The sequence below is a fragment of the Crotalus tigris genome, unplaced genomic scaffold (genome assembly GCF_016545835.1).
Source record: "Crotalus tigris isolate CLP2741 ecotype Arizona unplaced genomic scaffold, ASM1654583v1 scf7180000018323.1251302, whole genome shotgun sequence".
Lineage (NCBI taxonomy): Eukaryota > Metazoa > Chordata > Lepidosauria > Squamata > Viperidae > Crotalus > Crotalus tigris.
In genome coordinates, this window is record NW_024096943.1 from 316,582 (window position 1) to 377,529 (window position 60,948).

Genomic DNA, 60,948 nt, shown 5'->3' on the forward strand with positions numbered 1-60,948 from the left:
TTAATCAATGACGTTCTAAGGGAGCACCTGTTTAAGGGGGTCCTTGTTTACTTGGACGACATTCTTATCTTTACCGAAACAAAAAGAACATGTCAAACTTGTCAGAGCGGTTTTAAAGAAACTGCGAGCCGTCCACCTATATGCCAAACTCTCAAAATGCGAATTCCACCAGGAAAGGATAGACTACCTAGGCTATCGCATATCCCCACAGGGCATTGAAATGGACCCAGAGAAGGTCAGAGCAGTATTAGATTGGGCACCACCCCGCACAAGAAAGCAACTACAAAGTTTCCTGGGCTTTGCAAACTTTTACCGCCAATTCATCCCCTCATTTGCCCAGATAGCCTTGCCCCTCACTAACTTACTAAAAACGAAGGGAGCATCCTCAGTAAAACCTAGCCAGCCACTAACATGGACAAGGGAGTGCCAAGCAGCGTTTGAGAGACTAAAGAGACTTTTTTCTGCCGAACCAGTACTAAGGCACCCAGACATGGACAAGCCCTTCATAATACAGGCAGATGCAAGTGATGTGGCAGTGGGGCTGTGCTATTACAAGAAAATGATGATGCAGTATTGCAACCCTGTGCATATACATCCAAGAAACTCACGGAAACAGAACAGCGCTGGCCCGTATGGGAGAAGGAGGCTTATGGGATACGTTGGGCATTACTCACATGGCGACAGTTCCTGGAAGGCAACAAAATCCACTTCCAGGTGTGGACTGATCACAAAAATTTGGAAGCCCTGAAAACTTCCAGGAAACTCAATCCCAAACAAGCCCGCTGGTCCCAGCATTTTCACCAATTCCAATTTAAGCTCAAACATTTACCAGGAAGAAAGAACTTCCTGGCAGATGCACTATCTCGCATGCCCCAATATAACAGCGCACGAACCACAGACTCTAGACCAATAATGGCAGAGTCACAACTGGCAGCACCAGTAACCACAAGAACCCAAGCCAAATTAAAACCACAACTGGACAGCCAAACTGGAATTGAATTCAGAAAAAGTTTGGAAACAGATGATTGGTTCCAGAAAAACAAAAATGTGTGCACAATGAAAGACGGGTTGCCTTGGATAGGGGAAAAGTTATATATACCAACAACTCAAAGAGTAACTTTCATGCACCTTTGCCATGACACAAAATCAGCAGGGCATTTTGGATTTGTAAAAACTTTACATTTAATTAAACGGCAATTTTGGTGGCCATCCATGAAAAAGGACATTGAAAGTTATATAGCCAGTTGTCCAAAATGTGCCACGGCAAAGAGGTTGCAAGGGAAAGTGCCAGGACTATTGCAAACAGTGGCAAGTCCCTCAGCCCCCTGGAGAGAAATAGCCATGGATTTTATAGTGGAATTGCCAGAAAGCAATGGGAATACTGTGGTCTGGACGGTCACGGACTTGTTTTCCAAACAGGTGCACTTTATCCCTTGCCAAAAGATTCCCACTGCAAAAGCCTTAGCAAAACTTTTCATCCAACACATTTACAGATTGCATGGGGCACCCCAACGCATCATCTCTGACAGGGGGGTGCAATTTACGTCTGCATTTTGGAAGGAATTTTTATCCCTCTTAGGAACCACTCAGGGACTGACATCTAGCCACCACCCTCAAGGAAATGGGGGGGCTGAAAAAATGAACTCAGTACTTAAGCAATATTTAAGATGTTTTCTTAGTTTCCAGCAGACCGAGTGGGCGGACTTACTCCCCTTTGCAGAAGTTGCCTACAATAATGCAGTCCACTCCAGCACAGGTTACACTCCTTTTCAAATAGCCACCGGTCAAAGTTTCAACCCCATGCCAGAATTAACCCCAAACGAACCAACGATCCCCTCGCTGAAAGAATGGATGGAAAAATTACAAAACACCTGGCCAATAGTCAGAAAAGCACTAGATGAAGCTAGGCAGGCTTACAAAACACAAGCCGATAAAAAAAGGGTTGAGCCTACACCATTCATTATAGGAGAGATGGTGTACTTATCTACAAAATACCTAAAGTCCCTACAGCCCTGTAAAAAACTTGGACCAAAATACATAGGACCTTTTCCAATTAAAAGAATCATAAATCCAGTAACAGTAGAATTAGAGTTACCCAAAAATCTCAGGCAAATACACCCAATTTTTCATTGCAGCTTGCTGAAAAGAGAGCATCAGTCACCTCTACGGCCAAAAATCCCCCCCCCACCACCTCCAATCATGGTGGAGGGTGAACAACACTTCGAAATAAAGGAAGTCCTTGACTCTAGGAGATATCATGGAGCAACTCAGTACCTAGTTGCCTGGAAACACCTCCCTCCCTCACAAAATGAGTGGGTCCATAAACGTCATGTCAGAGCCCCGAAGCTATTGAAGAAGTTTCACACAGAGTATCCTAACAAGCCTAACTAAAATTTTTACTTGCGTTTTCTTTCAGGTGGATCTCTCTTATTGTTAAGAGGGGCCGGATGTCAGAATCCAATTATATTTCATCTTTAAATTATCAAATATAGAAACTCCCAATTCTGCCTTCTCTGGATTCTGCCATAAGAGGGAGAGAAGGGGGAGAGCAAAGGGGCTTTATGGCCCTCACTTCCTTCTTTACACTTCAAAGAGCTGAATGTGTGTTTATTGTAACCTCTAAGCGTTAACATATCAAAGAAGGGTAATTGCCTTTCATGTAGTATCTGAAGTCTCCATCCAGACGGAAGAAAGAAGAAAGGAGGTGGAATTGTGATACTTGAAACTATCACTGGAAGGGGGGTTGATTGGGTGGGACTACTGGGGAACCCCTTAAAACCTTGAATGGGAGAGCTTGGACCCCAAGTCCTGTCTAGCATGCCTGCAACCATTTTCTCTTAATAAAGGATTCCTGTTGGAAGAACTATTCCAAGAGTTCTGTCTTCTTAAGATGCAAAGTGGGGTGGGTCCTTACACAGGTCATACATGGTTATCCCAAAAGTGCTTTTTCACGAGGCAACTGGACTTTTTGTTTTTCTCTGAAGACGTCTCATTGCCTCGTGAAAGAGCACCTTTGGGACAACTGTTTAAGCAAGAAACGTAATTTCTAGCTATGTTTGATGGTTTTTCTGTTTAGCTTGGCAGAGACGCAAATAATCTGTGCAATTTTCATGTATAACCTGCAGGTTGGTGCAGTGGCTGAAGCACCAGGCTAGAAACACAGAGACTGAGGTCTAATCCTGCCTTTGTCACAAAGCCAGCTAGTGGACCTTAGCTTAGTTTCTCTCTCCTAGCCCCAGAAAGGAGGCAATGGCAAACCACTTCCAAAATCTTGCCAAGAAAGCTGCAGAGGCTTGTCCAGGCAATCACCAGGAGTCAACACTGACTTGAAGGCACACGAAAGTTCTTCCAAGGAATTTGGCAAAGAAAAAATAATCTGTGCAGTTTTAATGTGTAACCTGTATCCTGACTGGTAGTTCTGTGCACAGAGTATTCTGTGCAATACCCTGAGCTATTACTGTGCGATATTTAAGTATTTCATCTTCAATTCCTAGAGCAAAACCATTTTAAGCAATGAGACACACCATATTTTCTGTAATTAGAAAACTATCTGTCACTGAGCCCTCATTATGTCTGTGCTGAGAGGCCAGTTTTATCCTGATCAAAGGCTAAAGCTATTTTGAATGCATGCCTATGCAAAGAAAATTTATTGAAAGCTAAAAGTCAGGCAGCCAGAGACCCCTCAATTGGAGTGAAAGCAACCAATCCTCCACTCTGTTAATGATTGACAGAAACAACTGCAGCAAGATCCCTTATGAAGAAACGCTGGAAGCTGTCTTATTGATCAGAGTCAAATAGTCCATCTAGGATTCTGGGACTTATTGCTCAAAGACATTTTGAGGAGCATTGGGCTAGTTCAGTACTAGCTGCATCACCCCAGTCATTCTTTCATTTTAACGTGGACATATTAAGAACCAGACCTTTGATATTCTCTATGCAAATATGTATGATACTGAAAATAAACACATACAATATGCATATATTTATACATGTATTAGGAAAAATCTATGAATCTATCACAAACATTTATGAATCTTTGTGTGGACCTCTTTTTTTTTTACATAGAAATGGAACACCCTTCAGACAGATGAGGAAACAAGATAATTTCAAATTCAGATTTATCCACTCTTAAGCCATGAGCTCTTGATTCTTGATGTAGCATTAGTAGTCTATTTCTCTTCCCTGAAATTTCTATTACTTTTTTTTAAAGAATGAAAATTGGAAGAGATGGGACATCTTATGAGCTATTAGCACTTGCATAAATGTGTTCTTATATAGGAACACTAAATTTTAGCATTTCTGGAGTATTTTAACTATTTACCTAAAGTTGAATTATTTTTATTTAATTTTAGGGGTCCATGCATGCCATCTAGGGGGGCTGTTAAGAAAGTGTTAATAGTTTTCATTAATCCAAAACAGAATTGGGGAACCTGTGATCTTCCAAATGTTGCAAAACTAAAACAGTCAGCATCCATTATTATTGGCTATGCTTTTGTTGAGAAGGCTAGTTGAGTGACAACTAGAAGACAGGTTTGTCGCCTCTGATCCAAGACCAAACACGTGGTGTCTTTTGCATCTTAAGCCCAAAAAATAATCCATGCTATGGTCAGAGGCCATAATGCTTGGTGAAAACTGTATATCTTTTAATCTTGTATGTATATTTGACAACATACAACGAATAACCATTTTTGGTGCAATGATGCAGAAAATGATTACACAAGAAAAAGTCTTCATTTTCCTTCTCTACAATTCATACTGAAGTCATAGAAATAGTATTCTTCTCAATGCATGGGTGCTCTTGTCATAGAAGGACAGATGTTCTTTCTGCATATGGCCTGCTCAGAATTATAAAGCAGGCAAGAGTTCCGCTTTACTAAAGAAAAGGAATTAGCATCTGGATGATGTTCATCTGTGAATTCATATAAATAGGATTCTGCACCTGTTCAGTTTGGACTTTTCCAGGACTATGAGGATTTTGCTGGGAAACACCACTCCACCCCCTTGCTTATTATGCATGTCTCTAGGTTGGATTCATCTTTCAATTTCTGAGAGTGCCACAGCAATCTTAGAACTGGCCAGAATCACTGATGTCATGCAACTAAGGAGGATAGCCCTTGTAAAGTTACTGTTGACCACTTTTAGAACTAGAATCAAAAATAACTGATTCTTCTTCCGCATAGTCTGAAAATATACTGGAAAAGCTTATAAAATGGTGGAAGAAAGAACACATTTCCCAAATGTAGCATTTAAGACCAAATATCAAGTACGTAGCTCCTATACTTGGTGCAATAACTCTGGACAGAATAAAGTTGGGTTTCAATACTTTTAGTGGCCCAAACTGATGAGAGAAGTGGCTCAAACAGAAGTAGCTATTATTTGCCTACAGCAAGGGTACTGCTGGCATCCATGAAACAGGCACCAGTGATATTGTGTCAAAAAACAATAGCAATAGCACTTAGATTTATATACCGCTTCACAGTGCTTTAGAGCCCTCTATAAGTTGTTTAGAGTCAGCATATTGGCCCCCAAAATCTGGGTCCTCAAATTTTACCAGCCTCTAAAGGCTGGAAGGCTGAGGATTGAACTACTGGCAATTAGCAGCTGAGTCAGCTGAAAGGAAACTTCAGGACCAGTTCCAATTTGGCAATAGCAACGGATAAAACTTTTGATCAAAACAGTTTTAAAGTCACCAGGAAACTGAAAATGAAGTTGGGACATTCCCCCAACATGCAATATTTGAAGCCAGTCAATATTTAGCCATGCTAAATAAGTCATCAAAGTTTATCATGTCTGTTTTCATTCCAAATGAGCAGTCAAAAGGCAGGTAGGTCCTCATGTTACCATCTACAGTTAGGGCAGCAGAATGAAGTCAAGCAATAGAAGTTGCCATCACTTTAGCTGGACTCTAATTGTTATTTCACAAATATACCACTTCTACCTGGAAAACCTCCAGCGAACTGAGACAGCAAGATTCCTCCCTTCCTAACCAGGAAATGAAGGCATTTTGTCATGTCGATTTGATCATTGAAGATATACTGCAATAAAATCCCCCCTCTCCTAAGGTATATGGCTTACTCTCTCATTTCCTTCCCTCTTTCTCTAGAGATGTTGAGACCTGTTGGTAATGTAATCTGACAGAAAAGCCTCAAAACAGTTAGGTGAAGGGGACCAATTTGGGAATTAATGATCCTTAGTTCTGTCCGAAGAAGGCAGGTTTTACTTTTTATGTGGATTTCTAAAATTCAAAGTTTGAACTTGATGGCAAATTCTGAACATTCAGCATTGAAGATTAACTTTTGATCATAAAGAATGAGGTTTAACAGAAAAATGCTTTATACCAATTCAAACCATTGATCATCCTAGCCCAGGAGTCTTCAAACCTGACCCTTTTATGATTTGTGGACTTCAACTCCCAGAACTCCTCAGCCAGGCACGCTGGCTGAGGAATTCTGGGAGTTGAAGTTCACAAGTCATAAAAGGGCCAAGTTTGAAGACCCCTGTCCTAGCCTGTTACTGTTTATTCTGACTTGCTGCTGCTCACAAACTAGAAGATGCAAGTCTGCTGAAGGAATACGCATTTGCTTCGATATTCTGCCACAACGGAAGATTCTACCAGCCTCCTACCCCTGCACTTAGCAAGAGTGTTAATACCCATCATGGCTAGAAATTCTCAGAATCTCAGTGCATTTATGGGGGATCCAATGGAGGAAGGATGGCCTGGTCATTTTATGCAGTAAAATTGCACAGCTGTGATACAGTACAGTACAAATGTCTCTTCCCTATTGAAGGACTCTAGTCTTAGAAACTAGGATTGAGTTTCTAAAGTGACAAAACCAGCAGAATGGCTGAGAAAAAGTCCTAGAAACTTCTAAGATCTCTTTCTCCTCTTTATAAAAGCACACCATTTGAATTTTTATTTGGCATTCAGTGGGGACTGCTTGCATAGAAGCTACTTATCTTTGAAAACAATTTCATCCCACTGGATAGCAAACTCCATCAAATTTCCAAAGATCAACCCTTCTAGGAATGAAGATACATTCGTAACACGCTTTCACAGAATTGCTCATCTTTAAACCTGCCCTTGTTTAATGAAAATCTTAAGTTAATTTTCCTTCTTCTCTCCTTTGATGTTGTTCTCACCACATTATGCTCATTTGGGGATAATTTTTCTTTTCACTTTCTTCCCTTCCCCCATGTTTCACTTGCTTGTCACCCTGCATTCTGGAGATTTATATTAAAAATAAAGAAATCAATGTGTTGCCATGGAAACAAACTTTCATCCAATGCAACTATCTCATTTTCCCGATGAGTTTGACTGATGAAAGCACAGAGGTGAAAATGATAATGGAAATATCCCATATTTTGAGCAACCATCCAGTGCCGTTAACACTACATTTATTTGTTGTTCAAGTACCTGGTACACGTTGTTAAACACAATGGTCATTTTGATATAGTGAAAAGACATGGCTTTACCCCTGATAAATTCACTCTGTGCCCTTAGGCAAAGCATACATAGGCTTAATTGAGCCTGTAAAACATGGCTAGTATTGACCCAGTACAAATGTCTAAAGTGCCTCAACTAAGCCTTGTACGTAGAACAAAATGAAACACAAGACCCTGCCTTCCGGAAGGGCTGATAATTCCAAGCTCTATTTCTCAGCAGAGGATATGGTAGGGTAAGATCTCTTTTGCTCCCACTGCAGATTTTCAGTTCTCCTTAAACATGTCTCCTCTTGAGGAATTTCTCATGCAATAGATATTCACAAAAAATGATTCTACAAAAATTGTGGGTAATTCCAGAAAAGCACAGCAAGTATCCATCACCATTGGAAGACTAGAACAAATCAGCAAAGCAGATTGGAGAAAAAAAGGAACATGCCAGAAGAAAGAAAGGCTTAAACATTGAGAAAGATTTTAAAATAACAGAAACAAATGTTAGAAGTGATCTTTTTTAATACTACCGGGTATTTACTAGTAGCACCACTTACATGTGTAAGCCAAGTGGAAGCTTAGCACAGCTAATGATTTTTTCTTTAAAAAAAAAAAGTCAGATTACAACAAGCATAAAAAGGGATAAAATGCAGTCATAGCTCCTTTAATGACATCAATACACCATTTCTGGTATTTCAGCTCATTAAAGACTTTTTTTTTTAAAGTGTAGTACCCAGCCTCAAAAAAGTGTTTCTTTCTGCTATACAATAAATTCCAACATGGCAACTAGGCAGACTTTGGTCTTCTGAATTCATTGTGAAATGACCCTGAGCGAATATTATAGTGTAGAGATTAAGATAACATGCAGAAAAAAGCATCTTAGTAATAATGGACCTCTTCTTCTGAATGAAAAAAGTGCAATTCTATGGAAATCAAGAGCCAGTTGCATATTAGAAGCATTAAAATAAGACCCCATCTAAAATCACAGGACATGAACAAAAATTATTTTCATTTAAAAGTAATTGGATGACAATTTTCAAAAAATGTATCTTCTCAAAAAAAAAATCCTTCAGAGGGTCACAACTTGGAGTAGAAAGATCTAAATCCAGTCTGATAGATGTTTCCAGTATTTTCCAACAATTATTTGAAACCTGCTCAAAACATTTATTGAAAGGCACCTCTAGCTATGCCTATATAAAACTTTCCGATGAGATATTACATAGGTCAATACTTATCTTTAATCTTTACTTCTCTTTTCCAATACTTTTCTCATCACCAGAACATGTGACTCAGCAAATTGAGAGGGATGAATGGGGACTAATCAGGTTTCTTTTCCTCCATCTATCCAGCAGTGCTCAAAGCAGGTGATTTATGAAGGAATTGGAAGGCCACAGTTTATGGAGGGGCATGTCCTTGATCGGGTGATTCACAAGTTGTGGATCTACACTAAAAAATCTGAATCCTATGGTCCATTTGACTGATCAGAAAGCACATTAAAATAAAATCTGCACAAAGACATTAAAAACAACAAGAAAAATCACAAGATCAAATTCTGATGTTGATAGTTGGCAGGGATTTATTTTTATTTTCTCACATAAGAGAACTGGAACACTCTCTGTACATATATATATATACACAAAGCTTGTTTGCATCAGGTCAAAAGCAAGGAACGTTGGGAATCGTATTGAATTTATATAGAGAAAAAGCAATGCAGAAAAACAGAAAGAGTGACTTTACAGTGTTGTCCTAAACCACAAATGGATCATGACCAGCTTCTGAACAAAAGAAATAGAAAACAAAAATAAAACACAAACTAAAAAAACCTGGAAGCCAACAGCTAAATGGCTTTCCCTTGGGATAATATGTCAGCATCAAGAACAACACACAAAAATGATTAACATGTAATACATCTAATGAAATTTTAGAGGGCTACATAAACTTGGGGAGGGGCTGCACTGGAATAATATAAAAGATAAATGTCTGTCTGTCTCAAAAAGACATCAGCGAGATCTAATTCAATGAGAACGCATTACGGTAATCAGCATATGGCAAATTTATATTTCTGACAGCAGTGTATGCTCAGGTGATCACAGAGAATTCCTATCCAGACAACATCACCTCCCTTTGCATCTACTGAAACTCAACCCTCAATGGACGCTGGAAATCCAGTGGAATTTGCACATTATCATAAATGAGAAATGTGTACTCCTAAATCTACAGCAATAAAGTGAGTCACAGGAGTGTTCTAGTTTTACACCCAAAAACAGTTTATCAATGATTGGCCAAATTAAAAACTGAATACCACTGAATTGTGGGCGAGAGAGATAAGAAATGGGGTATTTTTACTTGTGAACTTAAACCAGGATATATCATGGCAAAGGAGATTTTTATTCTATTTATTTATACACTGAGAGCTAAACTCTACCACCATCAGTGCAGCCCTATAATAAATAACTCTATTATAAGTTGGATATAGAGGGAAAGCATTGAAGCATGACCCTGTAAGTAAAGACATATCTTCTGAATGGAAGAAACCGTCAATATTAAACTCAAGCAGCCAGGGATTTCCTTTTTTGTTGTTGTTAAAAACACTGCCATTGTGTCTTATGAAAGATGCTACGGTCTCTTTGTTTCAATTGTTTTTTGCCCCAGCTAACATGCATCAATACAGGCGGGGGAAAACATTTCTTCAATATGTCAAATAAGGTACTGAAATATGAAACAGGGATACACACATATATATAAACAAAAATAAAAAATAAGCTAGATATGAAGTTTGTTCTGGGATAGAGAGCGTACCAATGGTTGGAGTAAAGGTTCTCTTGTTCTTTTTTTCCCAATCACCCTTTCTTTTCCAAGTGCATGGTGCCAAAACACTCATTCTGTACGCAGAATTATATGGATCCCTGAATCTGTGAATACTGGTCCACTCATCTCACCAGTCCTCAGCGCAAAGGAGGCATCTTCGAAAGGTTTCTGCATTTGACCTGTCAGACAAAAAAACAGTTTTCAAGTGAAAAGTGACAGCCATTTCAAGAATATCTAGAATTAATTCCAAGCATGAACATCTAGAAGTAGCAAATGTTGTCCTCACTGGTTCCAGCGCAACAGAAAAAAAGCCAAAGGCAATCCTATAAAAGTAGACCTTGATTTACATCCACAATTGAATCTAAAATTTCCATTGCTAAGCAAGGCAGTTGTTAAATGAGTTTTGCTCCATTTTACACAGTTGTTAAGTGAATCACTACAGCCGTTAAGTTAGTAACACAGTCATTAAGTGAACCTGGCTTCCCCATTGACTTTGCTTGTCGGAAGGTCGAAAAAGACAATCACGTGACCCCAGGATACTGCAACCATCATAAATACATGCCAGCTGCCAAGTATCCAAATTTTGACCATGTGAATCTTGTAATGATTGTGTGAAAAACAATCATACGTTACTTTTCTTAGTGTTGCTATAACTTTGAATGGTTACTAAATGAATAGTTGTAAGTTGAGGACTACTTGTAGTAGCTATGAGCACACAAAAATCTGTAATGTAGGATTCTGTATTCGTAGACCGGAGCTCTATGCATTTATGACCAGAGTATAAGTATTTGACGATATATTAGATGATCTTACTGAAAAATATCACCCAAATATTAATTCTATTTCAGAGCTAGATAAATATAGGCATTTTCCTTTCTAGTAGTGAGTACTTTTACAGTGATAAAATGTTAGTTAAGGACCCAGATTTGTGCACATATTTTCTAATATTTGGAACAACTGGGATTAAAATGGCAGGCTGTCCCTTCTCTGATACATTCTCCATGGACACATTCCCTGGAGATTGCCCACCATTTCTAATGCAGAGGAGCAGAGAAAATACATCACAACCTACAAGCCCGGTCAAGCTCAAATGAGCTTGAACTAATGTTAATACCTAGAGTACGTGCATGTTTTGACTACAGAAACCTGAAACACTCTTATCGTATCTTATTTGCACTTTCTTGGCTGCCCAATCTACCCTCATGATTTGCAATCAGGATGGGTCTGCACGTGTAGAACCAAGCAGCAGGGTGGCATATTTCACTTTAATATTACATAGGGGGGAGTTCCACTTTCCAATGCTTTCTCCCCATATCAGACAATCTACAAAAGCAAACTACAACAGATAAAAGATTCTAGCCCAGGGATCTTCAAACCTGACCCTTTTATGACTCGTGGACTTCAACTCCCAGAATTCCTCAGCCAGGTATGCTGGCTGAGGAATTCTGGGAATTGAAGTCCACAAGTCATAAAAGGGCCAAGTTTGAAGACCCCTGGGCTAGCCTAATCTTGCTGTGCTGTTTCTAATCTTTAGCAATAAAGAGGTAACTGTAGGGTCTCTTCAAAACTTACTGCCAAGTTGTAATTTTTAAAATGATAAAAGGAAAAGAGCATGTTGCAAGGGGGGAAAAATCATATAAATTTGGTTTAATTAATTTTAATGACATTTACATTTTAATCCATTCCACCACATCTTTTACCTGATCCTGCCAGGTTTTAGAGAGTAGCCCTAAGTGATCACTCAAAGACCAAATGAAGCCATCAGGTAGCACTTGCTAAATTCAAGCTAGCAATACAGGGCAGGGAATGTCCTTGAGGGACAGGATGAAGAGCCACTATCAAGGCAAACAGCCTGATGAAAAAAGATCTGTTCAGAGCAAAATGTAGTCTGAATAAACATATCAAACCCTTTCCTAGTTCTCATGATGTTAAAAGAAGAGAGGAAGCACATTCACACCTGCAAAGATTGATGTCAGCCCTTCAAGGTAGACCAGACTAGGAAACCAATATCATTATAGAACAATATTACTTTGTTATACATTGCTGTAGAACAGAATTTTGCAAGTCCAAATATGCTTTCCCCCTCCTTCCCTTTATCTTCCTGAGAACTAGGGACCAACTACTTAAGCTAACAGAGTAAGTATTTCTATATCCCAATCATAAAGCTGATCCTAAATATTAAGCTACAAAGACAACATTCCCTGCTGGGTAGATAGACTGTATTTTTAAGCTTACCCTAAACTAGTTACCTTAACCAGTGATTCAAGAGATTCAGGAGACAGACAGGAGAGGAAGTCTCTCAACCTCGGCTAATTTGAATTGGCCCCAGACTGAGTAACAAATGAGAGCAGGGGAGATTGGTCCAAAATATTAACAACTTGAAAATGGCTTACATTCCTGGAACCAGCTATCCTTGTTTGATGAGGCCAGATCTGGTCCCCTGCTTCCTTTCTTTCCCAACTGACTATAGCAGAACCATTCTGCAGAAGCAGCTCATGACAGCCCAGGGAATGTGTTTTGAAAACTATAGGAAAAAAACAACACCTGGGAGAAAGGCAGTTACTAAACTGCTGCGACCCATCAAAAAACTAATGGGATCAGCATCCAATTTACAGGGATTCAAAGGTTTGCCTTGCCCTAATCAAAATACTGACTCTTTTAACTGGCATTTACTTCCCTTCAAGACTTGAGTATGAGCTTCCGGTACAGAGCGACAGCGATGGCAGCTATCCTCTAGCCGTCCAGCTGGGAAAGTGTTAGAGCCGCATCAGCTGGCCCGCGGCTCGGAATTCCCTTCCCAGGCAAAGGGAAGGGACAGAGAGTACAAGAGTAGAGGTAGAACCCCTGAACCCTCTCTGGATTTAATTCTAGAGGGGGTAAAAGGAGTGTTCCCTCGGAGCTCTTGTTGTCTCCGCCTCCCAGCTGTTTTTGCTTCCTAGGAAGCAAAAGAAACTGCCGCTTCTATCTCCGTGCTTATAGAGAGTTGGTGAGTAATTCCTAAAAAACCGGACAGAGCAGTTTAAAGGATTTTTTCTTATATAATTTAGGTGTTTATTTTTTTATTTAGTCTTGATTATTTCTCCTTTTTCTTTTTATTACTGTGGAGAAGGAATTAAGATGGCGTTTTGAAAGTGACGGAGTTTTTTTTTCCTTTGTCTTTTGTTTTACTTTCTCCTTTTAAGGACTGGACTTTACTTTTGCTTTTGGTATTGAATTCTCTTTTTTGATTTTTTTTTCTTGGTCTTTTTTCTCTGGATTTTCAAGGATTATAGTGTTTTTGCTGCCTCTTTTAAAAGTAAAAATTTTTCTCTTTCCCCCTCATCTTTTTTGGGGGGGGGAAAGGGAAGTGAGAACTGTGTCATTTAAAATGGCTTCAAAGAGACAGCCGCCTTCTACAACATCCAAGGTGATTTCCTCTCCTATAACTTCTACTGCACAACCACAACAACAACTTAAACATGCACCACCGGCACAGCCACCACCCTCCCCTCCTTTGCCTGGACTTTCAGCACAAGAGGTTAGAGGTATAATGGGAGAGGCTGTAGCTCAAATGAGAGAGGAAATGAAGCAATTTTCTACACAGCTTAAATCAGAAATTAAATCTGACTTCAAAGAAGAAATAAGTGGGATAAAGGATCAATTGGAAAATAACAATAATATTTTGCGACAAGATATACTTGCAGCAGTCTCAGGTTTGGCTACAGTGGTGGTTAAGCTGGATGCAAGACTCGAGGAAGTTGAAGATAAAGTTGATTCCTTTGATGATAAAATTCAAGATGTGGAAAGGAAGGTGGAGACTTCACAAGAAGATATTCTGATGTTTCAGTATAGGCAGATGGAATATGCCTTGAGGATTAGAGGCCTCAAGGAAGATATGAATCAAGATCTGATGGAGGTGGTCCTTACTGATTTGGCTGTGGTTTTGGATATGGATAAAGGAGAATTACGCAGAGAAGTTGAAAAAGTGTACAGGCTTAACTCTTGGATTGCTAAGCAGAAGAATTTGCCTAGAGATGTGGTGATTTATTTTACGAAGAAGTCTCTGCGTAATGAGATCATACAAGCCTTTTATAATAAAAGATTTCAGATAGCTGCCCAAGATGTCATCATACTAAAGGAAATCCCATCAAAAATTTTAAGAATCAGGAAAGATTTTGCTTTCTTAGCTAATGAGCTTAAAGCTAGATCGATGCCATTTAGATGGGAAATCCCGATGGGTATTGTTTTGAGCCATGCGGGGACACGTTATAGATTGAATACGGTTGATAAAGCTAGAGAATTCTATACTTCAGTCCTAGGTGCAGGCTCAACTTTACCTGTTCAGAAATCCCTGAGTGGCAAAGAGGCGGAGCAGCAGTCTGAGGCATTAGGTTTGGTTTCTGCTGGGATGCTGCAAGCTGAAGGGCAACGCCAGACGGAGGTTAAAGAGCAGAGAATGACTCGTGCAGCTTATAAACGTAAAGAGAAGGAGCAACGTAAGAAAGAGGCCAAAGAGATTTCTCCTGGAAATGTATCACCGCCGGTGGGAGGAGCAAGACCCAAGAGTCATGCAACACATGTTGCAATTTCAGATCTCCAAGGTGTCTTCTCCAGGCTGCGGGCCAAGGGAGATGGCAAAGTTTTTGACCTGGAATGTTAATGGATTGAATTCTCCTCAGAAAAGGAAAAAAATCTTTTATTATTTGAAGCAACGTAATAATGATGTTATTTGCTTACAGGAAACTCATATTTTACTTAAGGATCAGAAATATTTAGTTAATGCCCGTCTGGGATCTCACTTCATATCTTCTGCTCCCGGGAAGAAGGGGGGAGTTGTTATCTATGTTAAGCAAAATCTACCAGTTTGTCTGGTGGAGTCTGACCCCCAAGGGAGATATGTGATGGTTGAATTGGGCTTATATGGTAAGAAAGTACTTATAGTGGGATTATATGCACCAAATCAGCAACAGGAACAATTTTATAGACTCTTACATGAAAAAATAAATTTGCTGGACTACAGATCCGTGGTACTAATGGGGGATTGGAACGGTGTCTTAGATGTACAAAGGGACAAAAAAGGTTCCTCTCCTCTTCTTAAGCAGGCAAAATTACCTAAAGCCTTTTTTGATATGAAAGAGGACTGGGAATTACGGGACTATTGGCGGGAATGTAATCAAGAGGAGAAAGACTTTACCTTCTTTTCAGATAGACACCAATCCTTCTCAAGAATTGACTTCTTCTTGATTACAACGGACTTATATAATAGAGTAAAGAATGTCAAGATTTTCCCTAGGTCTTTGACGGATCATAGTCCAGTCTGGATGGAGTTGACTCAAGAAAAAGAGGAGAGAAGATCCTGGAGGGTGAATGAGAATTTATTTAGACAAGAAAAAAATGTTCAGAAACTAAAGGAATGTTTAAAGGATTATTTTGCTTTGAATATGTATAAGGGGACTTCAATGTCAATGGTATGGGATGCAGGGAAAGCATTTATGCATGGGATTTTGATAAAAATGAATAATTGTCATAAGCAAAAACAGATTCAGAAACGTAAAGAATTGGAAGATGAAATTAAATTAAAAGAAAAGTCTATGATTTTAAATCCTTCTGATGAAAGTACTAAAGAATCCTTAAAGTTGTTAAGAACACAATTTAATATGTTGTTAGCAGATCAAGCTGCAACCAATTTATTGTTTATGAAACAAAATACATTCTGTAATGCTAACAAGCCAGGGAGATGGCTGGCTTATCAATTGAGAAAGAAACAGAGACAGAGAACAATAGATAAAATAAATTACAAGGGTAAATTAGTTTCTCAGAAGGAACTGATTAAGAAATCTTTTTTGGATTATTATTAAAAATTATATAAATCTACTAATGTGCAAATTTTAGAGATAAATAAATATCTAAGCGAGGTTAGTTTCCCTAAATTGACAGAGGATCAGAAACATGAAGTTAATGGTTTAATTACTAAGGAGGAAATTTCGCTAGCAATTCAACAATTGAAACCAGGGAAAGCACCGGGTACGGATGGGTTAACAGCTGTTTATTATAAAGCTTTATTGGAGGAGATGATTCAACCATTAGGTGATCTTTTCAATGGCATTTTACAGGGTCAAGAGATTCCTCCCTCATGGCGTACTGCTTTTATATCATTGATTCCAAAGGAAGATCAAGATCTTACTTTACCAAAGAATTATAGGCCTATATCTCTTTTAAATGTGGATTATAAGATATTTGTAAAAATCTTAGTAAATAGGCTTATGAGGGTGGTGCACCACCTTGTGCATAAAGATCAATCTGGGTTCATAACTGGAAGGTACATGAAAAATAATGTCAGACAAATTATTAATTTATTAGAATATTTAGATAAAAATAACCAAGTTCCTGCAGGGCTGATATTTTTAGATGCTGAAAAAGCCTTTGATCAATTGAATTGGCATTTTATGTTAAGAGTAATGGAAGAGATGAATTTTGGTGAAAAGATATTGCAAGCTCTTATGGTAATATATCAAAAACAAACGGCACAACTTATCGTTAATGGAGGCTTGTCAGAGGTTTTTACAATAGAGAAAGGTACTAGACAGGGTTGTCCATTATCACCGTTGCTGTTTGTCTTAACACTGGAAATACTGTTGATCAAAATTCGAGAGTCGCAGGAAATTAAAGGAATAGAAGTTAATAAAAAAGAGTATAAGTTAAGAGCTTTTGCGGATGACTTGGTTATTACTTTGTCGCAACCTACTTATTCTGTAGTAAAATTATTACAGTTGATTCATAATTATGGTTTGGTTTCGGGTTTTAAGATTAATGTTAATAAGACTAAAATTTTACCTAAAAATATGACTAGTCGGGAGAAGCAGACTTTGGTTAATTTGACGGGTTTTGAAATTGTTAATAAGGTAAAATATTTGGGGGTGATGGCACCTTGATCCACAAAAAATGTCTTTTATGTACCCTGACTTACAACCTAAATGTTGGAGATGTGGTTGTATGGATGCTACTTATTATCATATTTGGTGGTCGTGCAGAGAGATAAAAGCATTCTGGATTAAGATATGGTGGAATATCCAGAGAATTTTTAAAAGGAGGGTAAAATTTACTCCACAATTATTTTTGTTAGGTATAGTTATTGATTGTGATACAAAGGAGGTTATATTGATGTTAAATTTGATTACAGCTGCGAGGCTGTTAGTAGGACAATATTGGAAGAAGGAATCTTTGCCTACATTGCAGGAATGGTTTCTTAAAGTGTCTCATTTGGCGGAAATGGCAAAGATTTCGGCTTTCTTAAAGGGTCAAACGCAAGAGAAATTTCTTGCTGTTTGGGATAAATGGATAAAATTCATACAATTTAAATTTGATATAAAAAATACTATATAGTTTTTTCATAATTTTTAACTATATATATATATATATATATATTCTATTTTATATTCTTTTTTTTATAAATATAAATTTTTTTAACTTTTTTTAATTAAGCCTATATTCTGCTCTGGGAGGCCCTGGGGGGGGAAGGGGGGGTTTGGGTAGGGGTGGGGGAAGGGGGGTTTTGTTGGGTAATGTTTGTTTTTATTTGTATATGTTGTTTTTTGTTTTTGTATTGTCTTTTATTTTCTGTAAAATTTATAAAACTTTTTAATAAAAAAAAAAAAAAGACTTGAGTATCAGATCCAAGGACAGAAAGAAAAAGAAGAGATGTTCTTTGCATTGTGCATGCAATTCCTGGTGACTTGTATGTCTGAGAGATTAGAAGAATTTATTATTTACTTGTGGCTTTCAATCCATCTGCAACTTTTTTATAATTATGACTCTAAACTTCTTCCAGGACTAACCATAATGGCTTCAGCCTATTATTTCCCCCAAAGTTTTAGCTCATAAAATAACTAGAAGGGGAAAGGGAGAGATTTAAAGTTGTCATCTTACTGGCAACAGAATGGGGGGGGGGGCGGAAATCACACAAGTAAAATATTTCTCTTTTGAACTGAGCTTGAAAATGAACAAGGTCCAAAAATGGGATCTCTTTTTTAACCAAGGCATCAAAGCTTGTGCATATGGGTGCAAATGCATGCACACACATGTCTGTTCAATGCTCTACATCAGGGGTGTCAAACTGCCAGCCTGCCAGCTGGATGCATCATGGCGAAACCGCACCCACCCCTTTGCCAGCGATGGAAAAAAAGTCGAGATACATCGGGACACGTTGCAAGTTTGACACCCCTGCTCTACATGCTACCATTGCAATCCTAGTTTTGATCATTCTTGCACAATAACAGTATGAATGGTCTGACCACAACAACGTAATTCACTGCTATAAGGTTTCTTTTTTGAAAAGAAAAAAATAGCAAGACTGGTTTAAAAATACAGGATGCCTTAAATTGAATCACCACCACAACAAAAAAGCAAGCATAATTAAACCATTCAAGTAAATTACTTAAATTGTTTCTCATTTCATAACTGAGTTTATAATTATTTGCAATTAAGTATTCAATTTTTTAAAATGCACATATTTCCAAAAGAAATGTGGATACTAATTAACAACTATAATAAGATATGCTACTTTGCCTTAAATAATTGGATTTCTCCATGCAGCTGTGTAGGACATGATAATTTATAACCTTTAAATAAATGTTGATTTGGATTTCTTCTCAACCCAAAAGTTCTTAATTCCTGAATCGGGGGGAGGGGGGGGAAACCCTCTCAGATCCCTCAGCCAGAATTTAATAAAACAGGAAAACTCAATTGCTCTTGATTTGTTTAAAAGACTAAATGAGAATGCTTTTTCATTTTTCACATTTCTAAACATATCCAGGATTCATAATGGAAGCAAATTGTGGTTAGTAATCCCATCAAATGAGTACAAGAAGATAGAAAGTGGTATCACAGAAGACCTGCTTGTGCTCCTAGTTCCATCTAGTGGACAACAAAATTCCAGCAGTACCATTGCTACTGCATCGTTGGACCTGTCTCATCGAAATTCTCTTCTTCAGTAAGTCACCCAAGACCATTGCTGAAGTGACAGTTTCCAAATGAGACCCAACTACCAGTCACTGGCAGCCAATGACGAATAGCTTTTTCATTACTTTGCAATCCAAAATGCAATCATCTTTTCTTCCGAGAAATATTTGACTCAGGAAGGAATTGCTGCCTCTGAACAATAAGGCAGAACTTGTGAAGATAAAGGGCAATAATAGTGTCTTCATGCAAACCAAGAACTTATTCCCAGGAAAATAAAGTTTCTGACCAAAGTTAGCAACTTCATTTTTTTCCCCCTTCCAGTTACGCATAAACGCTAACTATGAGGGACAAGGCATATTATTTTAAGAAGGAACTCAGGTCTTAGATGATAAACAGTAGCTATGCTAATTATTTCACTTGTCTTGCAAATTCATGTTCTATATAGCGATATGAATTTACATACTTGTTTCTTTAAAATTTCTTTTAAAAAAAGAGTCTTATGAGAGTATTATTAAATATTTTTCTTTAAATTTATTCTGCCGCTACTGATGGATTCTATTTGGAACCTCTATTTTGGGACCACTTGAAGACCACATGTGTTCCAAATGCTTCTCATCATCCTTGGAATATATACAAATATATTATTAGAGGCTCATTAATAATATATACAAATATATTATTAGAGGCTCATACAAATATATTATTAGAGGCTCATACAAATATATTATTAGAGGCTCAAACCCTGCCATAAAATTGCTCGTAATATCAATAAGGCCTTCTTCAGGTCCTCTGCAAGCCACCATAACCTCTACCATATCAAAATCCCATAACACGCTCAACTGTGTGGAATATTCACATGTAATGAGGGTTACCGAATGCTATACATGTATTGAGATGCTAATGCTTTTACAGAATTTATATGGAAAAAATGGATACGTTTTGGTGGATTGCTTAAAGCTTCGTCTATCAAGTCAGTCTCCTGAGTTGGAACATATCTGCTTGTTTTAAAAATATAAGATGCTATGTTTTTTTTTTACTGTAATATGACACCCACAAACATAACTGCTGATTTCTCTAATGTTATGTGTTGAATGCTGCTATAAACCAAGGTCACCCAATGGAAAGCAGCAGCATCCAGCTCACACAGCCAGGGACTACCAAAACTATTTATTTGAATACTATTGGGCACTAACTAATAGCCATGAGGGGATGGGAAGACAGGAGAAAAGTTAACCAGATGCTTTGGGCGTGAAAATCCAGATTCGGGTTTACTACACTATAACCACTTGGCTTTAATTGTACTTTCACTAACCATGAGTTCGAGAGTCTTTTTTTCTTAATTAACCAAGGTGGAACAGCTGACACAGAGTCAGATGATATAAACAGCACAAAAGCACATGAAATACATAGATGCCTATATTCAAAATACAAAGCTTTTCTTTCTGGAAATACTGTTAAGGTCAATCAGTATAACGATTTCAGTTTTGTATTGGTCAAGGCATCCAGGTACATTGACCTTTATATATGAGAAAAAACAATTTCAGGCTCTGACAATTTGATGGATATTGGTTGGAGGATATTTCTAGCATCTGGTGCAGACTATGATTTAATCATAATTAATTAAATTAGTTAAACTCTAACACTAAATTATGCCATTATTTTCAAGTAGCTCACTTTGACATGATGATTGGGTTAAGTTGGTAGCAAACCTGGACAGAGCTTATACTCTGCATCGAGAGATGCCAATTGCAGAGAGAAACTATAAGGCACATATTTTTCTCTCTGCAATTTCTGATCCACTAGAGCCAGGGACTCAGGCCAACTAAATTAGCAGATTACAATACAACTAATATACTTTATTTATACATATAGTTAATTATTTTCATTACAAATTTTAAACAGTTTATATATTATCTGCATTGTGCTCATTAGCGTATACTCTCCTAACAGCATATATGTTTGAATTCAGGTTCAAGAAGTTGCACAAAAGAATGATCAGCCATTAAGGGGAACAATGCCTCATACCAGATATTTTGTGAGCAAGCCCAATGCAAGTTCTCACAATTCAGAGTCCCAGCTCAAACAACTGCTTCCCCTTGTTCTACATGAAAACCTATATGGTTTGATTCTCAAGCTCTTCTAAAGAATTTTATTTTTGTAGCAAATATTCAAGATACAAACTTAATGAGTCTAATGATAAAGATGCCCTATCAAAGAATGAATTGTTTCCTTTCAACAGCTCCTTGATTCTGCACTTGCCACAGCAGCCCACTCATTCAGAGTTCTCCTATTTATTTCTACTGGAAGGTATGCGTAGGCAATGTATCATCCCATACTACCTTGTCTACAAACTGGTGACATCATGTTCTATACTCAGCTTCTTGAAATTTCCAGTTTCAAAGAAAAGGAGATTTCTAGTTTTTAAAACAAGAATCATACAAGCAGCAGCTAGTGAAATTCAGAAGTTTACAGCCAGATCAAGTCTGGCAAAATGGGAGAACTTCAGCACATGAGATACAGTGTTATTCCTTCTCAAATGAAGAAAACAGGCAGAATAGATGATACAAAATTAATATCTGCTAGTGCAATGAATTAGCAGCAGTTTAGTAGCAGAATTCCAGTGATCTTGGTAAACAAGTCGACATCTCAATATATGAATCTGCTTCGTATGTATCTCTATTCTAGAACTTTCCAGATCACAGGCATGGAAAGGCCCTTCCCAACACCTGCTAAAAGCAACTCTCGTTCGCTGTCACTGAGCTTCAGCATCTTTTATTTTCAAGCAAAAAGAAATACTATCTCATGAAAGTCAGGAGAGACAAAGCAAGAGAAACATTGCTAGGCCTTTTCTATTGGCACTGTATATTTTTAAAACAAGCAGATATATCCCATGATTAGGAGACTGATTGATAGATGAAATCTTTTACTATTTTTCTATAAACTTTTTTTTCAAGCCTAAAGGATATCTGATTTCAGGATTTTTAAGACAATGGCTCAGAAATGGGTGTAATTTCCTAGGTAGCATACCTGAGGGCAAAGACAGATTATCCATAGTGTTTCAAGGTGCATTATGCTATGCCCAAGGCTAGGAAAACTAACCTAATGGGAAAAAAACAGCCTTTACGTGATAAATTGCTTAAAAGGAAAGTATCCATCAATATAAATACATAGTAGGAACTGGAGGGAGATAATGATTCGGCTGGGCTGACAAGAGCAGGCAGAAAGGTTTATCTCAGGGGTCTTCAAACTTGGTCCTTTTATGACTTGTGGACTTCAACTCCCAGAATTCCTCAGCCAGATTTATCATATGCAATGATGCACGCAAGCAATGCAAACATACATGCAAACAATGCAGCATCCTCACCTATTATGGCTCAGAATACTTTTTATTAAATGCTGCCATTATTTTGACCCAAAGCAGAATCCAAGACGCATGATAGACTCCATTTCTCAAAGATCCTTTTCTTTCAGTTTGAACAAGGCACATAACATATTCAGTAACATCGACCTACTCACCTCTTCCAAAAGTACCCAGGTCTCCCCCTGCCTTGGCTGAGCTGCAGTCACTGAACTGGGATGCTAAGGACTCAAAATCTTCCTCCCCAGATTTAATCTTCTGGATGTAGCCTGCAGAGAACAGGGAGTAAAAAGAGTCGAGAATCAGAGGTCTGCTATGGAAAGAGAATACTTCTAATTACACAGTTAGCTAAGATTACTTAGATGTTACTGTTAATCCTACGTCTAGATAACCACAGGGTTTTCTTTTCATTTTTTAAGAAGGAAAGATCCACAAAACTGTATTATCTTTTTTTACAAAACCAGTATTTCCATATAGGAAGCTCTGTAACATAAAACACAGACCTAACGTTGCTTATTTTCTAGAATACTTGTTGTTTTTTGTGTATGGGAATTCAAAAGGTTAGGGGCAAGGGGAACCATTATCTTATATTTGAAGTGGCTGAATCTGGATAAGTTTCGCTGTGGATGCCAACCTCCCTTCTAAACCATTCTCTTTCTGTTGCTATACTGTACATATACTATCCTAAACTGCCTGCAAGTCATTTATTCCTAAAATACCCTATCCAAACCCACTTCTTCTTATATTGTTGTTGTTTTGCTAAAAACAAGCCCTCTGTAGTGCAATTCAATCTTCTCCTATTTCATCTTCTCCTATCTGGCTTGGTTTTTGCAGGACAACTGTATTTTTTTAAATAAAAAAAGCTGAAAAGCACCATGTGTAAAAGTTACCCATGTATGTCTAATTACTTTCTGGTAGTTTTCTATAAGCAGGAATTATCTACTTGTAGCAAATAGCACTACCATTTACTGTGCAATGGAAGACAGCCAAAATAAGTGAGCCCCCATTCACTAATTTTAGTGAGAAGTTATAATCAAGAGGAGCTCTGTTGGGCATTCTCTCTTCCCAAATACAATCACTGTTAAACAATGTGAAAGTGAACATAGATTTTACTGCCCTTCCATCCCCATCTTCAGTGCTTCACTTTTACCTGTTTGGGGGACTGAACAGGGAGTCTTCTATAATTAAGTTGGCTTTTGGTGCAATTTAAAACCTGGAAAATCTTACTTACATAATGATAAATTGAGGGGGAGGGAATCTACCTGTTGTTTTGTTACAGCTAATTAGGTTTTATAAATATTAAATCTAAGTTCTTGCAGTTATGCTTTAAACTGTTCTCAACTTACCTTTATAGCAATGTAATTTGCTTTAATTTCATGAGAACGTTTTCTTTGATCATTCCCTTGCCTCACTCCCTGATGTACACACTTGTGTCTACTGGCGTCTTGCCTCCCATATAAATAAAAGCAATTTGCTTTGCAGTTTAAGAGACATCTTTTCAAAAACCATAATTGCAAAGCAGCAATTATTCATTCTTCGGGCTTCTGGTCTTGTATTTGTCGTACAGTATGTTCCTTTGGTTATTTAAAAATTGCTTATATTTCCATACGGCCATTACATTACTTGTAAAACATGTGTAAATGTGTTCCGTATTTGTATTCTGTTCAAAGTGCTTAAGAGTTTTATAATTTTATCTCCATGCTAAGTTTGCACTTGGTTAGGCTGTTGAGTCTGCAAGCAGCCAAAGGGTACTCAATGAGTCTTGAGGCTGCACTGGGATTTGAATCTAGATCAGGGGTGTCAAACTCAATTTCATTGAGGGCCGCATCAGCATTGCGGTTGCCCTCAGGGGGCCGGGTGGGTGTGGCCTACTGGGTGGACGTGGATGGAGTAGGTGTGGCCTACTGGGTGAGTGTGGCCATCTCTACACCGTTTGCCTCAAGGGCGCCTGTGGGGGCCTGGGCAGGAGTGGGACAGATCTGAGGGTCTCTGGCAAAAGGGGGTGGGACCAGGGCAAGTGCCAAGGCATGGGCCATTGGAGGAGCCTCACTGTTCCTCTCAAGCCATGCTGGGGGGGGGGCTTACGGAGCTAAGACTGAATGCGTTTCAGCATAGATGGCCACCACAAAATTGCACATTGGCTCCTGGCTGGCCTGGGCCAGGGCAAGGCAGAGGGGGCCATTCCCTCACTGTTTCCAGGATGGCTTCGCGGGCCACATGAAACCACTTTGCGGGCCGCATCCAGCCCCCGAGCCTTGTGTTTGACATGTCTGATCTAGATCTTCCAAATCCAAGTCTAACATGTAAGTCGTTTCAGTTGTTATATTCTGATACATTCTGTTTCCCCAGTAGTCACTAACAGCATTTTTTTTTTTATTGAAATTTTTCAAAAATTTTACAAATAAACATCCCCCCCTCCCAAACCACCCCACCCTCCCCCCCCCGACTTCCCAGAACTGAATATAGGATTATTTAACAAATTTTAAAAAATAACGTTTACAATTTATAAGATAATTAATAAAAATAATAAAGGTCATAATAATAATATATATAATGATATATATAATAACAATATGCATAACATAAGCTTTAAAATGAATAATATATACTAAAAAAGAAAGAAAAAAAAAGAAAAAAAAGGGAAAAGAAAAGAGAGAAAGAAAAAAGAAAAAAGTAGACGAAAAATAAAACATATATATAAAAAAAATATATATAAGTAATAATACGTAAAGAAAAAAAAGAAGAAAGAAAGAAGGAAAAAACAATCATTACAAGTTATAAAAAAGCTAAATGGTATTTTTCCATATCCAAATTATATTGTATGAAATTTATCCATTTTTCCCATACTGCAAAAAATTTCTCTTGAGATTGCTCCTTTAAAAAAGCCGAAATCTTTGCCATTTCTGCCAGATACGAAACTTTGTGAAACCACTCTTGCAAAGTAGGCAAGGATTCCTTCTTCCAATATTGCCCTATTAACAGCCTAGCGGCTGTAATCAAATTTAACATCAATATAACCTCCTTAGCATCACAATCAGTAACAATACCTAGCAAAAATAATTGCGGAGTAAATTTTACCCTCCGTTTAAAAATTCTTTGGATATTCCACCATATCTTAATCCAAAAAGCTTTTATATGCTTACACGTCCACCAAGTATGATAATAAGTAGCATCCAAATGTCCACATCTCCAGCATTTCGGCTGCAGATTAGGGTACATAATAGACATTTTCTTTGGATCAAGGTGCCATCTATAAAACATCTTATAAAAATTCTCTCTTAAATTTTGCGCTTGTGTGAATTTAACATTTCTTATCCAAATAAGTTCCCAGGTATCCATTGAAATCGTTTCACCAATATTCTGTGCCCATTTAATCATACAATCTTTAACTAATTCAGGTTCTGAGTCCAATTCCACTAAAACCCCATAAACTCTCTTAATATGGGTTGGCCTTTGATCTCTTACTTGTTTTAAAAGAGCTTCATCTTCTCTAAGCCAGCCCATTTTACAATCCATCTTCCATCTATCCACTATTTGTCTGTATTGGAACCATGAATAAGTTAAATTTTCATGCGTTAATTCTTCCAAAGATTTTAACTGCCAATCTTGGCCATCCCATCTAAGTAACTGTGCATAAGAGACCATATCCATATTAACCCCTTTCCTTATGCCTTCTATGGCATGCCGAGGTATAGCCCATAATGGTATTTTGAAGTCACTTTTATAATACTTTCTCCACACTCTAAGCAAAGAGATTCTTATAATATGAGACTTAAAAACCCAATCCACTTTTTTATTAAATATTAAATAGGCATGCCATCCAAAAAGTAAGTCCCAACCTTCCAAATGAAGTATTTCTATATTTGTTAAATTCACCCAGTCGCTGATCAATGTTAATACTACAGCATCATAATACAATTTCATATTTGGTACCTTGAGTCCTCCTCTCTCACGAAAATCTTGCATTATTTTAAGTTTCACCCTTGGTTTTTTCCCTGCCCAAACAAATTTATTAATACCTTTTTGCCATTCATCTAAATTACGTTCATTCTTTAAAATAGGTAACATTTGAAACAAAAAAATAAACTTTGGCAGGACATTCATTTTGATAACTGCAATTCTACCCATAAGGGATAACTGTAGATTGTTCCAGTTTTTTAAATCCTTCTGTACCTCCATCCACAGCTTTTCATAATTATTTTTATACAGTTTTGCATTAGAAGCAGATAATGTGACCCCCAAATATTTTACCTTATCAACAATTTCAAAATCTGTTAAGTTAACTAAAACCTGTTTATCACCATTAGTCATATTTTTAGCTAATATTTTGGTCTTATTATTATTAATTTTAAAACCAGAAACACATCCATATTGTTGAATCAATTGTAATAATTTTACCACCGAACAGGTAGGTTGAGACAGAGTAACAACCAAGTCATCTGCAAAGGCTCTTAATTTATATTCTTTTTTATTAATTTCTATTCCTTTTATTTCTTGAGACTCCCGAATTTTAATCAACAAAATTTCCAATGTTAAAACAAACAATAACGGAGATAACGGGCATCCCTGTCTTGTTCCTTTTTCTATTACAAAAGCCTCTGACAAACCCCCATTTACAATAAGTTGAGCAGTCTGTTTTTGATATATATTAGATAATACTTGTAATATATTTTGTCCAAAATTCATCTCCTTAATTAAACATAACATAAACTGCCAATTCACTTGGTCAAAGGCTTTTTCAGCATCCAAAAATATCAGGCCTGCAGAGACTTGGTTATTCTTTTCTAGATACTCTAATAAGTTAATAATTTGTCTAACATTATTTTTCATATACCTTCCAGTTATAAAACCCGATTGATCCTTATGTATAAACTGCTGCAAGATCCCCATAAACCTATTAGCTAAAATTTTTGCAAAGATTTTATAATCCACGTTTAAAAGAGATATAGGCCTGTAATTTTTAGGCAATGTAAGATCCTGATTATCTTTTGGAATCAATGATATAAATGCATTACGCCAAGATGGAGGGATCTCTAAACCCTGTAATAAGTTATTAAACAATTCACACAATGGTTGAGTCATCTCTTCTACTAAAGTTTTGTAATAGATAGATGTCAACCCATCCGTACCCGGCGCTTTGCCCAATTTCAATTGTTTAATAGCTGTAACAATTTCTTCTTTAGTAATTAAGCCATTAATCTCTTTTTCCTGATCTTCTGTTAATTTAGGAAAGTTAACTTTACCTAAATAATTGTTTATATCTGTAGTTTGAATATTAGCACTCTTATATAATTTTTAATAGTATTCTAAAAAGGATTTCTTAATCAATTCTTTCTGATAAACCAATTTACCATTATAATTTATTTTATCTATATTCCTCTGTTTCTGTTTCTTTCTTAACTGATAAGCCAGCCATCTCCCTGGTTTATTAGCATTACAAAATATATTTTGTTTCATAAATAATAAATTGGTTGCAGCTTGATCAGCCATCAACATGTTAAATTGTGTTTTTAACAGTTTTAAAGCTCCTTTCACCTTTTCGTCTAAAGGATTTGAAATTAAAAGTTTCTCTTTTAATTTAATCTCCTCTTCTAAATCTTTACGTTTCTGAGTCTGTTTCTGTCTATGCAAGTTATTCATTTTTATCAAGATACCACGCATAAAAGCTTTACTTGCATCCCACACCATTGACATTGATGTTCCCTTATTCATATTTAAAGCAAAATATTCCTTTAAACATTCCTTTAATTTATGAACATTTTTTTCTTGTTTGAATAAATTCTCATTCACCCTCCAGGATCTCCTGTCTTCTTTCTCAGCAAACAGTTCCATCCATACTGGACTATGGTCAGACAATGTCCTAGGAAAAATTTTTACATTCTTCACCCTGTTGTATAAGTCTGTTGTAATCAAAAAGAAATCAATTCTTGAAAGAGATTGGTGTCTGTCTGAGAAGAAGGTAAAGTCCCTTTCTTCTTGATTACGTTCACGCCAATAGTCCCTCAATTCCCAATCTTCTTTCATGTCAAAGAAGGCTTTAGGTAGTTTAGCCTGTTTAAAAAAGGTAGAAGAGCCTTTTTTGTCCTTTTGTATGTCTAAGACACCATTCCAGTCTCCCATTAAAATCACAGATCTATAGTCCAACAAAGTTATTTTCTGATGTAGCAACCTATAGAATTGCTCCTGTTGCTGGTTTGGTGCATACAACCCCACAATAAGAATTTTCTTGCCATATAAACCAAGTTCAAGCATAACATATCTTCCATGAGGATCTGATTCTAACAGGGTAGCAGATAAGTTCTGTTTAACATAAATTACCACACCCCCTTTTTTCCCAGGGGCGGGAGATACAAAATGAGATCCCAAACGAGGATTGTTTAAGTATTTTTGATCTTTAGATGTAATATGAGTTTCTTGCAAACAAATAACATCATTGTTGTGTTGTTTCAAATAATGGTAGATTTTTTTTCTCTTTTGAGGAATATTTAATCCATTAACATTCCAGGTCAGGAGCTTTGCCATCTCCCTTGGCCTTAAGCCTGGAGAAGATCCCCTCAAATTCTGCTACTGAAGAATATGTTGCAGAGCTTTTGGGTCTTGCTCCTCCCACCGGCACTGAAACAATTTGCTGAGTAGATTCTTTGATTTCTTTTTCTTTTTTCTGTTGTTCTTTTTCTTTACGTTTGTGTGCTGCACGGGTCATTCTCTGTTCTTTAACCTCTGCTTGAGACATCCATACCACCTGTCCAGCAGTCATCGCACCTGTATCTTCAGATTTCTGTTCCATCTCTTTATCACTCAGGACTTTGTGCATCATGGGCAAAGGTGAGCCTGCACCCAGGACCGTTTTATAAAATTCCTTAGCTTTAGCAACTGTATTAAGTCTATAACGTGTCCCCGCATGGCTCAAAACAATGCCCATCGGAATCTCCCATCTAAATGGCATTTGTCTTGCTTTAAGTTCATTTGCTAGAAAAGCAAAATCTTTTCTGCTTCTTAAAATTTTAGGTGGAATTTCCTTTAAAATAATAATATCTTGAGCAGCAATCTGGAATCTTTTATTGTAAAAAGTTTGCAGAATCTGATTTCGCAAGGATTTCTTAGCAAAATATATCACCACATCTCTAGGCAGATTCCTCTGTTTTGCAATCCAAGAATTAACTCTATAAATTCTTTCCACTTCCCCACGTAACTCATCTTTGTCTATATTCAAAATAACAGCCAAATCATTAATCACCATTTCCATCAGATCTTGAGTTTTATCTTCTTTCAGGCCCCTTATTCTCAAAGCATATTCCATCTGTCTATACTGGAACATAAGAATATCATCTTGTGAAGTTTCCACTTTTTTCTCCATATCTTGGAATTTATAGTCCAAAAGTTCTACTGTTTCTTCAATTTCCTCCACTCTAGAGTCCAGCTTCACAACCACTGAGGCCACTCCAGATAAAGCTAGAAGTATATCATCCCTCAATATAGTATTATTCTGTTCTAAAAGCTCCTTCATCTCTTTCTTCATTTCTTCCTTGCTTTCAGATTTATTCTGTTCCAAAAGTTGCTTCATTTCCTCCCTAAACTGTGACACAGCACTTACCATTATTTCTTTAATGTCTTGTGCTGATGTGCCAGATGGGGAGGTGAGGGTGGAGTAGTTTTAGGTTGCTGCACTGAGGGTATTATTTTAAGTTGTTGTTGCACAGTAGAGGTAGCAGGAGAAGAAGTTACCTTAGGAGCTGTAGTAGCTGGTTGTCGTTTTGAAGCCATTTCAATTTATCTTTCTTTCTTCATAAAAATACCAATAAAAAGTAAATAGTCCAAAAGTTAAAAATAAGGTAAAATAGGATAAAATGGAGTCAATTTAAAAGCTCCCAAAAGATAAAGAAAAACTTAAAAAGGAAAGCAGTATTAAACAACAATTCAGCCAGTCCGTCTTTCAAAAGAAAAAAAAACTTTCAAAACGCCATTTTACTTTCACTCTCACTTTTCCGCCCGAGAAAAAAAAAAAAGGAAAGCTCAAAAAATAAGAAAAAATCAACACATGCTAAATAAACTAAATAGACTAAAAAAAAAAATAAAATAAAATAAAACTAAACTATAAATAAAATCCTTTAAACAGTTCTGTCCGGTTTAAGATTACTCACGGTTACTTTAAATACGGAGATGGTAGCGGCGTTTCGCTTTGTTTCCAAAGAAACAAAGACAGCTGAGAGGCGGAGAAGGCAATGAACTCCGAGGGAGCACTCTTTCTACCCCCCTAAAATAAAAATCCAGGGAGGGTTAAGAGGTTCTACCTCTATTCATGCGATCTCTACCCCTTCCCTTCGCCCGGGAAGGGGATTGCGAGCCGCGGGCCAGCTGATGAACGCTGTGCTCCGCGGATCTGACACCATCTCAGGAGGACGGCTACAAAGTAGCCGCCATTTCCACCGCTTTAACCACTGGAAGTCCCACTAACAGCATTTCTAATAACACCCAGATCCCAATGAGGAAATGTGAAATCTCTCTTTACTACTGTTATAATCAGGACAATGATGGTTGGCTGAAACTAAAACAGAATATACAGTATGTGGAGACTCAAGAGAGTCTGAACAGAAATGCCTATGCTTACTTTGTATGCATCACAGTTAAGGAACAGAATCAATGCTCAGCTCAACTCTACAACTATTTGCACATGCTGCTACTCTTTAATATATTATGGATTACACTTACTGGAAACTGGGCAATTCTCCTTCTGTCCTTCAGAAGTATTGAGAATACAACTTTCAGAATTCACAGCCTGTATGACTTAATGTTGTCTGCGTACACCTGGAGAAGCTGCTCTAACCCTATCTATTTATAACAACAAAAACCTGCTTTCATGGCAGCCCAGTCAGGAGGAACTGTACGATAGAGGGTCCAGTACCTCTTTAATGGCACTGCTTAAGCATTACTGTGTTACTTGCAAGACAATTGAGCAGATGTTACCTACAGATGTACACTGAATAAATTTATGGATCTATACTGAAAACCAAGATCAAAATGAACAGTTTTCTACAAAGACTAGCTAAGCATTCAAGCAGGATTTGCAACTGAGCATTCCAGAAATACATTTCTGATTTCTCTCCTGCAGTGAGATGCGTTTATGCAGAGTAACAGCACCTGCCTAGAAAGCAAATGACACTTTGGCGTTTGTCGTTTGTCCAAGAACTGTTGTTTTGGAAGGGATGGGGGGTAGTTAGTAACTATCAATTCACCTAAATAAAATGAGCAGCAACTCAGAGCCCTCTGCTGCAGAAAATGAGATCTAATTCTGAAGAATCAGATTTTGTATTCTTGCATGCACTCTATTTTCCTACGAGTATTTATATAAATACAAATTACCTATTTACTGATCCAACAGGTACACCAAATCCCATGTATGGCCACTGTCCCATGCTGGTCTCTGGACAATCTGGGGTAGATAATTGTCCCTGAACTCGTGAGTCCACCTCAGAGTCTAATCCTAAAGAAGGCAGATTGAAGCCCCCCCCCCAAACTGTAAATCTGGGGAACTCCACTGCCAGCCCAAAAATGAAGTTAAGAAGCTCAAGCACAGGAGTTGCTGTGCAGCAGGGAGACTGGTACAACAGCAGCAATCCCAACTGATCCCTAGAATTCAACTTAATGAACAGGATCTCACAGATCTGGTCACCTGTAGTACAGCACCTCCAAAGGTGGTTAAGAGATTCCCAGATAACAATCACCAGACCCTCCAACCTGGGATCTTGACTGATGCCACACCTGAAACCCAGCTGGGCATAGACCCAGCCAGATCTCAGTGATACATGCCAGATGGTCCACTCATTAATGATTACATCACTGATGAGAGGAGCTTTACTAGGCTAACCTAGCATTCAGAAACAGGAGCTGAAAGCCAGGGCTTCTGAAAATCTGCTGACAGGGTACTGGGGCTGACATTGAGAAGCCAGAATGTGGAACCCATATGAACAATAGTCCTGCATTTCCCAGGAGTGGCCTGCTCTTTGTCTCCCACCATATCTCACCTTGCCTGTCACTATCATTATATTTTGGCCTACCTCTGTCCCCCAAGAACAGCCCTGTCCCCATATTGTCCTTTCTTCAGGTTCTTGGGTTAGAATATAAATAACCAACCACCTTAGTTCCGAAAGCCAGGAACCACCTACTATTTCCACCAACTGTCCCTGGGAGGAGCACCCTGAGACACTTTACCAATTCTCAAGAGTTGTCAGGGCACCTCTCACTCTACTATGTCACATTTGCACACACTAGCATCAACAGGCACCTCTCCTCTGCTGCTACCATCAGCAGTCCCTTCCCTACACACTGTCAATTCCTCCTCCAACTCTCATCAAGAGGATGAATTAACAGACACTCACACACACCAACATGCAGGGCTAGCCCTCACTTGCTGCTTCCACAGGCCAGTAGAGGCTCTCATCCCATCCAATCCACACAAATCCACCTCTGATTCTCAACCAGAGAAAGGAGAAAAAAGGAGATTTTTTTTTTCAAGGGGGCACTCAGTCCAATAGTGGGAAACCCACAGCTCTCAGATGGAAAGTACAGAGACATCACAGCACTGGAATATCTTTTCCAAGGACTTCATGGTTGCTCTACACCAGTGGTTCTCAACCTGTGGGTCGGGACCCCATTTGGGGTCGAACGACCATTTCACGGGGGTCGCCAAACAACGCAGTCCGCCATTTTTTCCCCCTTTTCCTTAGCTGTGCTACTCCCTTTTATTCTATTGGCTTTTGAAAGCCAATAGAATAGACTCTCTTGAATAGAGTCTAATTCTATTGGCTTTCAAAAGCCAATAGGAATTGTCCAGGCTGTCTCTGCCCTGCTGAGCCCGCCAAAAGTCCCATTCTGCAAACGGTGCTGCACCAGTTGAGTAGTCCTCGACTTACGACCGGTTGAGTAGTCCTCAACTTACGACCAGTTGGGGGTCGCGGCATTAAAAAGGTTGAGAACCACTGCTCTACCCAGTGCTAGTCTACAGTGTATTTCTTGACTGCTGGTTCCTTTACTACTGATGGTTGATTCTAAAAGGCAGAAGATATCCACCACTTATCTTCATTGTCAGTTGTCTGGCTGGCTGTTCCACTTGGGGTCATTAGTTTTATCTTCTATATATTTAATTTTGGTCCCACTTTTTCACTGTGCTCCTTGATTTTTATTACTAGAGTTTGTAGATCCTCTGCATTTTGAGGGAGATGGGCACTTAAGAAATAGGAAATATAAAATAAATAAAAATTTCAGCTATCAAGATAGTTCTGCTCACTAAGCCTGAAAAAGGAGGCTGCAGAGCTGGAGGAGAGCAAAACAAAGCAACCAGAATCATTTGGGGACAGGACCAACTCCCTTAAGAAGGGAGGTTATAACATGAAAGATTGTTTTAGTCTGGAAAAAAAAATATATGAGGGAAACATCTCAGAAGTACAGAAGATGTGGACAGAAAAAAGTGTGGGGGTGGGGAGTTTTCACATACAATGTCTTAACTCTGGGTCATTTATTAAAATGAAATTCAGGACCAACAGAAGTAATGCATAATAAAACTATAGAATTCAAGTTTATGGAAATGTTATCTGTAATGGGAGGCTGAACATATCACATTCAAGAGGAATTAGGTTACTGATGATCAAGTTTTGAGAACTATTTATCTCCCTTTAAACCAGTGGTTCTCAACCTTTTTATACGGCGACCCCGGACATAAGCAGGCGGCGCGCATGTGTGGCGGTGCCCCCTGCGCGGTGCGCATGCATGGGGCCGCCCCCATGCGCGGCGTGCATGTGCGGGGCCGCCCCCATGCGCGGCCCCATGCGGCGCGCATGCGCGGCGGCGTCCCCTGCGCCGGCTGACAAAAAATGGCGGGTCACATTGTTTGGCGGCCCCCGTGACATGGTCGATCGACCACAAATGGGGTTGCGACCCACAGGTTGAGAACCGCTGCTTTAAACCATCGTACCACAAACACCATTTACTAGGGAGCAACAGTGGCTAAACTATTGTCTCCTCTTATATTCTTGACATCTTGAATGGCTATGATTGATCATACATGGGCTCTCAGCCTCATCTATATGAACTGAAGGATATTGGAACCCTGCCAGATTAGGCAACCAGCCCAACCCTATTCATGAGAAGGATCAGTTCCCTTTAAATCCTGTTTCTTAGCATCTAAGTTGTAAGATCTGCAATCTTTTCCTCTACCATCTTGAGAACCAGCAGAAACCTCCACTGGAAGAACAGAAACAAAAAGCATCCCTGGAAAAAATCTTTCTGGGAGGTCACTTTCCTGCTGTCTTGATCTCTGAATAACTTGGCCAAAGCTCATCCATTAGAGAGATTACTTCTTCTCTCTTTGTCCCAGCTATAGAGAACATAGAAGACTCCTTTGTTTGTGATAAGCATCATTAATTTCTCTGCTAGAGGTTTTACCAGGGCTAATTTAGTAATATTTTAAGAGCATCGATATCCATTTCTGAAATAACAGAACTACTGAGATGCCAAGAACATTGTCTTCAAAGCCTTACTTCCTGCTGCATGCAGGTTTTGGGATGCCATGGGCTTCTGCCAGGATCCAAACTGAACTTCTCTAACATTAAACTATCTACAGGCTATATAACTCAAGGAAAGGGGAAAAAAATAATTTGGGGAAGGGGGAAAATGAGAGAAATTCATATTTCAGTACTAAACCATTTAACTTCATTTCTTTCCCTCTAACACAGACATGTCAAACACACGGCCTGGGGGGACGGATGCGGCCCGCGAAGTGGTTTCATGTAGCGCGCAAAGCCATCCTGGAAAAAGTAAGGGAACGGCCCCCGCTGCCTTGGCCTGGGCCCAAGCTGGCCGGGGGCCAATGTACAATTTTGGGGTGACCATCTATGCTGAAATGCATTCAGTCTTATCTCCACAAGGCCATCTGGAAACAGCGAGGAACCAGCCCCTGCTGTGTCGGCCCCGCTTTCTGGGTGCATGCTGGGGAGGTGACACCTCGCCAGCTGCGTTTCTTGCCTGTTTTTCTCCCTCCCTCATCTCAAATATTTTCCCACCACTCTGTACTTAGGAAAGAAGGAAGAAAAGAAGGAAAGGAGAGGGAGGGTCTGAGGGAAGTCCTACCTTAGTCCTGCCCCGCTGCCCTTTCACCATCCCCTTGCCCCCTCCTCCTGGCCTAACCTGGGGGTCTCCCATCCTATTGCTAAGGAAGCTTTGGATACAAAGCTGGGTTTCCTCCCATGGAGAGGGAATGGGCCTCCCTCTGACTTTGCCCTTGTACCCATCATGAGCAACCTGGCTAAGGAGAGCAAGCACAGCAGCAGCAGCCTTGAGGAGGAGGTAAGTGCAGCTGGGCACCCCCTTGAATAAGTGGGGCTGGGCTTGGTGCCGCGGGTGCTCAAGGGCCAGGCTGGGCGCTTGACCTCTGCTGCCCAGGGCTCCGGGCAGCCCGCACCACCATCCAGCCCCCCCCCTGCATAGCCTGAGAGGAACAGTGAGGCTCCTCCAGTGGGCCATGCCTTGGCACTTGCCCTGGTCCTACCCCCTTCTGCCAGAGACCCTCAGATCTGTCCCACTCCTGCCCAGGCCCCCACAGGCATCCTTGATGTGAACGATATAGAGCTGGCCACACCCACCCAGTAGGCCACACCTACTCCATCCACACCCACCTGCCCCCCCCCCCGAGGGCAACCGCAATGCTGATGCGGCCCTCAATGAAATTGAGTTTGACACCCCTGCTTTAACAAGAAACAACAAAAATCAAACCTGATGCAGTAGAAAACAAAAGGTGGCAATATTTGCAAATTCAGGCCTGCTGTCTTTCAAGTGTTCTAGCTCTATAGAAAAGCTTTCAGACTTAATCTAGCTGCCTTATGAAAATCCTTCATGATGTACATAGCTTTGCTTCTAAACATTTTGTACCTGTTTGACAAAGTTAGCAGTATAAATGGCTCGATGCAAGCAGCAAAATTATCTGTTAAATCAGGGGTCCCCAACCTCCGATCCATGGACCAGTACCAGGCCGTGGCATGCCAGCAACCGGTCCGCACAAACAAGCAAAGCCCCATCTGCGGGATGCAGGCAGCACACAAAACAATACACTCTCTGGTCCGTGGAAAAATTCTCCATGGAACCACTCCCTGGTGCCCAAAAGATTGGGGACCTCTGTGTTAAATGATACAGACAGTCCTCAACTTACTACTATAATTGAGGCCAGAATCCTTTATGTAATTGTGATGGTCATTAAATGAAGCATGGGTGCACCTCAGACGGCTGGGGAGGTTCTGGAGGCCTTGGACTGCTCCCCACCAGACCCTGAAGGCCTCAGCCACTACAGGGCCCACCATTGTGTGCAAAACTGCTGCAGGCTGAGAGGTCTCAGCTGGCTACAGAGCCCAACAGAGCTTATCCAGCCGATGCAAGGTGCAGCTTTCCTACAGAGGCCAGTTTGTGCAATTCTGCAAGTAGGTACCATTCTCTTGAGGCTTCTCAGGTGTGCTGGGGTGGAGAGCATTTCTGCTTCTGCACTCAGAGAAGGAGCTCAGCTTTGCTTTGTGCACAAAAGGGAACTCCTCTGGTGGGTGCAGAAAAGCAGCTTAAATCATGAAGATTTAAGCTTTATTTATATAATAATATAATAATGAAGTTGGAAGGGACTTTGGAAGTCATCGAGTCCAACCTCCTGCTCAGGCAGGAAACCCTACACCATTTTGGACAAATGGCTGTCCAGTCTCTTCTTAAAAACTTCCAGTGTTGCAGCACTCACCGCTTCTGGAGGCAGGTTGTTCCACTGGTTAATTGTTCTCACTGTCAGGAAGTTTCTCCTTAGTTCTAGGTTGCTTCTCTCCTTGATTAGTTTCCATCCGTTGCTTTCTCTACCGCCCAGAAAGATGTGAGCTCTCCCCTGTACAAGGAAGGGAACTCCTCTGGTGGGGTGTAGAAACGAAGCTTAGATCTTCACTATTTAAGCTTCATTTTTGCACTCTATGGAAGAATGCCAGCTGCCCTCAGCCAACATCTCCTTCAGTCAGCCCCTAGAGACAACAGGGAATCGTCTTGGCAGGAGGCAGCACCTTGCAACCTTCCCTGCTGGTTTCCCCACTGACTTTCTGGGGCAGCTGGCAGAACAGATCACATGATCACAGGGCACTTGGGAACTGATTGCAAGTGTGAACAGGTTTCCAAGCACCTGAAATGTGGTCAGGTGACTTTAACAGGGTGGCAGTGCGATGTTTTATGATGGCTAGAAGTGCTTTAGGGGACATACAGCACTCTTTCCGAGGCAACTGTAACTACAGACAGTTGTTAAAACAGCTGGTCGTAAGTTGAGGACTGCCTGTAAGCACAGGACCATGCCTTACATCTAATCATGAGATCAAATTACTCTAGCTGTCAGTGTCTTCAAAATCTCCTCAAAAGAGATATTTCAGAAGCTCCAAACTCTAATTCATATTGTTTCTATACCAATCAGATAACAGGTGAATGTTTTCCAACAGGTTGTGCCCAGTGGCAAATACCAACAGAGTTCTTTCACAGGTTTTAAATCAACTGCTCACACATATCTAAATTGTGTAATTGTTAACTGTGAGTAACCCCAAACAGTCCTCCCAAATCTAGCAAAACAGATCTAACAAGTGAACTCATAAATGAATCCAAACAATCACTTTAAACTAGTTAACACATTCACAAAGCTTCTGTCAATTCCCTTACCTCACAATGGTATTTAACGAACACACAAGTAATAGCAGAGTTAAAATCTACTAAACAAATACATGAAAGGCAATGACGATACACCTGTCAAACTGATGGCTCCCAAAGGATCTATTTAACAATTCTGAGCTATAATTATGTTCATCAGAGATGATACCTCTCTTCACTGAAATTCAATGAAGCCCAGCTGTTTGATTGCAAATGAGGTGGGCATTGATGCAATACATTTTGAGGTTTTTTTTTATTTTACTTGCTCATTTTAGAAGGTAATAACACTGTCAACAGTATCAATCTTCTTTATCAAGTCAAAGTACATGTCAGTTGTAAATAACTGTATGCAAAGTCCTATGACCTTTACAGCAAATTGCATATTTCAAGGGCAGATGGAGGTTCTGGCAGAAAATGGATTTCCTTACCTTCTGACCATAGTGTTTCATATTTTGGAGAATTATAAAAAAAGATAATAAAAGTGACAAATGCACACATTCCTAACTGGTTTTATCAATCCTGCAGCAGAAAAAGTTGGATGAAACAACCTTTAATCACACCTTTCCTTCTGTCCTTAAGTGACACAGAAGATAGTTCTAATACAAAAATTATCAGATGGGACTCTTGTCTCAGGGGCTATCAACTGACACTTTAATACATTTTAAACAACACTTGAATGTAAGAATTACATCTGGATTTCATATAAAACAAGATTAAAATGTCTCTCTCTATAACCTTATCAGTTGATGGAGGCCATTTGTTACGGCTGCAGCAACAACTTTTCATTTACTTGATATTCTATCTGAAAAAGATAATGTGCAGAAAAAAGTTGGTCTCAGAATTTCTATTTGAAAATGTAGTTCTGGGACTTTGGTTTGTAGAGAAAGGACTTCGTATCTTCTGCACTAGTGATCTCAAGTTACTGGGTTTGCTCAGTTTCAAGAAAATATTGACAAAAATGTCCATCCCGTACTGTTTTTATACTCATGAAATTCAAGAAAATCCAAATTTTATAGCAACTTTACACCAAAGTCAAAGTGCTTCAGTTTCAGGATGCTACAATGAGTCCAGGCATGGATTAAAAAAGATTCCTAACTTCTAGTTATACTCTATCACAATGTATCTGAGGCACATCATGTCCAGGAAGGTTGTACTAGCCCAGGGGTAACCCGGCAACCCAAAACACTTAAAGAGCCACTTGGACCCGTTTCCCACCAAAAACAAAACACTGGGAGACGCAAAACCCTTTTGATATCTAAAATGAAGATAACATTGCATATATCCTTTTTTACCTTTATTATAGGTGTGTGTGTGTTTGTGTGTTTGTGTGTGTATATGTGTGTGTGTGTATGTGTATATATATATATATATATATATATATATATATATATATATATATATGTATGTATGTGTATACATACATACACACACATACACATACACACAGGTAAAGAAAGGATATATGCAGTGTTATCTTCATTTTAGATGTCAAAAGGGTCTCTCTCTCTCTCTCTCTGTCTCTCTCTCCCTCCCTCTGCCCTTGGTCTGCCACTCCTCTTCCCCCACTCTCTTTCTTTCTCTCTCTCTTTCCTCTCTCTCTCTCTCCCTCCCTCTCTCTCTTTCTCCCCCCCCCCCATCTGCTGCTCACCTGGCAAGCTTCAAGCTGTTGTCCAACAAGCTCAGGGGTAGGCAACCTCGTCTCTTTTATGACTCATGGACTTCAACTCCCAGAATTCCTGAGTCAGCCTAGCTGGGCTAACTAGCTCTCTCCTGACCTTCCTGCTTCCTGCAGAGATGCAGCAAAGGGAGGAGCTCCTCCAAGTAAGCTTTTCAGCTCCTTGCACTCTCTTTTACACACACACACACACAGAGAGAGAGAGAGAGAGAGAGAGAGAGAGAGAGAGAGAGAGAGAGAGAGAGAGAGAGAGAGAGAGAAGCAGGGAAGCGCAATTGCCTCTCTCTGTCTCTGTCTGCAAAGGCAGAGGAGGCTGGGAGCCACAGGGGAAGGCTCAAAGAGCCGCATGCAGTTCCAGAGCCGCAGGTTGCCGACCTATGTACTAGCCAGTTATTATCATTCACCTGAACAAAAACTTTAAGCACAGCCATATTACAGCATAGATGACAAATACTCTTTGTCTTTCTCAAGTCTCACCAATACTGTATGTATCAAAATTAACCCAATGCTAGAGAGAGAGAAGAGAATTCAGAAAGCATTTCTGGTACCCCTTCTTTTGGCACATCCCCACATTTTTCCAGGCAATAGTTATCTGACTTCCGTGGGAAAAAGTAAATGGAGTGAAAGTGGTTTGTTAGCTGGCATTTTCATGGTAAAAATGATCCAAAATAAAGAGTGGACAAATGGTTCTTTAGATGCCATTTCCATGTAGTAAAACATGAAGGAATAGGTCCTTTTGTGACAGAAGAACATAAAAAGAAACCATATTCCCCCTTTAGTCTTATACAGAGTTAGGAAGATGAGTTAATGGAGATATGCTAAAGCATTTTTTAAGTCCAGGACATCCCGATAACATTCAGAAATGGCTCAGGTAAACATCTCCCTACTTCACTGAACTGTAAGAAGAGGGAGAAGGGACAACACAATCAGACTGCATGTTTCTGTAATTATAGCTAATCTGTAGGCAGCCCCAAGTCATCTGTTTGTGAGATGTGCAGCTATATTAATTGATTATATAAATATATAAGCAAATACACAAGTCCATCCATTCATCCTTGTTGCCAAGTGTTGTCTACACTAGGGGTTTTCAACCTTGGCAACTTTAAGACTTGTGGACTTCAACTCCCAGAATTCCTGGGAGCTTTGCTGGCTGAGGAATTCTGGGAGTTGAAGTCCACAAGTCTTAAAGTTGCCAACTTGAGAACCCCTGGTCTACACTGATTAGCATATATTTCTAAGATTTTAAAGAAGACTTACCTCTACCTTTCTATATACAAGTGTATACTTTTCTACAGAACCAGGAATTCCTTGCTCTATACTCATTTGCTCTGTACAATATCAATTTTCTTTGGCATACAGTAAAAGGAATACCAAAACCTCCCTTCTGCTTAATTCTGGCAAACTGGGCAATCCTGTTCTCACTGGCAAGTGGAAAGAAAAAATTAGAAGCTATTATTATTAATATCTCTTTCCCCTCCTCCTCTCTTCCTCCTCAAGCCAGTTTGGCCGAGTGGTTAAGGTACCAGGCTAGAAGCTAGGAGAGCGTGAGTTCTAGTTCCACCTTAGCCATGAAAGGCAGCTGGGTGATCCTGGGCCAGTCACTCTCTTTCAGCCTAACTCACCTCACTGGGTTGTTCTTCTGGGGAAAATAGGAAGAGGAAGATGTGTTGAATACCGTAAATGCCGGCGTATAAGGCGACTTCCGCGAGCGCTGAAATTGGCGCCAAAGACGGGAGTCGTCTTATACGCCGAGTCGTCTTATACGCCGGAAATACTGGTAGTTTCCGGCATATAAGACGACGTTCTAGGAATGCGGCCCAGCTATAAAGACGGGGGTCGTCTTATACGTCAGGTCGCCTTGTACGCCGGCATTTACGGTATGTTTGCTGCCTTCATTTATTTGTAAAAATATTAAAGGTGCAGTATAAGTAAGTAAATATAAAAATAAATAAATAAAATCATCATGATCATTTAAATATATGTTTCATCTTTTCTCTAACAACGTAAGGATGCACATTAAGCAATTCCAATTTTATCCCCACAACAACTCTGTGAGGCAGAGTTAGTCATCTTCACTCAAACTAAACTGTAGACGACAGGGTAAATATTTAACATATCAAAAACAGTATCAAGCCAGTACAGGCTGAGCAATAAGCAGGACTGTTACAAACTACTTTGCTTATTCCTAGGTCCAGTAAAATTGGCTAAAGGTCTGGGAAATTTGCTCTTTCAAGAACAACAGTCCTGGATATTTAACTCTGAAAGACTGAACATTTGTAAAGAGTTCAGTCAGGATATCTTTTGCTTGTAGTTTTTTAAAAACAAGATTCTCAGTGAGTCACTTCTGTACATTAATCCAATGAAATAAACTAGAAAGCTGGCCAATTTTAGTTAAGGCATAGTGCTGCTGAATTGTGTCACCATCTCATTCAAGTTGAGCTGGCTTTGATGCACAACACTGAATGAAATGAAACGAATCAGGAAATATACAAGGGAGGTGGGAAGATTGGGATGTACCACCAAAAGAATATTAGGTATGTGAAAAATAGTTTCTTCCCCATCTTTGGTTAGCCAGAAGCTTCAACTGCATAATGGGAAAATTTCCACCAGCTAACACAAATATACTGACTAAGATATTTTTTTTTATCCAATACTCCCTTAGATATCATGCCAGACCAGGCTTGGAAGCAAATACCCCAGAAAACCCCCAAATAAGAAAAGAATATGGTTCTACACGTGTAAGATCACAATGACACTCTCCTGCCTCCCTGGGGCCCTCAACTACCAAAAATCATGGGGAAAACAGTCTCCCAGCGTCTGCTTCTACACTAAAATAGATTTAATACTTTAAAACCATTTTAATCACATTTATGTTGAAACTGAAAATGATTAAGCTGAATACATAAAACATGATTTCACCTCAGTAGATAACCTGGCCTATGGTATCTGATTATCCCACACTAATTTTCACAGCTTTGTTTTACTACAACCCTCCAATGAAATAAATAAGGAAAGTGTGCTGAAAAAAGGCTTATGACTTTAAAAACGCACGTTTTATTTTCAAAATAAAAATACTCATTTTTACAAAGAAAATACAAATAAACCTATGGCTGTACAAAATTAAATGCTAAATGTAGGATCTAGAATAACATAAAGACACTGATTCTGGCAACTAATAGTTCAATCACCAGTGATTTGTGATTTTTTTCCCAAATGGTTGAGCAGTATAGGGTTCCATACTAAAATCTTTAGTTTTGTGACCACTTTTTATTTTATTAAATCAATCTTTTCCCTTCTTATTTGCTAACCCAAATGTTGTCTGTATTTAACAATGTTCTACTTTCCAGGGACTTTAGAACAGGGTTTAGCAGTTTTGATCAGTAGGAAATATTCTCTTTCTCCTGTTAAAGAGCTTTATGAATTGGGGAGAATGGAAGAATGTTACAGAAACTTTGACCTATCTCTTTTCACTTTTAGGTGATAATGTAATCTTCTGCACTTCCATGTTGAACAGCATTGGAGACAGAAATAGTTGGAAATGGAAGGTACCCAAATATTTTAAGATTTCAAAATAATCACGTTTTAAAAATGAATCATGATAAACTACATAAAATCATATAAAATAGATAACAATTCTTCAAGTCTTCATCAGGCCACAAGTGAAGAATTTTAGGATTGAGTGTTTTACGTGCATGCACAGAATCCTGGCTTATTAAGAGCAAGCGAGGGAGTTGGCTAATGCGGTTCAATTACTCCTGCTTCCAGGAGCAAATAAAAAAACAGGTAAAGTCCACTCTATTAAGCCAGAGTAAGAACAAACTCTAGCTTTAGATTTATGAATAGTGCAAAAGATAAATGGTGCAATTCAGACACAATATTAAAAAAAAGTTTATCTAGATCAAAGTTTTTATTATTTATTTTCTCTGGGGACTTTTTTCAAAATGCTGGTCTCTTACAGCTTCAGGAAGGGTTTGGCCACTCACACATCTCCAGAAAAAGTCAAGTCAATTTTTTTAGCCTTTCCAATTTGGGGCCTGATTTTACTTTACACTGATCTTATACTTAAATCTTTAAAAATATAACAAATGCCTCAAATTTCCATTTCTACCATCAATCTGCAGCTACTCAATCCTATGGGTTTTGAGAACTAAAAAACAAGATTGGATGACCTTGCCACAGTTACCCACCCCTGGCAAAATAAAGTAAGTAGGAGCAACTGAGCAGTACAGTGCTACCTTTATCCATTTCTGAGGTGACATGCCAATCAGACCAATATGATTCTCTGCTTATTAAAAGAAGGATATCCCAGAAAAAAATATCTTCCCTCAATATTTTTCTCCCTCAATGATTGTGTGTGTGTTATGTATGTATTCTCCGTCGTCAGTATGAAATGGTACTGTTCAAGAGAAATTTTTTATCACCTCATCTTGTATATGGATATAATAGATCTTAATAACCTAGATTTTGTTAGAAAGATATTTAGAAATATAACCAGTGCAAAACAGTTCATGTTTCTGACCAAAGCTTCAGGTGATCTCCTACTGAAATTATTTTGCATATCTAATTTATCATACTTTATATAGGACACAAAATATTGTGGTAGTTGTGATTCTGGGCAAAGAGTGATGAAGTAATATAGGCTAGATGAGTAAATGGGTACTTTGGCAAGAAGCCAAGCAAAGGAAGCCTTTCACAAATCTTCCCCATTTCAAAATGTATTTCACTATTTTTCCTTTTCTTTTCTTTAATTTTTATTTTAGACCAACAAAACAAAACACAGCAAAACGTTACACACATATACACATAATATATCCTTTTTTGTTAACAGCAATTTGTAACAGTACTCTTCTATTATTTACATTTCCCCCCTCATTCTGCTTTGAAATATTTGTCCTTATTGCCCCATTGTTTCTTACTTATGTTTTCCTTCTTTCATATTCTACTACTTACTAGGAATAATTCATATTATTATTATACATTATTATACACATATCACCTCTATCAACACCTGATTTTAATTTTCCAACATTATTCATTGTAGTAACTCTCGTATTTTTTATAAGACTCGACCGGGATTCCATCTGGGCCTGGTGATCATACAAATATTTTCATATACTGTTTTTGCTCTAATACTATTCCCAACATTAAAATTCACCCCTTTCATCCAAATATATTGATTTAATTTTATTTTTTCTTTGACATATATAATAATTCCTCCTTTTTTGTTTTATACTAATATTGTGTATAATGTTTCTAAATTTTACTTTCTCTAGTTTTCTATAATCCTATTTTATATAAATCTCCTAAAGATACATCACATCTACATCCAATTTCCTTAAATTGTTAAACGTTTAAACTCTTTTTCTTGATATATTTAATCCATTAATGTTTACAGAAAAGAGCTTAATTACGTCTCCCATTTTTTACTTGATCTGTTTTTTTTATGCTTCTTGTCTCTATAAGTCTTCCTTTTGCTTCTCTTTCTAACCTTTCTCTTTCTTGTAACTTCTGTATTTCTCGCTCTCGATCAACTTCCTCTGATAAATCTTCATCATAACTTTTACTCTCCGACTCTTTCCTACTTTCTTGTTCTTCTCCTTGTGAAAAGTATCTCTCATAAAAGTCCTGTGCTTTCTCAAGTGTATCTATCTTGTATTTTTTTCCTGCCAAGTTAAAAGTATGCCTTCAGGTATTAACCAACGAAACATAATTTTATATTTAATTAACTGAATCATTAAAAATTGGTATTCTCATCTCTGATTTCGTATACTACGTGGTATTTGTTTTAATACAATTATTTCTTTACCCTTATATATTATTGATTCGTCTCTTATTTTTTTATATATTTCATCCCTTATTGATCTTCTAGTAAACCTTATATGGACCTCTCTCGCCAATATATGCCTTCGTGCATAATTTGTATATACTCTATATATTTCATCTATGTCTCTTCTTACTTTCAGTAAAATGTATTTCACTATTATAAGGCCTAGAGACATAACAACATAATGATCCTGGAATCAGCCTTCATACCAGAATCAATATGGTCTTGGGCATACACAATTTGTAGAATTTTGGGAGCCTCCCACAGAAACATATAAAACTGAAAACAAAAAGAGTGAAGAATGAGTAGGAGGACCCTTCTGCCACTTGCTATCACCCTATAGTGCAAGAGTCTTCAAACTTAGCCCTTTTATGACTTGTGGACTTCAACTCCCAGAATTCCTCAGTCAGGCACGCTGGCTGAGGAATTCTGGGAGTTGAAGTCCACAAGTCATAAAAGGGCCAAGTTTGAAGACCCCCGCTGTAGTGTATTAGACTCCACAAAAATATTAAAGGACAGAATTGCATGAAATGCTAGATGGCCTGATGCAGAAAGGAGGATTACAGCAAGTTATGTTATCACTTTCCTTTACTTTTACTTGCCATTAATTAGTTCCAGGGCCTCCTCCTTGCTTCGCGTGATTTTATCTTCCCTCCATGATGAGGGTCTCCTAGATTGATTGTGTTTCACCAAGAGGTGTGAGCATCGCACTTTTGTTGGCTCCCCTTGACCATTCTTGCTATTGCCAGTGGGGCGCTCCCATTGGCTGGCATTTGTGATGTGGTTGAAATAATAAACACGCCCTGCAAAATAAAATAGAATGATGTTAGTTCTAAGGCAAATCAGATTATTAAGAGCTTCGTTCTTTCTTAAAATAAATTTCACATGGTCCTCCCTTCCCCTCATGATACTTTAGTTTCAACTTCTCTTTCCAGCATTTAATCCACTCTCACTCTTTTCCATGTTAGCAGGTTGATGTATTACTTCTCCAATGTATGCCACCAAATAATTCAAGAAAAATACCCCCCAACCAGTACCAGGTACAACCTCACTATTATGTTATTTTGTGATTTCACTGAATGCGCAAACTGTATGAAAGAATAACATATTCCAGGTAAGTTTTAATAAATTGTTTTTGTAATATCAAAATGAAACTTTTGGGGAAAAGTAAAAAAAAAAATAGACAGCAGAAATGTTCAATATATATAAAAAGCATTAGATACCACATTGATTTTCCAAGAGAATTCATGGGAAATGGATGTAAGGAACGAGCATATACAAGCTGCTTGGAACAGAATGCCAAGAGTTACATTACAGATTGTCACAAATGTACATATAGTTACATTAATGGCATGGAAATAGATGGCTCGTAAATTATGGCAAAAATGCATATAAGGGAATTATTGCTGTAAGAAATCCAGACAAGAGAGACACTTATATAGAACATAATTTAAAAGAATATAGCTAAGAAGAGGAAAAGAAAATGCAGAGTGATTTTGATAGGAAAAATGGGTTTTAGAAGGGGGCTATACAAGGAGCTTCCAGCAGAGTTCATGTAATTAAAATCGACAAAATGAATTGGAATTAAACTGGCATAAGGCAATGCTGAAATGAGTTTTTCAGAGATTTGTAGAGGAATGTCAGGAATAAGCTGAATAATACAATTGCAATAAATATTATAAATGCAAGAAAAGTCTAAGAAGAAAATTAACAGAATTAGGGATCTTATGAACAGATAGTAATACACGAAAAAGTCCAACTAAAACAAATGCTATTAATATAAATTTTCAAGAAAAATGATAATGAAAAGTCATACATGCTATGAGAATGTTAAAAACAATACAGACTGCAGATGTTTGACAGCAAAAATTTTAAAATAAGAATGTGGATTACTTATAGAGTGGCTGTGGAAAAAACAGCAAGGAAAAAAAAAAGGAAAGGTGAATGCAAAACATTAGGGAGATTAGTTCATTAAATACACTTAGGAAGATGCTCAGCCAAATTCTGATAGGAATGTTATGAAAGATGATACTGAGCAAAATTTGTGAAGTAATCAATTTTATATTAGGCAGAGGACATGGAGACCATATGTCTCCATTTCACCATGTCATGAGAAATGAATGTGAGAAATAAAGTTTCTTATATGTTTGTTGATTAAGAGAAAGTGCTTGAAAGAAAGCTTAATTGATGAATAGTTTTGTGTGAGTATGCAATTAAACATTGGTAGCTAAAGACAGTAAAAGATGGATAGAAAACATACATGATAATAAATGGAATGTTTAACAAACAGTTCAATGCTAAACATGTATACTACATGTATGATGTTCCTTTGACTGCTTTAATGTGTTTAGAATACATCTTGGAGAGACCAAAAGGTTTTGCTTTTGCTGCCCTCTTGTGGTGCCTGCAGGCTGTGGGGGCCTGAATGTAGTACAACAGGCTTCAGCAGAACCCTGATAATTTGAATGGCCTTAGACACATGGAGTCTTAGGATACAGAATTTAACATCTTTAGTTCTGGATAGGGTTGCATTTCCTGAGACAGATCCTCTGCACAATTTGGGAGTCCTCCTAAACTCACGAATCCTGCTCAAAGAGCAGATGGACATTGTGGCTAGGAGAATTGTACAACTTTGAATTGTACACCAGTTGTATATACCCTTTCCAGAATAGAATAGAAAGTAGAGAGTAGAGAGTAGAGAATAGAACAGAAGCTGGAAGGGACCTTGGAGGTCTTCTAGTCCAGCCCCCCGCTCAAGCAGGAGAACCAATACCATCTCAGACAAGTGACTGTCTAGCCTCTACTTAAAAATCTCCATTGATGGAACGCCCACAATTTCTGAGCTTAGTCACTCGTGTCCTGGTCATCTTATGCTTAAGACTACTACAGTGCAATCTACATAGGGCTATCCTTGAACAGCATTTGGAAGCGACAGATGCATGAACTGTGTGGCCCATGCTACACTATAGTTGCACAAATTGCACTGGTTTTTGGTTTGCTTCTGGGTCCAATTCAAAGTTTGGTTATCACCTTTAAAGCACTTTATGGCACAAGTCTACATTAGTTGAGTGACTGTCTCAGCTCAATGGGATTAGCCTGCCCCCCTTGCTCTGGCAGAAGGGACATGCTCTGGATCCTGTAGACCAAGGAATTGCAGCTGGGGGAAGTCCAGGAGAGGAGCCTTTTCTGCTATGATTCCCCCCCTTTGGGATATCATGCCTCTCAAGTTGAAATCTACCCCCATCCTCTTGGCCTTACAAAAGAGCCTAAAAACCTGGATTTGCCAACTGACTTGCAGCCCAGTGAGGGCATCCCATTTTGGAGGTGGCTATTAGACTAGTACAAGATCTCACCTCAACCCCATGTATGCACTGGTTCTTTTTATCCATTTTAACATTAATTTTAATGTTTTAGCTTTTAACGTCTGCTGTTTTAATATTTTATTCTTATTGTTTTTTATGACATTATAAGCTGCCCAGAGGTGCTTGGTAGAAAGATGGACAGGACACAAATTTAATAAAAATAGATTCTTGTGGTGGTATTACTATAGATATGTTGATCAGAAACATGGATATACATATATCTTGTATGCAGATGATGCTAAACCTCTGGCCAAGAACCTAAATGATTTACAATAAACATTAGGCTGTATGACATAATGAGAAGCACAAATATGAAACATAATGTAACAAAGGTCAAGTCTGTTGTGTTTGATAAGAAAATGAAGCTAATAATGGCAAGTTATACATGAAGGGAAAAAGCAGATTAAAAAATGAATTTATATAGCTTGTTTGAATGTTTATTAAAAGACGGGAAAATGAAGCCAATTTAAGTTATAAACAGGCTGGTAAAAAGTACTGAGTAGTGTGTTTCTCTGCTGTAAAAGAATGCTGAAAGAAGCATAAATGGCTGTACTTAAAATATGTTTCTGCACACTTTTTAGAAGGAAATGAGAATTCAGTATGAAAAACATAAAATGCAGATGGAATGGCCTACTGAAGAAGCACAGTAAAGCAAGAAGACATGGGAACAACAACAATTATAGACTGAGTGCAAAAAGATGAGCAAAAAGAAGAACACTGAGGTAACTTGGTCATATTAAAAGAATTAATGAGAAAAAAATATACTGGAAGAGTGAAATTAGTGAAGAAAAAGGAGAAGTGCAAAAAAAATGCGATTGGATGGAGTAGATTAAATCCAGAAAAAGATAAGAGGCGAGAACTTTGAAGAACAAATGCAATTTATAGAGCGGGGTAGGCAACCTTGGCTCTTTTATGACTTGTGGATTTCAACTCCCAGAATTCCTGAGCCAACATGGCTGGCTCAGGAATTCTGGGAGTTGAAGTCCACGAGTCATAAAAGAGTCAAGGTTGCCTACCCCGGTATAGAGCATGTAAGTGGCAAAGTAGAAGCAAGAATGCTTTGTGAGGATAGAATGGTATGAAAAGGTATAGTAAATGGTATTGGTGTAAGCTAGTTTTAGCTATGGTTTCTTTTCTTTTTTGTACTGCATTTATCTTTATTTTCTTATTTATTCAATTTCTATAGCTCAATATCTTTGGCATACTTTTACTCCTTTTTTTCATTCAGTGCAATGTTCCTTATTACAAAAAAGAATAGTATTATGGGTATGTTTCATTGGAAAATCATTACCAGACCAAGACATGATTTGTAAGCAACAACAATCAAATTTCTATTATTGAGATATGGTAAGCTCAGCTGCTGAAGAAGAAATGGCTATATGAATAAATTTTCAATACAATATGCACATCACACAGATAATATGCAAATTTACATGATACATTTTGGCACCAAAAGATTCAACAAGATTACAGGCAATGTTGAACTTTGCAATTCCACCTCCTGAGTCACTAAAGGGATAGGAAGAAAATGGTTTTTCTCTGTAAGACATACACTTTAAAGAAATTGTACCAAACTATCAGGCTGGATAAATCTTAATAACCTAATATTCTTTTTCTCATATTTCTCATACTTTAATCATTATAATTTATAGCATTTACAGAAAATGCTAAAATTGTTTTTCAATTTTATTAAACGATCTGAAAAACAACCTGGTTTAGAATGAAAATCTAAAAATAAGCATATAATATTTAAATCTCTTCACTTTAATCTATCACTGTCTGCCAAAAATAGATAAGCCTAGGTCAGTGGTTCTCAACCTTTTTAATGCCGTGACCCCCAACCAGTCGTAAGTCGAGGACTACTCAACTGGTGCAGCACCGTTTGCAGAATGGGACTTTTGGCGGGCTCAGCAGGGCAGAGACAGCCTGGACAATTCCTATTGGCTTTTGAAAGCCAATAGAATTAGACTCTATTCAAGAGAGTCTATTCTATTGGCTTTCAAAAGCCAATAGAATAAAAGGGAGTAGCACAGCTAAGGAAAAGGGGGAAAAAATGGCGGACTGCGTTGTTTGGCGACCCCCGTGAAATGGTTGTTCGACCCCAAATGGGGTCCCGATCCACAGGTTGAGAACCACTGGCCTAGGTGATTTTTTTTAAATACAGAAAGAAAAATCCACAAATAATTGACTTTCATCAATTATGATTTTATACTATTTTCCATCATGTGAAAATGTTTAACCCACTTTTCAACTATTTTGCTCATAAAATGCAGAAGACAAGCTAATAATGGAGTAATAACTCTCTCATACCAACATTTTGGCAAAGGACAAACCATATTGTATTAAAATGGAAAAGACTGCTAAGCAGTGAGAATGCAGATCTTCAGATTATTAGAATAATATGATGGCAGCTCATCTTCCAGAATATACTGTTAGGCAATAACTATTTTATGTTTGAATTATATTCATTCCAAGGCCAAAGAAATTAACAGGAAAAGAGGCTGCAGAGCATGACATTGCAAAAACTGTTGACTGCTTTTTTAAAACACTGTAGTGAACTCCAGATAATCTTCAATTTACAAATACAAATGGGACCAGAATTTCGGTCCTTAAGCAAAGTGACCATTAAGTGAGTCATCACATGACCACATCCAATTTTATAATCAATTTTACCATAATCATTAAACAAACGGTAAGCACGGTTGTTAAGTGAACCATGTGGTTGTTAAGTGAATTTGACTTCCCCAATTGACCTTGCTTGTCAGAAGCTGGCTGGGAAAGTCAGAAATCACAATCAAGCAACCGCAAGATATCGCTACTGTCATAAATGGGAACGGTTGGCAAACACCCAAATTGTGATTAAATGAGGGTGGTGTGTGTGTGACAATTGTAACTTCAAGGACAGATCATAAGTTACTTTTTCCAAGGCCGATGTAACTTTGAACCGTTGTTAAATGAACAGTCATACATTGAGGACTATCTGTACAGAACTTCACACACCAAAACTTCTTTCTTAGCCCAACTGAGGCTCAGAAAAGTCACAGCATCAATTGTCTAAATGTAAAATGTCCCATGTAGTGCCCTGACATTTGAACCTGGTTGCAAAAATCCATTTCACAACTTTTTAGAAATTTAAAATACCATACAAATAACATGCCCTTCTTTTCTAACTCGTCTTTGAAAACTTCAGTATAGATGCTACACATATATGTGCTTCCTATAAACACTCCCAATGAAATTGATTGAAGTGGTAGTTAATGTTTTTCCTAATCTAAAGCCCACTGCTCTGTTTTTGAGGATCTCATCAACTCCATCCAACTATGACTTTCTCAGCCTTCCCTATTGATACAATCCATTCACGTACTTGTTCACTGTCTTTATATAACTAAACTTCTTGGTATAGATATCGTTTCCCCGAAAGTAAGGCCTGCCCTGAAAATAACCCCTAGCTTGATTTTTGGAGGTAGGCCTAATATAAGTCACACATCTAAAAATGAAGCTAGGGTGGGGGTGGGGGGTTGGAGCTGCCCCACGCGCCCCGCACCCACTCACCTTGCAGCCAGGCCTCTCCTCGCCCGCCCACTTCTTCTGTGGCGTCTTCTGCAGCGAGGCCTGCACTTCTCAGTCACAGGTCTTTCCGGAAGGCCACTGCAGCCAAGAACCGAGCTATGGATTGAATCCATAGCTCGGTACTCGGCTGCATAGGCCTTCCAGAAAGGCCTGACTGCAAAATGCAGGCCGGAATGCAGCTGCAGAATGAAGCTACTCCTTCGGTCAGAAGACGTGGGCTGGCTGGGTGGGGTTGTCGATGCCCGAGTTGAGTATTAAAGATAAGAACTGGTGTCTCTTTTGGAGGCAAAAAACAAAAAAAAATTAAAACCCAGTCTTATTTTCGGGGAAATACGGTATTTCTATTATCTCTCATTTTTTCATTCAATCCACATTCACAGCCGACTCTTAATCGTTTTACTTTTTAATTTCCACTGTTTCATAAACTGATGTGCATTTTGATGGCAACCACCTTTAAAATTTTGTGAACTAGTAAATGTTGTGAATGTATATGCAAAGCTGTATTAAATCTTAACTGGAAAAAGTAACTCATTTAAAATATATATATAGCAAAAATGTCCTTATGAGCAAAGCAGGTTATGGTAATAAGTCATTTGCTAGCAGCAAATGAAAGCTATGGGAAACAAATGTACACAGAATTGGACGCTGACTAACTCTTAACTCTAACCCAAGCAAAAACATTTAAATAAGCAATGGAAGTAAAAAAAATTATGTGCTTTACAGCCTGAACCTAGTCCAACAGCAGAAAGAAACACAGAACTGACTGCAAGTAATAGCAAGGATTCACTTCAACACATACCATGAAAAATATAGTAATAACAAAATGCAATATTTTGATTCCTTAGTCAAAGCTTCTTTCTAATACAAATGGAGAGCACAAACTTAACTGCTTAAAAAGATCAACAAAGCAAAATTATTTTTGGATATGTGAAAAATTTAAGAGCAGGGCAATATTATCTACATTTGCCAAATGTATTTTTTGCACTGTCAATCTGCCTGAAAAAGAGGATAGTTTACAGAAAGACATTATAATTTATAAATTTGAAATTCCTTATTTCAGTTAATTTTGAAAAAGCAGTAACCGTACATACAGGCAAGAGCAATCTTTTATAATGTGCAAAAAAAATATTTATTTTTAACTCTGAACATGTCTTAGTTCCTCACGTCCTTTGTTCAACTATCTATTGCCAGTGGTGGCAAAGAGCCTGTATCTGCTATTTTACTGATTAATATCCTCTCCAAGTCTCCATATAAAATCATGGTATGATGGAGCACACATGTAATGTGGAATGAAGAACGCCATTTTGCTCCAATAATTTTGCATCTTATTATCTCCCTAAAAGAATCTTATAGATTGTAAGTTATATCCCAGGATCACTCTAGTTTTAACCAAGTTCTAAAAACCTTGACTTTATCATGATGTCACAAGATAAATACAAATACACCTCAGACTGAAGGGGAAGAGAGTTGACACAATTCTGGACCATTTTTATTTCTTTAGGTATCACTATTTTCCAACTGTTAATCAAAAAAATAAATAAATAAAAACACAAGTAAAATGAACTTAAATATGGAATCCATCCTGAATACTTTATAAGGGAGTACATTCTTAGTTTCTTCTCCTTTAAACCTTGAGAAGAACATCGGAAACAACTTCTCAATGATTTTGCCTTCTTCTAATGAACAATTTTATCCTACCTACACAACATTGTGTTTTTGAAGGCAGCACGGCACACCCATGATTTTTCAGAAGCTGCAATGAGTTCCAACAAGGTACTGAGGAATTATCAGCTTTGTTTTCTTCCCACATTTACAATTATAAAAAGAATCTAATCCATGAAGGAATTAATACATTTTGGACAAGTTCTTATGCACATATTTAGGGACATTTATAAGGGTACCTCATTGTGGAAGCTGAAGAAAGTCCAAAGACAAGAAACCAAAATATGCAAATGTACCTGCATAGTTCTGGCAAAGATATGGAACTCAAGAAAACAAAAGCTAAACCATTAGTGCTACAAACCTAAGAACAAGGCTCAGTGTGCACCATTTAGTTTTTAAAAGTATTTTTCCCCTCCAAAAGAAAAACAGGTTAGAAGCTACCAAAGGTGTGGGGACTATGCTATGTTTTCAGCAAGGTAACGTATGCATGATTATCATCATCAGTCAGAAAAGGTTAGATCAGTAGTGGCGAACCTATGGCACGGGTGCCAGAGGCTGCACTCAGAGCCCCCTCTGTGGGCACACACGCCGTTGCCCCAGTCCTAGGCCTTCAGCTGGGTTTTATAAAACCTTTTTGTTTTAGGCCTCCGCCGCCATGTGCAAAAAAAAAAAGGTTCAATCAATCAATTTCAACTTCTCGCAGGAAAAAAAAAGATCTTGCAAAGTTAGAATTGATTGATTGAACTTTTTAGTCCCACCCAGTCTGCTGTTACCACCCAGCCACGCCCACCCAATGGGCCACACCCACCCAGCACCCGACGATGCATAAGTGGGTTTTGGGTTGCAGTTTGGGCACTCGGTCTCCAAAAGGTTCGCCATCACTGGGTTAGATAGTGCACCCAATAAATTGAAGGAACTGATCAGCAATCTGCTATTTTTCAGCTGAGATCTAGAAAAATTTCTAAGAACAGTGAGAAAAAATGATCAGTAATATCAAACTGAATAATCAAACACACAGCCCAGTTTGTGACTGGTGTCTGATTACAGTATGGCTTACTTTATCTAATGCAAAGACTGATTATTGCAAACTGTAGGGGTCTAAATAACATGGAGATATTGTAACAATCTGAAATCTAAGTTACATAATTGAAGCTTAATCTTTCCTATCCTGAGAGTTAATGAAAAGCTAAACAAACTCAATGTGTGAGTAAAATAGCCTCATCGAGGTGCCCTGGTGGTACAGCGATTAGAATGCAGTACTGGGGTTCGATCCCAAGAGGGCTCAAGGTTGACTCGGACTTTCATCTTTCCAAGGTCTTTAAAATGAGGACCCAGATTGTTGGGGGCAATATGCTGACATTGTAAACCGCTCAGAGAATGCTGTAAAGCCCTGTGCTGTAAAGCACTGTAGGGCAAATGCAAGTCCAAGTGCTATTGCTATCAAGATGTCAAGATGCAGAAAAAAAAAATAAGTTAAACTGTATTTCAGTTGTTACGGAATCAGATAAAAAAACTCTCAAACCAGTTTTCAACCTGATTTCTTAGGAAAATACAATAGCATAATTGATATGTCAAAATAAAATAAAATAGGAAGTTTGGTTCACCCAAAACCAGGAGTACATGATTTCTATTGGTTTGTAGGCTGCAGGCAGTTTGCACGGCATGTCAAATTTTATATTCTAAACTAGGTGGACACAATTTGTTTTTTTGGATGTGTGAAGGGCTTTAAGGTCACCACTTTAACCCCCTTCCAAAACTGGAAAAGGGAGGCTTTTTAAAAAATTCTATGAACTCTGCAGGTCATGGAAGCGATGTCATATATTTTGCAAACCTGATTTACATAATATGTATGTTTTCACACAATAGTGCCAGAAATATTCTGACCCAAACAGGTAAACATGGTAGATATATGAATAAATGAGAAACCTTGCAAAATAGGAAGTGTTATTATTATATTCAGATATCAAATGTATACATAAACAGGAAAGTACACAGAATGTAATGCAGCTGTATATGTATGCTTCAAAGATATACAGAGCCCAAACCTAAAAGCAAATTTCTTTCAGATAAAAATACCAGCCTATGTACCATGTTCCCAGACCTGTACAATATTTCCACAACCCATTATAAGTTGGGGAGAAATGAACCAGTTAGAGAAATCCTATAAATCTGGGTGCTATCTTCCTCCTACATTATAGAGATAAATAGTCCCAAATAAATCATGACATTTCTAAAATACTGCATGCTGACTATACAATAGCTACTTACAATTCTAGCCAAAGTGGTGTCAGGGATCTGGTGCTCATTATAAACTATATTGCTATCAAATTTAAAAAATTCTATGCCACTCAGAGTCACTGTATGGGCAGCATAAGAAATTTAAGAATAAAGTGAAATCTGTAGGGGAAGCCCAATGTGATATTTAACTTCAAAAATGGCCATCTCAAAATAGGTACATTAGTTTAAACATAAGTCAAAGCAGACTTACTGCAGGAAGGTTCCAGTTTTCTGAAAGAAAAAGGGTTACTAACAATATAATGAATGCAAACTCGGCTATAAGAGATGCAAATAGATTTGAGAAGATGTCGCTGTGGTTAACGAACAGTCATGAGACAAAAAAAACTTCCTTTAAAAAGTGGAAGTCTAAAATTAAGAAGAGCAAAAAGAACCCAATGCCAACAAAAGCAAATTTGACTTTTTGATAAAGTAAATGAAAAAGCAAAGCGATTTAGAAAGCCTAAGTAGGACCTTCAACAAAATGCTGCAGAATGTGAGTGTTCACACTCAGAATTTTACTCATCCAATATAACTCCTCTCTTGTTTCCTGTTTCTCTTTCTGACTGATAAGACATTCCACAAGGCTGATTGGCATATTCAGTCATTATTCATTAGGGCAGGGAAGAGAGGTGGATAACCCCTTCAGTTCTTTTTAAAATATTTTGTACTCCACAAATCTTCAATACATCCTACCTTTTTCTTTTTCGTCCTCCATCTCTTAGCACAATTTTCTTCCTTGGACAATATGAACCTGTCTAATGCTCTGAGAATATATCCCCTGCTGAGAGCAAGTAGCTTGGCTAAATGCCTCTGTACTTCCTGATTTGATCTGTAGTCCTTCCTCTTTCTATTATTTCCTGTGACTACACACATGTAATCCTTTCTAATGCTGTAGGGCAGTGTTTCTCAACCTTGACAATTTTAAGGCATGTGGACTTCAACTCCCAGAATTCCACAGCCAGCGTTGCTGGCTGTGGAATTCTGGGAATTGAAGTCCACATGCCTTAAAATTGTCAAGGTTGAGAAACACTGCTGTAGGGGGGAGAGGTTTTACCATTTGCTTTATCAATGTTTTTCTACTTCTGCAAATATTAAAATAATTTTGAGCAAATTGTTATAAAAGATGCATTTTTCCAAGTAATGTTTGGCTTATTAATAATTAGCAAGCCAACTGCAGTATCTCTAAATCCACCAGAAGTGGAGGGAGGAAAATCAGAATTACAAGACTGAAAAGAATACTAAGCAAAACTACAGAGCAGCTGAATGCATTTGCCATGATTGCAGAAAATGCAGTCAACAAAGCCTATTTTCTAAAAGGAGAAAGAATTATATCAAGCAGATGCAACAGGATTACATTTAGGTTTAACAGACATACTAATTTTTTTTAAAAAACTATGCGTTTAGATGGCATATTGTAGCTAAAGCATGGTCAAACTATAGTACTTTTGGGGAAATCCAGCTTCCAATGTATACCACTTATAAAATCTCAAATGGATAATTATTTTTCAACCTAGCCTACCTTCTTGCAGAGTGGTTACCAAGATAAAATATGGGCAGGAGCCCTGCCTCCACCTTGGATGAAAATCAGGGGAGAAATGTCATAATGCAATGCAGTTGTTATAATCAGTCATTATTCAAAAGGTAATATACTTTTTTCTTTTTATAAAAATATATTATAGACCCAGAAACTGTTTCAGATAAATTGATTGAAATCAAAATCAGGGGCTGAATTAAATATCCAAAAACAGCACTTTGCTGAACAGTGTATCTTCTATAAAGGAATATATTACCTTAAAACCTTTTCAAATTCAATTAGTGTTAGAAAACATGTATAGTGGCCAGTTACTTATACTTTTATACAAATGCATGAAAAACTTCCTCACCAAAGGCTTCTATAAAGTATGTGAGAAGAGAATAAATCTAATTAATCAGAAATAGTTTAAGTAGGAAGTTGAGGGTAGCAATAAATGGCTAGTATGCATCACAAATCAGTCTCCCAAGGGACCGATACATGTTTTAAACGGGCTAGAGGACAAGGTAACAGATAAAATAATTTGTAGAAGACAAATTATTTAATCTAGTGAAATCTTCCCATTATATACCTTCGAACTGATAAGCAGGCATGAAAATGGCAAATAGGGTCATGGTGGAGAGCTCAAAAGAAGTTAAATCATCGTGCAACAGCAGTAGGAACATTGATGATAGAAGTAACTGTAATTTTTTTGCAAAATGATGAATATGGAGAAAATTAACTGGCATTTTCTGTTTTTTAGAAAACTAGAATTTGAGTTCACACAATGATAGAGAATTGCCACAAGCAAATGCTTTTACAAAATGCATAACGTAGGGAATTCACTGCTATAAAATCAAGTGTTTGAAGAAGAGATTAAGCAAATTCACAAGCAAATTCACGAGCGAAGATATTATGTTCTTTTCTTAAAATAAATGAGAGTGTCCATGTTCGGGAATTAATGCTGCATACTGTTTGCATATTTGGGAGGGGAATAGTGGAAAAGAGGTACAACAAACAGCTTCAAGTTCTGCTGATTTGTTTCCTAAATGCTTCAGAATGGCCACCATTGCTAATTTTCTGGTTACTGCAGTGGAGGAACCCTTCCTCTGATTCATCAGAGTTCCTTCCATGATTTTCACAACAGCTCCTCCCCTCTCCCGTCCCAGAAACGCACATCACTATTTGAATTCACAGCATCGGGTCAAAAATGTAACTGGGAAGGTGCCAAATTACCTTCATTTACATAATTCTGGAGTTTAGTCATGGAAAACACAAGATTCCTAATGAAATGGCCTATGGGGAAAACCCCTTAAAAGGCAGGTAGGGGTGGGTGGGTGGGTGCTTATTTCATTGAAACGAATAAGAAAAACGATGGTAAAATTGGAAGTTTATTTTTTATTGTTTTAAAACAGCGTCAAAGAAAGGAATAGCTATGGGGAGAGGGGGGGAAAGGGGGATGGAGCAAAAAAGGAGGGCAAAAGAATACTGAGAGAAATGGGAAGATTTAAAAAAGAATGGAGAGGGGGGAAGGAAGCGATATACATAATGCCAGTTTTCAAGAGCCTGCACTGTTTTTTCGAAGAAGCCGTAGCAGCAGGCGTTTAGCATGCAGCCCGCCCGAACACGTACGCCTTACTGAATACCCCTCAGAAAGCATTCCATCCAAATTCAAATGCCTCCGTTCGAGACCAGAGATTTTTCTCCCCGTCTTCAACCGTCTTTTCACGGGAACTCTTCTTTTCCAAAGGAAAAAGGCCGCCACTCCCTCGGGTAAAAAAAAGGCCTCACTGACCCCGCCCCCCCCAACCTCCGTGTGTCAGGCCCTCTCTCGTCGCTTGAGACGGGGACGTGCACATAACAACCTCCCGGGACACCCCTCCAGACCCAACCTCAACCCTTCCCTCCGCGGCGGTACCGGAGCTGCGGCTCATGCGCTTCTCCCAGCCCGCGGGGAGCTTCTCCTCCTCCGCCATCTTTCCTCTTCTCACGGCAGCAAGCGCAGAGCCGGCCACGCCCACTTCTCCTGGCAACGCCGCCACCGCACGCGCTCAATAGCACCAGCGGCCTTTCTCGCGACACCAGCGCTTCTTCCCGCCATTGGCCGCTCTGGCGGGAAAGCCTCGTTCCTATTGGCGGGTTTTGTGAAAAAAAAGAAAAGAAAAAAAGAAAGAAAGAAGGCGATGGAATCCCTCTCGGAGAAAGCCTATCTAACCTGTCCACGATCTGAGTCTGAAACTATTGGTAGAGAAGAGATGGAGGCGGCGGAAGGTCGAAAGGAGGGTGAGGGTGGATCGGCTTTAAAAGCCCGGAGTCTTTTGAAGTGTAAAGATGGAAATATCCGCAAGCTGGATAACATTCTCTAAAATGGTGACTCCCGCCCCATTTTGAAATGCATCCATAAAAACCTCCTGCCTTTAGCTGGAAACGGTGAGAGTTAAAGCTCGAGGAGAATTGCCTATAATGAAATGGAGTCAAAATCAGCTAGTGATGCAGGCAGATAAGTTGCTCACTTCTCCAATTCCAAGATTAGTTACGGCCTCTTTTGAAATTCAATCTGCAAACAGTAACTGTGCTAAGCTAACTACTGAAAGGATAGTATTAGTCATAGGGGAGCCTCCCATCTAATTCCAGTCTTGGCATATGGGTTCTCCGTACAGGTTTTTATTATTACATTTATAGGCCATCTTTTATTGTGGCTCAGCCTGTGGTACAATTGGCAATGTAAATTTCTTGGGTAATTTTTTAATGTCAGGGTCAGACCATTTGCAGTTTGATCTCTAGCAAAGATCATTTTAAACCCTCCTACTCTGAAACTACAGATAGTCCTCAACTTAC

At 38.5% G+C, this 60,948-nt stretch overlaps 1 protein-coding gene across 2 annotated transcripts; it reads right to left on the reverse strand.

Annotated features, from left to right (window-relative positions):
- Positions 1–8,981: 8,981 nt before the first annotated feature.
- On the reverse strand, positions 8,982–60,181 carry PIN1 (peptidylprolyl cis/trans isomerase, NIMA-interacting 1). Of its 2 annotated transcripts, none has more exons than XM_039350346.1 (4): positions 60,029–60,181; positions 46,332–46,532; positions 22,693–22,803; positions 8,982–10,418 (listed from the first exon to the last, which is right to left on the reverse strand). In XM_039350346.1, the coding sequence occupies exons 1-4, from the start codon at positions 60,084–60,086 to the stop codon at positions 10,309–10,311; spliced, it is 480 nt and encodes a 159-aa protein (XP_039206280.1). In that variant the 5' UTR covers positions 60,087–60,181; the 3' UTR covers positions 8,982–10,308. The 2 variants fall into 2 exon arrangements, with proteins under 2 accessions (XP_039206280.1, XP_039206281.1); XM_039350347.1 differs by lacking the exon at positions 60,029–60,181 and adding an exon at positions 57,294–57,423.
- Between the last annotated feature and the right edge of the window lie 767 nt (positions 60,182–60,948).

Excerpts from the sequence above, each read along its gene's own strand:
- PIN1 (XM_039350346.1), bottom strand. The coding sequence starts at position 60,086 with ATGGCGGAGGAGGAGAAGCTCCCCGCGGGCTGGGAGAAGCGCATGAGC. Across the intron at positions 46,533-60,028 it reads GCGCATGAGCCGCAGCTCCG|GGCGTGTTTATTATTTCAAC; the intron begins GTACCGCCGCGG and ends TTTATTTTGCAG. Across the intron at positions 10,419-22,692 it reads CCTGGGTACTTTTGGAAGAG|GTCAAATGCAGAAACCTTTC; the intron begins GTGAGTAGGTCG and ends TTTGTCTGACAG.